Raw genomic sequence first — 65,343 nt, 5'->3', positions numbered from 1 at the left:
GTTTGCTTGAGTTTGTAAAGGGCTTTTGAGAGTTTGTATACATAATCAGGATGAGTGTGGCTCTCAAATCCCGAAGGTTGCTTGACATAAAATTCTTCATTTATGTATCCATTTAAAAATGCGCTTTTTACATCCATTTGAAATAACTTAAAGTTTTTGTAGTAAGTAAAGGCAAGTAGCATTCTAATAGCTTCTAGTCTTGCCACCGGGGCATAAGTTTTATCATAGTCAATACCCTCTTGTTGGTTATACCCTTGGGTTACCAATCTAGCTTTGTTTCTAACAATATTCCCATCTTCATCTTTCTTATTCCTAAACACCCATTTTGTGCCAATTATTCTAGTATTTTTGGGTTTAGGAACTAAGTGTCATACTTTGTTTCTTTCAAATTGATCTAGTTCTTCTTGCATGACATTTATCCAATTTTCATCATTTTCAGCTTCCTCAAAGTTTTTTGGTTCTAGATGAGATATGAAAGCGATATGATTACATCCACTTCTTAGGTGAGATTTGGTGCTAACTCCTTGGGATGGACAACCTATGATAAGATCAGTTGGGTGATTTTTTACAAACTTTCAAGCTTTAGGTAGTTCATGATTCTCTTTTTTTTTCTTATTGATTAGGCTTTTGAGAAGATAATTATAGATGATCAATGTTTGTATCTTGACAATTTGTATCTTGATCATTATTTTAACTTAACTTGTTCTAATTCTCTTTCAATTCTTGAGGTGGTGACTTGATTATGTTCATCTATCTCAATAGGTGTTTTGGATGCGTGAGGGTTTGTTTCATCAAACACAACATGGGTTGATTCTTGAACAATTTGAATTCTTTTATTGAATACCCTGTATGCTTTGCTATTCATGGCATATCCTATAAAAATTCTCTCATCGAACTTTGTATCAAATTTGGCCAAATGATCCCTATCATTTAATATGAAACATTTACATCCAAAGACCCTAAAGTGTGAAATGTTAGGTTTCCTACCCTTCCATATCTCGTATGGGGTTTTTCCTAGTTTGGATCTAATGATGATGAGATTACTGTGACGACCTGCCTATTTTTCACATTTTTTTTATATAAAATATAATAAGATTGATATCACAAATCTCAGCAGATCATAATCCACTTGAACCCGTGGGTACCAGGGATACATCAGAACACATAACGGAAGCCTAAACAACAGGAAACATACAATCACAATATAATAAATACGGAAACATCCATCACATTACTATAAATACCAAAGTCACTATATCCATTGTATTTCAATATATACATCCCAAAAATAAGATCTACAGACATTTCCCACAAAAATCCAATTGTCCTTACTAAAACTCACCCTTCAAAAAGGGTAGACAATAGCTCTAGATCAGTGGGGCTTTTCCCGCTCTCCTATCTGGGGTTTCTGAAACATTAAATAAAATTTAGGGGTGAGACACCTCTCAGTAAGGGAAAAAAACTAATACCAGTGTGTGGCAACATGAGTATTCTGTGTTATACATATACGATACAGAACATATTCAATAACTATTTTGTCAAATCTGGGAAAACATATATATCATCAAAACATGGCAGAACATACTGCATTTTTATAAACATATCTTATCTCATATAATAATAATAACACAAAAACATTCTTGGTAGGTTAGCTGGTTGTTGTCATGTATTACCCCCACATGACTGGGTTGTGTGGCCTGAAGGCGGGACCTGACAATGGTTGGCCGACCACTGCCAAGTCAAGAGTACAGTCTGTAAGTCTGATGGGTCTGCCAGACTTGGTCCATACACCAGGGGCGCTCACACACTTCTTAAAAATCACGTCGACCATCCAATCTCACACTACTCCGTACAGCGGCGTTAACACAAATACCATGATCACGAAGACTATAGACACATAGCAACGGTACCCTGCAAGTGCTAGCCTAGACCAAGTCAATCAGGTTCTGATATCATATAACATATACTGAAACTGTGATACATGGATATCTCATATCATTAATTATCAAATCAATCATGTCATTTTGCATATATACGTATATCATGAAAATCATCGGCCCGTACGCCGGTATTACACATTTTATCATAGTTTAGCCCATACGCCGGCAAATCATAATAGAGCCTATACGCTGGCAAATCACATCCATAGCTCGGCTCGTACACTAGCAAATCATATCATAGCGCAACCCGTACGCTGGAAAATCACATCCATAGCTCGGCCTGTACGCCGACAAATCATATCATAGCACAACTCGTACGCTGGCAAAACATACACAAAGCACGGCCCATACACCGATTTTCCATTATAAGAATCGGTATCATAATCACATTTCCAGAAAACAGTATTTCATAACATTTTGTACTCAAGTCACACTAACAGATTTTTCGCATATTCAACATATCATCATTTTAACAGTATTTTTTCAAAATATAAATATATTTATTTTTCATGAAACCAGATGCTATAACAGTATATATATTTTTCATCAAATACTAGCTTAGTTTATCCCCTTACCTGATTCCTGAAAAGCCCCTAAGAAAATCTGTCCTTCACTCGCAGGGTTCCCAACTCAGCACCCTGGAAACAACATTCCCTAGAATTAAAGTTCAGTATTTCTACGCTTATAACACTTCTTATAACTACCGTAAAGTCAAATTTGGCTTAAAAATCCTTACCTCAACTTATGGATGATTTCCAACTTGCTTTCACCAACTATCCGCTCCGGCAGATTTGGATAGAACTTCCCTAGGAGCGTCGTGGTGACTTCGGATCATCAAACTGGCGGAAATTTGGCCCGAAATCGAAGAGAGAAGGAGGAAGAACCGTAAGGAGAAAGAGTGGGAAATTTGGTGCAAGAAAAATGATCGAAAATTTCGTTTAATCCCTATTTATACTGCGGGATTCATCGACGAGTCCTTCAATAAATTTGTCCACGAAATCCACTCTCGTCGACAAAATTTAGACTGCCCAAAACCTCTCTCGGTATTTCTTCGTTAACGAATTCTCTTAAACCCTCGTCGATGAATCCCCTGTATTCGTCGACGAAGCCCTGATGATTTCCCCCTGGTTATTCCTTCCAAAGTGCAATGTCGTCGACGAATGCGAAGTCGACTTCCTCCTTCTGGTACTATTTCCATTTCCCTTTCTCTTTATCATTTAAATTCTATTTTTATTCGGGTTGTCACATTCTCCCCTCCTTATTAAATTTCATCCTCAAAATTTACTATTCACATAGTTTATCATCTCTTAGGCAAAATGGTCTACTTACTTTATTACTTACCCTCACTTGTGGTGGAGGAATACCGTGGTTACATTCCGAGTCTTGGGAGATTACATATAAACAAAAGAAAAATTCTCCCAAAACTAATATGTTACACTAATTACCTTATTACATGTACCTGCAAAAGGAATACTACCTAACTACTTACATTTACCCAATCAAACTTCTTGGAATAAATGTGGATACCTCTGCATCATCTATTCCTCGGATTCCCAAGAAGCCTCTTCAATTGCATGATTTCTCCACAAAACTTTTACCTAAGGAATCTTCTTTTACGTAACTCTTGTACTTTCCTATCTAGAATCTGTACTGGTACCTCCTCATACACCAGTGAATCACTAAGGTCTAATTCATTGTAACTAATGATATGAGAAGGATCTAGGATGTATTTCCTCAACATAGCAACATGGAATATGTCGTGGATCTTGGACAACACAGGTGGTAAAGCTAGCCTGTAGGCTACCGGCCCCACTCTATCTAGAATCTCAAATGGACCGATAAACCTAGGACTAAGTTTACCCTTCTTCCCAAATCGAATAACCTCTTTCATTGAAGCTATCTTCAAAAACACATGATTACCTACATCAAATTCCAGATTCCTACGGCGATTATCAACATAACTTTTCTACCATATAAAGCCTCAAACAGTGTCATGCCAATGCTGGTTTGATAACTGTTATTATACGCGAACTCTACCAGCGGCACAAACTAAGTCCAACTACCCCCAAAATCTAGTACACACGCTCAGAGCATATCTTCTAGTTTCTGAATCGTCCTCTTAGTCTGCCCGTCTGACTGCGGATGGAATGTCGTGCTAAACGATATCTGAGACCCTAGAGCTTCCTACAAGCTCCTCCAAAAATGTGATGTAAAATGCGGGTCCCGATCTGACACAATCGATACTGGCACCCCATGAGAACAAACTATCTCCTGAATGTAAATCTCCGCTAAACGGCTGAGGGGATAGCTGACCTTGATAGGTATAAAGTGGGCGGTCTTAGTCAAATGGTCAACAATCACCCAGATGACATTCTGGCCATGTAATGTTGTCGGCAATCCTAACACGAAGTCCATATGTAGTGACCCAAATAATAATATTATTTTAATAATAAAGAGGGAGGAAAATGGAAACAGAAACAGAAGGAGGTCGTAGACTTCATCGACGACATCACACTTTGGAGATAATAATAATTATAATAATTTCAGGAAAATTGCCAAGCTTCGTCGACGAATACAAGGTTTCGTCGATGAGAAAATACCGAGAGACGAATTTGGCTACTCTGAATTGGATTCGTCGACGAATTTACTAAAGGATTCGTCGATGAAGTGACGTGTCTCGTCGACGAATCTGGCCCTATAAATAGTTAAAAACCAAATTTTTATCACATTTCAACGCCTCTCTCTCTCTCTCTCTCCTCTCTCTCTCTCTCTCTACGTCCCTCTCTCACTTCTCTCTTCATTTCCGAGCTTATTCCTCGCCGGATCGAAGATCTGAAGCCACCACGATGTTCCTGGCGGAGTTCTCTTCAAGTTTACTAGGACGGATCGTCGGTGGGATCAAGTTGGATTTCATCCCAAATTCAGGGTAAGGCCTTTTAGTCTATTTTTGGCCTTATGACAGTTATAGGAAATGATGTAGGCGAAGAAATGCTGATATTTTGTTTTGGCGAATATTATTTTCAGGGTGTTGTGTAGGAGGCCTTGCGGGTGTTAGGCTAGTATACCATAGGGGTTTTTCAGTAAACAGGTAAGGGTAATATGCTATGCTGGGAAGTTTTAAAATGTTATACAGTTTATTTAATTATGAAAATTATGTATTAAAGTATGGTGTGACTTATGAATATGAATATATATTACGGAGATATGTTTTATGAATTCTAGTACCATGATTTTACAAATTTCAGTATTATGATTTTATGAATTTTAGTACTATGATTATACGAATCTCAGTACCATGATTATACGAATTCCAGTATTATGATTATGCAGTTTCAGTGTTATGATTATACAATTCCCAGTATTATGACGTATGAATTACAGTATAGTTTATGCAGTATCATGGTTATTACGGTTATTTCAAAATCATGGTAAATCAGATAGTTGTATATAGAGATATATTATATAGCATTAGATCCTGTTGGACTATGCAGTTACAGAGTACGGTACCGTTGCCACAGATATTATGTTATGTTACGAGTGCAACCACCTATTTAGATAATACGTGGTAGTAGATCGATCACTTAGGCCCTTGACGTGGACAGGCTCCCCATCATATATGGGTTGAGGTGGGCAGATCAAACCGATGGAGTATAGTGATTTATTCCTAGTTGGTCAGTCAGGGTAAATCTCGCCTACAGGCTGCACAACCCTGTCATGAGGGGTTAAATCATGACACACAGTTATCAACAGGGAAAATTCTTAGTTACTATTACATATATACAGGTTTATAGAAACAGGGGACATACCTATGTACACTAGAATTATTTTGAATAAGAATCTATAATACTGTTATGTTAAGTAACATGGAAAGGGTGGGGTATTTTATTACTTGTACTGTACTTTCATTTTCGGTTATACATGATTATATGAAAACATATTTTCATAATATTGTAGCTCATTTTCCACACACTAGTAATAGCATATTTCGTCTAACTGAGCGTTGGCTCATCCTAGTATTGAATCATTTTTCAGGTGATCTAGGTAGGTGAGCAGACCAGGCACGCAGATAGAGGGGCTTCAGTAGTGCCCTGTCAGTGAAGTGAGTATTGTGGGAGTATTTTTGTATAGCTTTAGCTAGTTGAGGGTATTTTGGGGATATCGTTATTTTTGTATATTTTGGAAAACATTTCATAACTTTGGCATTGTATAAAATGATTTATGGTTATGTTTATATGATTTATGCTTCTTGCTGCTTAGGTTGATGATTGGGTTTAACCAAGTAGGGTATTAGAGTATGTGGATTACCATAGTAAAAAAAAAAAACAGTTAATTAAGCAGGTCGTTACACCATAAATATATGATCCAACTTTCACTCTGGGATAAATAACGACTGCAACTGCCCACTGGCCTCTAGTGCTCAGCTTTTACCTGTTGGCACGTCAAACACTGGGCTACATACTCGACGATCTCTCTCTTCATACCACTCCACCAGTACGACTCTTGCAAATCTATGTACATCTTCATACTACCGGGATGAACTGTATACAAAGATCTGTGAGCCTCCTCTAGAATGGTCTTCCTGATCTCAGTATCGGCAAGAACGCATAATCTGGTACGGAACCGCAAAGCTCTGTCATCTGCAATACTGAATTCCTACCCCTGACCACTCTGTACTCTGTCTATCACCTCTGCTAATTCTGGATCTTCCTTTTGAGCGGCTTTAATTCTTTCCTGCAGAATAGGTTGTACTACTAGGCTGGCAATACATACTAGAAGATCACTCTCTACCAACTCTATACCGAGTCTCTCCAGATCCATCATGATCGGATACTGGATCTCCATAACCGTCAACACTAGTTCCCTGGATTTCCTGCTCAACGCATCAGCTACCACATTTGCTTTCCCTAGGTGATAACTGATGGTACAATCAAAATCCTTGATCAGCTTCAACCACCTTCTCTGCCTCATATTCAGTTCCTTCTGCGTGAAGAAATATTTTAAGCTCTTGTGGTCGGAGAAAATCTCACATTGCTCGCCATACAGGTAATGCCTCCAAATTTTCAGTGCATGTATTACTACAGCCAATTCAAGATCATGTGTAGGGTAGTTCTTTTCATATTTTTTCAACTGTCTAGACGCATACGCCACCACCCTGCTATGCTGCATCAATACACAGCCAAGTCCCTTCAAGGATGCATCACTATAGATGACATACCCCTCACCCCCTGATGAGATAACTAATACTAGTACTGTGACTAATCTTTGCTTAAGTTCTTGAAAACTCTGCTCACAGCTGTCGTCCCACTCAAATTTGACATTCTTCCTCATTAGTTGTGTCAAAGGTCTTGACAAATCTGAAAATCCCTCAACGAAACGGCGATAATAGCCAGTTAATCCCAAGAAACTCCTAATATCCTGAACATTTCTCGGTCTAACCCAATTCACTACCGCCTCAATCTTGCTTAGGATCCACAGAAATACCATCTCCAGATACAACATGTCCCAAGAACACAATTTTCTCAAGCCAGAATTCACATTTACTGAACTTGGCGTATAACTTATTTTCCTGAAGTGTCTGCAAAACCTGCCTTAAGTGTATCTCGTGCTCCTCATAGCTCCTCAAATAGACCAGTACATCATCAATAAAAACAACAACAAACTGGTCTAGGTATTGGTGGAAGACTGTTCATCAAGTCCATAAATACTGTTGGAGCATTCGTCAAACCAAACGGCATAACAAGAAACTCGTAATGCCCATACCTAGTCCTGAAGGCTGTCTTCGAGATATCTTCTACTTTCACTTTTACCTGATGGTAGCCGGATCTGAGTTTAATCTTCGAATACACCCGTGTACCCTGGAGCTGGTCGAACAAATCATCGATACAGGGTAGAGGATACTTGTTATTGATTGTCACTTTATTAATCTCTCTATAGTCTATACACATCCTCATAATCCTGTCTTTCTTCTTTACAAATAAAACTAAAGCTCCCCACGGAGATACACTAGGTTGTATGAAGCCCTTATCGAGTAAATCTTGCAACTAATTCTTCAATTCTGCCAATTCTACTGGCGCCATCCGATAAGGTACTTTAGAAATTGGCGCTGTACCAGAAGGTAAATCAATAGGGAAATCTACCTCACGGTGGGTTGGCAAGTCTGGTAACTCGTTTGGGAAAACATCTGTAAACTCCTTTACTACAGGCGTGCTAGCAAGTTTCAATTCATTCTCTGACATCTCCTTCACAACAACCATAAACCCCTGACAACCACTCAACAGTAGTCTTCTGGCCTGAATAGCTAAAACTAGCTGAGGTGAAAAATTGCACTCGCGACCCTACGAACTTGAATTCTACTTTCCCCGGAATTTGAATATCACTTCTCGTGCTCAATAATCTATGCTGGCAAAATTAGCTGCTAGCCAATCCATGCCAAATATAACATCAAACTCGTGCATGTCTAGTGATATCAGATCAGCAAACAAAGTCTTTCCTTGAATATCAACTACACAACCTCAGAGAACCCTACTACACCTCACTGCTGACCCAGTCGGTGTAGATACTAACAATTCAACATCTAATGATTGTGTTTCAGCCCCACATAATTTAACACACCCCGAAGACACGAACGAGTGTGTAGCTCCTGAATCAAACAATGCAATAACTTTAAAAGAAAGCATAACAACCATACCTGTCACCACGTCACCGGCCGTCTCCGCCTCACCTGGCGTCAAAGTAAACACCCTGGCTGGAGCTGTATTCCTCTACTGGCCCCCACGTGGCGCCTAATAACCTCCCCGGTATGGTCTAGAAGCTAGAACTACATCTGGTGGGGTAGGACAGTTTCGCACCATATGCCCTGATCTACCGCAACGATAACACACCACACCACCAACTCGACACTCTCCCTAGTGCCTCCTACCACAAGTCTGACATACTGGAGGACCCTGCCCTGCCTGCACATTGCGTCCTCCCGTCTCTTGCCTCTGCCCTCTGCCATAGTTTCCTCTCCTCCACTGACCCGGTCTATGACCCTACTGGTAATTGGTAGATGCAGATCTCTTCCTCTACCCCTACTCCTCTACATCAAGGCTCTCACCAATCTCTGCCAAGGCCGCCCTGTCAACCAACTCAGCAAAGTCTTGGATCCACAGCACCACCACCTGCTTGAATATACTCCGCCTCATACCTCTCTTAAACTGCCTCGCCTTCTTCACTTCATCAGGAACAATATACGAGGCAAAACGAGAGAGCTCAATGAAACGTGCTGCATACTGTTGGACGGATAGTTGTCCCTACTTCAAACTCAGGAACTCTTCTACCTTAGCCTCCCTGACAGTAGCTGGAAAATACCTATCAAAGAACAATTCTTTAAACCGGTCCTATGTCATGGCTATCGGAGTCACCCTCTGCTGCTCCAATAGTCTCACTGCAATCCACCACCTCTCGGCCTCTCCTGTTAGTGTATAGGTGGCGAAAAGGACTCTCTGTTCCTCAGTACACTGCAATACAGTCAAGATTTTCTCAGTCTCCTCTATCCAGTTCTCAGTAGCTACAGGATCAACCCCACCTGAGAATGTCGTAGGATTCATCTTCGTAAATTTCTTTATAGTGCACCCATAGCCTGCAGATGGACCACTCTGCTCCCTCGAGTTCCTAGCAATCTCAGTCATAACCTGCTGAGCCACGCTATGTAATACAGCGTTTGAGTCAGTCCCAGCTGCACTTGATGGTCCTGCTCCAACACTGCCACTCGCATAGGCATTATTTCCTCCAGGATCCATCCTGAAAACAACAAACGCAACTCAAAAATCCTATCCTTATAATTTACCCACCTATCCTCACCACTTATATCAACATTTCCAACTCATTTCTAATCCTCAGTTCTACATTTTAGGAATACAACCCGACAATAGTTTACTATGATTTTCCTGAAATTGTCACCCCAGGAAAAACACAGAAACTACCACGGAAGTCCTGTCTCTAGATTGTAGAACAAAATCTCAAATCATTTCCTAAACTCTGGTATTGTTTCCACTGCATTCTAAAGTCTACAGAACCTAGCAACCTAGGCTCTGATACCAAACTGTGACGACCTGCCTATTTTTCACATTTTTTTTATATAAAATATAATAAGATTGATATCACAAATCTCAGCAGATCATAATCCACCTGGACCCTTGGGTACCATGGATACATCAGAACACATAACGGAAGCCTAAGCAGCAGGAAATATACAATCACAATATAATAAATATAGAAACATCCATCACATTACTATAAATATCAGAGTCACTATATCCACTGTATTTCAATATATACATCCCAAAAATAAGATCTAGGGACATTTCTCACAAAAATCCAATTGTCCCTACTAAAACTCACCCTTCAAAAAGGGCAAACAACAGTTCTAGATCAACGGGGCTTTTCCCGCTCTCCTATCTGGGGCTTCTAAAACGTTTATAAAATTTAGAGGTGAGACACCTCTCAGTAAGGGAAATAAACCAATACGAGTGTGTGGCAACATAAGTATTCCGTGTTATACATATACCATACAGAACATATTCAATAATTGTTTTGTCAAATATGGGAAAACATATATATCATCAAAACATGGCAGAACATACAGCATTTTGACAAACATATCTCATCTCATATAATAATAATAACATAAAAACATTCCTGGTAGGTTAGCTGGCTGTTGTCATGTATTACCCCCACATGATTGGATTGTGTGGCTTGAAGGCAGGACCTGACAATGGTTGGCCGACCACTGCCAAGTCAAGAGTACAGTCTATAAATCTGATGGGTCTGCCAGACTTGGTACGTACACCAGGGGCGCTCACACACTTCTTAAAAATCACATCGACCATCCAATCTCACACCACTCCGTACAGCGGCGTTAACACAAATATCATGATCACGAAGACCATGGACACATAGCAACGGTACCGTGCAAGTGCTAGCCTAGACCAAGTCAACCAGGTTCTAATATCATATAACATATACTAAAACTGTGATACATGGATATCTCATATCATTAATTATCAAATCAATCATGTCATTTTGCATATATACGTATATCATGAAAATCATCGGCACGTACGTCGGTATTACACATTTTATCATAACTCGACCCGTACGCCGGCAAATCATATCATAGCAGAACCCGTACGTTGGCAAAACATACACATACCACGGCCCGTACACCGAAAAATCATATAAAAATATCGGCCCGTACGCCGATTTTCTATTATAAGAATCGGTATCGTAATCACATTTCCAGAAAACAGTATTTCATAACATTTTATACTCATGCCACACTAATAGATTTTTCGCATATTCAACATACCATCATTTTAACAGTATTTTTTCCAAATATAAATCATATATAAATATATTTATTTTTCCTGAAACCAGATGCTATAACAGTATACATATTTTTCATTAAATACTAGATTAGCTTATCCCCTTACCTGATTCCTGAAAAGCCCTTAAGAAAATCTATCCCGCACCTGCAGGGTTCCCAACTTAACACCCTGGAAACAACATTCCCCAAAATTAAAGTTCAGTATTTCTACACTTATAACACTTCTTATAACTACCATAAAGTCAAATTTGGCTTAAAAAGCCTTACCTCAACTTATGGATGATTTCTAACTTTCTTTCACCAATGATCTGCTCCGGCAGATTTGGAGAGAACTTCCCCAGGAGCGTCGTGGTGACTTCGGATCGTCAAACCGGTAGAAATCTAGCCCGAAATCAAAGAGAAAAGGAAGAAGAACCATAGGGAGAGAGAGTGGGAAATTTTGTGCAGGAAAAATGACTGAAATTTTTGTTTAATCCCTATTTATACTGCGGGATTCGTCGACGAGCCACATCACCTCGTCGACGAGTCATTCAGTAATTTCGTCGATGAAATTCAGACTGCGCAAAACCTCTCTTGGTATTTCTTCGTCTACGAATTCTCTTAAAACCTCGTCGACGAATCCCCTGTATTCGTCGACAAAGCCCTAATGATTTCCCCCCGGTTATTCCTTCCAAAGTGCAATGTCGTCAACGAACGCGAAGTCGACTTCCTACTTCTGTTACTATTTCCATTTCCCTTTCTCTTTATCATTTAAATTCCATTTTTATTCGGGTTGTCACAGTTACTAACATAGCAAGTTATGCTAACGGCTTCTGGCCAGAAGTATTTTGGCAAGTTATGTTCATTGAGCATTGTCCTAGCCATTTCTTGGAGTGTTCGATTTTTTCTTTCAACTACTCCGTTTTTTTGTGGAGTTTTTGGTGCGGAAAAGTTGTGTGAATAGCCATTTTTGTTACAAAAATCTTGCAGTTCTTTATTCCTAAATTCTCTCCCTCTATCACTCCTAATGTGTACAATTGACATTCCCTTTTCATTTTGGATTTTTCCACAAAAATGAATGAATGCATTACAAGTGTCACTTTTGTTTGCAAGAAAAATTACCCATGAAAACCTTGAGAAGTCATCAACTATAACAAATGCATACAACTTTCTACTAATACTAGCTATGTCATTAGGGCTAAATAAATCAAGATGAATTAACTCTAAAGGTCTTGAGGTAGATATCATTTTCTTGGTTTTGAAAGAGGTTTTAACTTGTTTTCCATATTGACATGCATCACAAATTTTGTCTTTTACATAATTGTCTTTTGGTAGGCCATTTACTAGTTCTTTAGATGAAAGTTTATGAAGTAGATCCATGCTTGCATGACCTAGACTCCTATGCCATAACCAACAGCTTTCATTGGTAACTGCTAAACATTTAACATCACAGGTATTGATGTCATCAAACTCAATTGTGTATATGTTTGATTCACGTTTTCCTACGAGGATGGTTTTTCAATTTAAATCATTTACTAAACATTTAGAGGATTGAAAAATAATGTTTAATCCTTTATCACACAATTGACTAACACTTAACAAGTTGTGCTTGAGAGTATCTACAAGAGCAACATTTTCAATTGCCAATGATCAATTACCTATTTTACCTTTATCGATGATTTTTCCATTGGCATTGTCTCCGAATGTGACTAGTCCTTCCCTTTTGTAGGTGTGAGAGAGAAATTTTCTTGCATCTCCCGTCATGTGTCTTGAACATCCACTATCGAGAAACCATTTGTTTCTTATGGAGTCGGTCTTTAAGCATACCTACACATAACATTAAGTGACTTGTTTTGGTACCCACATTTTCTTGGTTCCTATGGGGTTAGTGCTCTTAATCACCCATTTATAATTCATATTTTTTCCTCTATTTCCTCTGAATGGACAAGTAAATCGTACATGACCTATTTTTTCATAATATAAGCAAACTTTATTAGCATGTGAGGGGTTTGGTTTAGGTGCAGGGTTTTTCTTTGATATTGAGCTCCTTTTAGCATAAAGACTTGCAAATCCTATTGATTCTGAAGATGATAAGTCGTATCCTAATCCTTCTTTGAAAATTCCAAACATTTGAGCTCCAAGTAACTTATCAATTTTTTTTTTTACCATTCGTAAATTTATAAATAGTATTGTTTTGATCTTCCACCTTCTTTTTCAATGTAGAGTTTTCTTGAAGAATTTCGACTATTTGTCTTTTCAAGCTTTCAACTTCCTTTTGAGAAGACTCTTTGCAATTTATGTATTCCTTAGTGAGCTTTTCATTTTCAAGACTAAGAGATGCATTTTCTTCCTTCAAAGTGTCACATGAGCAAATTTGTTTTTGTTTGCATCTTGAGTGATTTTCTTCTAAGAGTTTGAGTTTCTTTTTAGATGCTTTTAATTCAATATAAAGTTTTCTACAACTTTCTTCTAGTTCATCATAAGAAGGGAGATATTTGTCATCAAAGTTTACCTCATTCTGTTCGTCCGCCATAAGGCAGAAATGAGCAACTTCTTCCTCGATTCCTTCATCGGTTGAAGTCCCATCCAGTTCATCCCATTCGATTGCGTTCATTGCTTTGAACTTCTTTTTATCTCCCTGTTGATTTTTGCCTTTGTTTTGAAGAGAGGACAATCGACTATGCGGTGCCTGATCTTTTTGCAATTGTAGCATCTTATGCTCGATTCTCCTTTCTCCTTTTGTTTGCCATATCGTTTGTTCATCAGAAAATTCCTAAATCTTCTTATAAGGAGGGCGACTTCATCATCATCATCATTTTCTTCCTCTTCTAGGAGCTCTTTTTGCTTTTCGGCTTTCTTCTTGGGTATTTCAGCTTCTGTGGCAGCATTTTTATTCTTGATCTCATGGGTCATAAAAGACCCAATCAGTTCGTCAAGGGTGACCTTTGAGAGATCCTTTGCTTCTTCAATTGCTGTGGACTTGGCGTGCCAAGATGGCGGCAATGAGCGAAGGACTTTGTGTACATTATCCTCCATAGAGTACTCTTTACCGAGAGCTTTTAGTCCATTTGTGATGTGTGTGAATCGAGTAAACATGGCAGTAATTGTCTCACCTTCTTCCATTTCAAACATCTCATATTCTTTTACCAACATATAAATTTTTGACCTTTTTATCTAGGTTGTACCTTTGTATGTTACTTGAAGCTTTTCCCACATTTCCTTAGCCGTGTTGCATCCGCACATTCGGTTGTACTCTTCATCATTTACAGAGCAATAGAGGAAGTTCTTGGTCTTGAAGTTCAGTTGTGTTAACTTTGCGTCCACCTCGGGAAGTTTTCCAATAGGTATGTCATCGCCTTCTTCATTCTTGAAGGTGTAGTCTCCTTCGGTGATAACGCTCCACATTCGGTAGTCGTAGGCTTGGATGAAGATTGACATTCGATCTTTCCATGCCAGGTAGTTAGTTCCACAAAATTTGGGGAGACGGTCCACGAATTGACCTTGGGCAAACATATATGTCATATTGACCTTTTCTCTTGGGAGTTACTCCGAAGTACAGAAATTGGAGCTTTGATACCACTTGTTGGCCCGGTTGAGCGTCTAGAGGGGGGGTGAATAGACGTTTCCCGCAAATATGCAAATTTTCTATAACCACAAAAATCTTGCCAAGAAAAAGTGCATAAAATCATAATATAAAGGTGCAGCAAATGAAAATGAATAAACAATATAAAAGAGAGATGAGAGAAGAGAAACTTAACACGGCGATATTAACGTGGTTCAGCACCCAGCCTACGTCCACGCCTTGAGACCAACTCAAGGATTCCCAAAATCCACTATACGATTCTCCTTCAGGCGGAGAAGCCAATACACACAACTGCTCATAAAGAGCTTCAATAAGGTACTCACTTAGAGATACCCTACAATGGCTCACAAAAGGGCCTTTCTTTACAAGAAGTTGATGAGAAGTGAATGCAATATTAAATGCTCCCTTTGAGCTGAGTATCACACCAATATCCTCATACTATGTCCTCTTTTCAATGGAGTAAAAACAAGAGTAAGAGCAGCAAGAGGAGGGCAAGTGAGTTTTTGGAAAACCCTAGAATGAAAGCACAATGAATGATCTTGATGAGTAAATGAGTTTTCTAGGTTTGAAGTAAATGCAATAACCCTTATTTAAACATCAAATGGGCGAGCTGGGCGCTGGAGAACCGTTGGACATTTATTGATGTAAGACAAGGGTCAAACTAGCCGTTCTACTGTATTTAATAAGCCTTGCAGCCCAACATTCGTTGACGAGGTCTGCACTTCATCGACGAGCTTTTTAGTAAATTCGTCGACGAAGCCCTGTGTTCGTCGACGAGTTGCTGGTTCTGAATTCAGAGAAGTCTTGGTTTATTTTCGTCAATGAGAACCTTGTGTTCGTCAACGAGCTCTTCAATATATTCGTCGACGAAGCCCTGTGTTCGTCGACGAGATTCTGGTTCTGAATTCAGGTGCTTCTCGGTTTCTTTTTGTCGACGAGAACCCTGTGTTCGTCGACGAGGTCTGTGTTATACTCGTCGACGAAGCCCTGTGTTCGTTGATGAGTCCCTTCTTATTTCTTTAGAAAAAATCCTTTTTAAGTTCTAAGAAAGGTCCTTGTCTTTTTAAGGGTTTTTAGACATCTTAAGTAGCTTTACTTGTGTGTGTGTGATATGCTCATCTCTTACTCTTTATATAAATTACTCCATATACAAGGGATTTTACAAAATAATCTCTCTCACTCTCACACTCAGTCTTTAGAACACTTGCATATGACGTAGAGTCCATGATATCTTTGAGTGGCTGAACTTTTGGTTAAGTCACGAGTTGCTTCTGGCTTATTTAAACCTTATAACTTTGGTGCGATTCTGTGCAGCTGATCATGACTAGAGAAAAATGTTAGTAGCCTTTAAAAAACTGCTAATGGGTTGTTGTCATCAAAATATAGTTGGAATGAAAGACCTTTATCCACTTGGTCTAACAAATATTTATAAATATTTTCACAATTTAAAATTTGAAAGAAATTTATTCTTTTTTAGCTGGAAGAGTCGTATGTTAAGATTTTTTATAACAATATTTATTAAATTTCTTAGCGCGCCATATGTTTTTTGAGTCATATATGACCTCTTCGTGTAAATATCAAACATTTCAAATGTTTAAATTATAGTCTAATCTGTTAATATTTCTTGTATAAAAACAATCAATGTGCAAATTATTTGTCCAAACTAGGTTTAGTAAATACTTGTTCGACATTGGATATGCGTATCCTACTGGTAGCTAGACTTCTTTTCTTGTAATTGATAAATTCAAAACTATTTTCTTTAGCAGCTTCTGTTTTGTAATTCTACAAAACAAAAATAAATAAGGAAAGCTGAATATATTGGTAGATAAATTACAAAGGGAAGGGAGAATATAAAGAACAAATGGGTGGGCCGGGCAAATGGGCCCAATCAAGGAAATGAATATGGGCGCAATTAGTGTAGATAATTATGGGTCGGGGCAGCCCACCATGAGTTGAACTTACCATCATTCTTTTCTATCTACCAAAACTAATTGATGAAGATTCGTTTGTTGTGATTTGGTGAGATAGCCTATTAATTTGAGTGCACCCACCCACCTCCTCCTCCTCCTCCTCCTCCTCCTTCTTCTTCTTTTTTTTTTTTGGTTTTGTAATAAAAGATATTATCTGGTTCTGGTATCCTTTAAACGCGGATATAATGGGTTTGTCCATCTACCCTTCTTCACTTAAGATTTTACGTCAAATAAAAAGTCATATAATTCAAACGAACTCTAACTACTTAAATGAGAGAATCTTAAGCTTACTTTCTTCTTCTTCTTTTTTCTCTTCATTTTAGCTTTTTTTGTTTTTTTTTTTTTTTTTAACTTTTGCTAAAACTCATGGCCATCCATGATCATGGTTGATTTACTGATTTCACGGGTCTTTTTTCTTGGAAAGATACTTTGTTTTTATTTCAATTACCCATGTCAATCAATCATGATTAATTTATTTCACAAGGGACCCAAAAAAAAAATGCTAAAGAACAACACATATTACCCATAAAAACTCTAATCATGAATCTCCCAACTCAAGTGAAGTATTCTACTAAATATCTACATGGAGTAACATTAATAATATATAAGTAAAGGTAACCAATCTTTCTTTTTCATTTTGTGAATTTCTAGCTATTACTCTTCATTGAATGAATATATATATATATATATATATGTATATATATAAATAGATTTTATCATTATACTTTATACATTTTGTATGTTTTTCGAATCAATCATGGTACTTTTGAGGTCGAATTTTGGGAAGAGTGCAAAGTTCTATGGCATATAAGATGAGATATGGGAAATGAATTATCTCTTATGGCATGTTAGGTTTGTAGAAAGGAATGGGTAAGAAAGAAATTGAATGAAAATTTGAATGAGGGAGCGTGATGAAATCAAGTGAAAAATTCGATCATATTTCTACAAATTTCATTCCATTCCTACGAATCAAATACGCAGTTAATGAGTAATTTAGTCTTAGTTCTTATACATCGATGTACTTCACTATTCACTTGTTTGCAAGTCATCAGCTACTATTTATTTAACTGAATTCTCTCAATTTCACTGTTAACACCGAAGGAGTCCATGAGTGATCTTAATACACATGAGTGAGCACCAACTTGACCCAAAAATTTAAGTCTATTGGGTTTTGAGCCTAACCATGTATATAAGCATTCATCATCCGCTCAAATTTTCCTATGTGGAACAAATTCACAAGTGGAATTCTCAACAATCTCCCTCCCACGTCTTGACCATTCAGATCCATCCCAAGCTTAGATGATCCTTATTGGCCTCGGTCACACACTTGATCCTCCAACTGTTACCACGTTAAGAGAATTAGTTTCACATCTTGACTTTTACGATGTAGCTCACCCAGAGTTACGAACCGTTGACTCGGATACCACTTGTTAGCATCGAAGGAGTCCATGGATGGTCTTAATATACATAATTGAGCACCAACTTGACTCAAAAGGTTAAGTCTATTGGATTTTAGGTCCAACCATCTATATAAACATCTATCATCCATTCATATTTTTCAATATGAGACAAACTCACAAGTGGATTTCTCAACATTCACGACTACAAAAATTCATTTTTAGTAATAATGATCAAGTGTTAAAAATGGTTCCTTTTCTATGTGGCATTCTTTTTTTTCCTTTTTTTCACAATTAATGATGTATGTTCGATCCAAAAAAAAAAAAAAAAAACAAGCTGTAGTTTATTCATTTATGGGTATTAATTAATTTGCAAGTACTTAATTGCATTGAAATGAAAGTCTTGTTCTCCACTTGACAGATTAATCTGTACAAGTCAAGTCTTGTTGGGCCTGAAAACAGTTGTTTTGCTTTCTCGCCAGTGGGCTGGCCTTGTACTCCTTTTAGGCCCACCACCAGCTTTGCAGTTCCTATCCTATCTCCATTTGGAAAATGTTCACCCAATGTTTGGAAAAACTTACCTATAAGATTTTGAATTTGAATTTATGTTTAATTTGAATAAATGTATTATAAAATTATATTGAAGTTTATCCAAATTTATTTAAATTTAAATTTAAAGTCCAAAATTCATTCTTCCGAATGCAGTGTTATATTTGAATTTATACTGAATTTAAATAAGATGTAATATAAAATTATTCTAAAATTTGTCCGGATTCATCTAAATATAAGTTCAAAGTTCAAAATCTAAGTTCCTAAATGCAGTTTTAATGTTACAATTATGTCATTATGAATTCATATGATAGCAGCCGAGAGGATGAAATTCGGAAACTCATATAATAGAATAATAAATTAACAGAATAACATAATGAAAAGTAACAAAATTCACCGCAAAATTCTTACAATATTTTTACATAAATTAAATCTAATATTTGAAATATAAACTTCTAACCAATAAGCTTATATATTCGAATCTAAATGAATTCATATATTCAAGTATTTAAACTTGAATTGAATTAAAAATTTCAAGATCATATCTTAGTCAGAGTTCAATTGATTCTAAACTTATTGAAAATATCATAACCTTATTCTTAGCTCTCAAAATTAAAATTGATTTAATTAAGTTTAAATTTTATTATATAACAATATTTAATAAATGTATAATGAATTACTTAGCAACAAAAAAATAAAAAGAAATGATTAGTCTTGATATATTAAACTCAAACTTAATTCATCAAATTATTTTATGCAAGTGAAGCTAAATTAAAACCGAATCGATTCAATTAAAACTCCGGCCCATTGGAAGTTTGTTTGACTAACTGGTACAACTAGTGGTGAGCAATGGGTCAGTCGAGTTGGCTCAAGTGGTAAGGGCAATTTGTGACTTTACTGACTCCAAAGTTACGGATTCGATTCCTCCTTGAGAGTTTACCGGAAGTGATTCAATAGGCACGTGACTTTCATTCCCCGAATTTGGTACTGCACCATAGTGCCTAAAGACGCACGATGGTAGCTGGAGTTCCCGAATTATCAGGGAGAAAAAAAAAATCGAGTTGTGAGCAATGGGTTAGGGTGGCTTTTCTGAGTAGACATAAAAATTAAAATCATGGCCAAGGTAATCAATAATGGAGCATAAAAAGGAAAAGGGAATCATAAAGAGGAGCTAAATGTCATCTCTATTATAAAATAATACAATAATTAATAATAAATAAATGGGGATAAGCAAAAAGTAATAAAGACAAGCAGAAAAATAAATAAGAAGTGAGACCAGATTTACGTGGTTCAGTTTATACCTACTCCACGGACAGATGAAATCAGAAATCTACTATGTTAAGAGAAATTATAACATATACTTGACTTTTGTACAAATATCTCACTTTCTTATCTTACAAAATATCTCACTTTCTCTTTTCTCTTCTATTTCTTTCTTTTCTATTTTCTGTGTGTTATTTTCTTTCTGCGTTCTATACTCAATATTCTACATTCTGCACTCTTAGTTTCTCCTCCCCTTATCTCAATCAATTGAGTAGGAGGAGCAAGTAATATATTTAATCATTCTTTTATAATTGAAATGGCAAGTGAATTTGTCTAATAATAATAATTGATTCACATGGAAAACATGAGGAGATGAGGTTTATGGGGATGGTGACATTCACCATTCATTTCACAACAATCTCAAACTTATTGTGTATATTATTCAAAATTTTGTCATAAAATTTAGACATATTCAAAAATATATTTATAATTTTATTTTATATAATTTTAAATAATGTCACAACTCGTAATGGTTGGCAATAAATAATGACAACATAAAAATTTTCGTTCTATAATTTCTTTTATCATTAATTATAAATTTGATGATGCATGTGTGTGTTTTTTATAGAATCAATAAAATTTATCAATTATATAAATTGGGTTATGAATTGGGAGATGAATGTTTTAAAATCTCTAAAAGAAAATGTTTCAATTTTGTCAAAGGGTTGATGGATTTGAGATGAAAATGTTGACCTTTTTGGGTAGAACAAAGCAAAGATTGATGGAACGTCAACATATGATTTATTTATTTTTCAATAGTGTCCAATGGTTGATTGAGCGTGAGAGTTGGATGTCACTGTTACTCAACTAACATGCCATTGATTTTCAAAACGAATGGTTGGAGGAATAATTTTAGACCAAACCCAAAGGAGAAAATTTGAATGGTCCTCAATCACTACATTAGCGCCACAACGAGTGATCGGCTAAAATATAGAAAATAATTTTTAGAATACGAATAGTACATATTAAGGACTAGTGTCGTTTTCTCCTTTTTTGTTTTGGATTACATAAAAACTCTAACCATCAACGAACTCTTCGAATCCCCTAGTGCGGTACCAAACCTACGGATCAGCGTCCTCCGCCCCCAAGTTAAAGACTCATGCCATTAGTGCTATGGCTTAGGATCATTTAAATTTTTTTTCTTTCGAAAATTCTTTTTTCCAAAAGGTTATTTTAGATAGTGTTTTAAAAATATTATGTTGTAATTATATGACTCATTTTAAAAAAAAACAATAATAATGTATACTCACTAATTAGAGAAATTATACATGAGTCTTCTCCCTCCATGTGTCCGTGTGTCTATTTCCTTAATGTTTGATATGTGTCAAATTGGTCCTACATTCATAAATATAAGAACTCATTTTTAGTAAGTATTTAATTAAGAAAAGAAACACACGGATACGCGGAGAGGAGGTTTCCTGTATAATTTCTCCTCTAATTAGATTTGACCGGCACTTATTAATAGAAAAAGGTGACAAAAAGTGTGGTGGATGACTTACAAATAATAAAAAACAATATCTCTCTCCAACGCAGGATAGAGAAATTATTGTGATCACAACACTTTTGGATGTTGTCTGAGAAAGAAACGTACTAAGATGTGAAAATATAAGAAAAGATAAAATATGTTCATATATTTGATAAAGTTTGAGCTTCAATTTAGAAAAAAAAAATTAAAATTATTTTCACTCCTTTTCTTTCTTTCTTTTCAAAAATATTCATGTAAATTATACAAGTAAGAAATTATAATTATTTTACTATCTTTCTATGTCATAGCAAGCGATATTGACTAAGTATAAAATATTATTACATTGAATTACTACTCTTAACATTCATACTTTTTTTCGTAAACATGAATTCACAATATAAAATTAAATACTTTTCTATTAAACTAAAACTTGACAATGAAACTTGAATTAGGCTATTGTTAAATTATGTTTAAATAATAGCACCCCAAACTATAAATTCACTTAACAATATTATTTTAATGAATGATATACTGAATAGATTATGTATTTGAATTTTGAATTTAACATTGGAAAAATGGAATGTAAAAGTGGGGGTAGTATAGTAATTTCAAGAATTAAAGCAATCCGAGTTAGAGTCACTCAGCAAGCGGTGCCTACCGCACCGGTGTACTTTGCCAGCGCAAAAGTCAGTTGTTGTCAGCGGGTCCTGATGCGGTGGGGCCACCGGCGGTTAGCGAAATGATCGCATGTCTGCCACGAGATAATGAACATGGAAACCCGCATTGATCTCAGCCGTTAAATCCAGTAGATGTGGGCCCCTCTGTGATTATTGCACATCTCCGTTTTCGGCCGTAATGAGAACCGTTCGATATATGATGATCCGCCTTATCTGCGTGACAACGGTCGGAACCTATAAAATTACCCCTCCCTTACCGTCTTGTCATGTTCCCTCCTTTTGTCAAAGTAAATGCTGTCCCACGCTCTTCCACCGCGCGTCCCTGCCAAACAAGCAATTATAAGAGAAAATGTGATTAATATAACTTTTTAAAACTAAAAATCAAAAATAAAACCTCTAAACCGCAGTTAAGGGCATGTTTTAATTAAAGCTGTAAGTTAGCTAAGCTCCTTGTGAGCTGGTTGATACCCGCTACTTATAATAGTTCAAACTTGTTTATTAAGAGTTAAATTTTAACTCAAATTTTGAGTTCGTCAATTAAAGGACAAACTCATTTAATAGCTCGTGAGTCAACTTGTTTATTAATTCTTTTATTAATTCGTTAATAGTTCATGAAGTAACTCGATGTTAAGTTCATGAACTACCTCGATTACACTATGGACAAACTCAACATTAATATCATTAAATAATTTATTTTACATTTTTACTTTAAAATGTAATTTTCTTAAATTAAATTTATTAATTATATAACAACAATAATAAGCTTCAAGTCTTGCTAGGTGGGGTCGGTTACATGAATCTTTTTTCGCTATTCACTTGTTTTAAAACATTTTCTTTTATTAGATAAAGACTATTAAATATTTTATCACTACCTCATTCTAAGTAATTTTATATCTACCTCTGCTCTTTTTCATGCTAGAAACCATGAACTAACTCATGTATCTTCACCTATGTTCCTGTAGACCTGCGTTTTAAAGGCTTAAATCATCTAAGTCACCTCTCCATTTTCTTCTTTTAATCGATTTTATAACTAAAATTTTGCATATATGTTTATTCTTACTTTATTTTTGAATATTAAATGACTCATCCAACTTAAGTTCCGCATCTTAGTAACTTTCATTTTTTGTATGTGTTGTTTATTAGTTGAATAGTTGTCTAACATCCTAAATCATAAAACCATAGCTGATCTTATAGAAATTTTATAAAACTTAAATTTTAAATTTAAAAGGTATTCTACAATCACCTAATGCACTCCCCCTTTTTATCTAATATGTCTTAATTTTATGTACTATATCTTCTTCAATTTCCCCTTCACCTTACATAATAGATCATTAATCTCTTAATCATCTAGTTTAATTTTTTCTCCATTGCTAAAGAAAGAAATTTGGACATGTACTCAAACCGTCGATAGTTTGCTGAAATCTGATACAACTACATGATTTCCTTTATATGCTACTCCTTATAATATTAAAATTACATTTTATATATTTAATCTTATTTCTACTTATTCTAAACTCTTTAGACTCTAATGTGATTCTCTAGAGTTTTAGTTTAGATTTTAATCCGCTCCTACTATCATCAATCAACATGATATTATTAGCAAACAACATACACCAGGGATCTCATCTTGAATATTCAAAACAATTTTTTCGATTATAAAGTAAAAAAATAATGACTCAAAGTATAATTTAATGAACACCTATTGAGATTGGAAACTCTCTAAACTCTCCTTTTACGGTCCTGACGCTAGTCATTACTCTATCATACATACCCTTAGTAACATTCATATATCTACTGCAAACTCACTCTTTTTTTAATATTCACCAAAGCACTTCCCTAATTACTCTATTATAAACTTTATTTAGATAAATAAAAACCATATACAAAATTTTCTTCTTTTCCCTAAATTTTTCCTAAATTAATTGATAATTTATTAATTATCAATTAATTTAATTAGTTTGATAACTTAATTTGTTTATCAATTTAAGACAAGTTTCACTTGAGTAGAATTTGAGTTCAAGCTTGCGCTTGAACTTGACTCGTTTATTAAAGTGAAATAAATTTTAGTTGATTTGAGTTTAAATTATATATATGAAACAAATTGAGTTTAAATAGAAAACTTTATGCTCAAGTTAAACTTGAACTCATTTTTTAATAAACAAACCAAGCTTACTAGCCATATCTTGACTTATTTGTAGCCCTGGTTTTGATTCGTATTGTTTGTTCTTTATATTCATTTTTGTACGCTAAATAAACATATTATGAAAATTATTTATTCATATTGTTGATTTTTTAGTTATTTATTGGAAAAAATAAAAATTAAATTTATAATTTCAGATGTTTTAACAATCTACTGTTAAAATACTTTAATAGTCACGATTTGAAACATGATTTTAATTAAAATTGAATAAAAATATCACATAAATTTAAAATGTAGTTAAAATAAAGCATTCATAATTAAAAAAAAAAACTCAAAATGATAAAAGTCATCTAAAAGTATATTTATTTTTCTCAATTATCATGTCATAATTACGTAAAACAAACTTAATAATATTTATTTTTATCATAACATTTTCAAGTTGTGTTATTTTCTAATTTTATTATTTTAGTCATATTATTTTGATTATTGTTTGATTCATGGGCAAAACCCAACATTTATTCAATCAAGCTTATTTATTTTAGTTTTAAAAATATTGACTAAATTTGTTGTTGATTTTCAATTCATACCTTTTCTTTTTAATTTTTAATTTTCATAATTTTTTTTATAATGATACCAAATGATCCTAAATAAGCACTAAGCTTCTTTTATATATATTTTTTTATCAAGCCTCTCAATTAGCTAGAAAAAATAATAATAATTATTCCCAATTCTCTTAATTTATTTTATCGATAAAGCATCCCACAAGCCTCTAAGTTTTATTAATTTAATACTTTTTCAAATGGTTTAATTTTGATGATTATATTATTCAAATTTCATCAAAATCTTTGTCTATATATGTCGTAAAAGTTAAAGCTAAAATTTTAATAATTTTGCCTGCATAATTAGATTTTTGAAAAGTTAAATGTGATTCATAAACATTTTTAAAACTTACTATGCAATTTGTCTCTGTTGCCCTCATTCGCTAATATGCCATTATATTTTTGACTAATAAAAATTTTATTTAGACATTTGAGTTGTATTTATAAAAATATATATTTTGAAAATGAAATTTAAATATTAAGATCTTCACACAATGCATCATGCTTAGAATAGGTACATCTCACAACTAACATGCTATAAGGGGAGCATAAAAATCCAATGGGATTCATGTATAAGGCATGAGAATCTTTAATTTATGAACACGCATAAAATGAAAACATATGGGTGTTTAATTATTTATTAATATAATTTTATATAAATTTAAATTTAACACTATCTTAATATAGTTTTATATTTACACAAATCTAAATTTAAAATTCAACTTTCATGCTCACAACTACAAATTCAAGGAACAAAATAAGATTTATTTTTCTAAACAGTAGGAGATCAATCTCTCATGTTCAGAAACTATTGCTAGAATTTGCTTTCGAAATGAAATTTTTTTAGTAGTGAGTCAAAAAATGTCATTATGATATTAACAAATAATTAAAGGCAAAAGATACTCACACCTCCCGAGGTTTGCCAAAAAGGCAGAGACATCTTTTTAGGTTTTAAAAATGTCACAAATTTTTCTGAGATTTCAAAAATATTGCATATCTCCCTTGAGGTTCATAGCAAATTTATCCTAAAAAATTAATTTTTTTATTTTTATTTTTATAAAATATGGAAGGTTTGTGTTTTTTTTTTTACAAACTTTAAGGAAGGTCAATAAAATTTTTGAAATCTCCCATTGGAATTTTTGAAACTTTAAGGAAATCATTGTCTTTTTATAAAATCTAATGAAAAATTAGAGGCTTTTTGCCAAATAATTAAAGATTAAATTTTTTGATAAATTGAGTTTTTTTTTTGGTTAAGTATGAATTATTATGGTTGTTCACAGATTATGAGAGTTACCTGCAGCTTTTCTTGAATTTAAATTTGGGTAGATTTTGATAAATTTTAATATAATTTTATATTATATTTTATCTAAATCCAATAAAAATCCTAATTTAAGACTTCTCAAAGCATAATGGAAGTATTATTTTGGATATAATTGAAGAAAAATCATATAATTGCTTGTAAATTTTATAAAATTACTAATTTTAATTTAAAAATGCTTGGCCTGACATAACATAATCTTATATATTTGATTTTTTAAATTTCAAGCTCTAATACAAAAAACCATCCATATACTTGAATTATGTACAAATGCTTCAAATGGGGAGAGAAAAAGAAGAAAAAATTATGTAAACTTTGATGTGCAAATATTTATTGAGCTTATAATAGACAATGATCATATTTAATGTGAAACGTAAAATAGACTTAATTTATTTTTCTCAATTATCATGTCATAATTACGGAAAACAGACTTAATAATATTTATTTTTATCATAATATTTTCAAGTTGTGTTATTTTATAATTTTATTATTTTAGTCATATTATTTTGATTATTGTTTGATTCATGGGGGGAACCCAACATTTATTCAATCAAGTTTATTTATTTTAGTTTTAGAAATATTAACTAAATTTGTTGTTGATTTTCAATTCATACTTTTTCATTTTATTTTTTAATTTTCATTTTTTTTTATAATGATACCAAATGATCCTAAATAAGCACTAATCTTCTTTTATATTTTTTTATCAAGCCTCTCAATTAGCTAGAAAAAATAATAATAATTATTCCCAATTCCCTTAATTTATTTTATCGATAAAGCATCCCACAAGCCTATAAGTTTTATTAATTTAATACTTTTCAAATGGTATAATTTTGATGATTATATTATTCAAATTTCATCAAAATCTTTATCTATATATATCATAAAAGTTGAAGCTAAAATTTTAATAATTTTGTCTGTATAATTAGATTTTTGAAAAGTTAAATGTGATTCATAAATATTTTTAAAACTTACTGTGCAATTTATCTATGTTGCCTTCATTCGCCAATATGCCATTGTATTTTTTACTAATAAAAATTTTATTTAGACATTTGAATTGTATTTAAAGAAAAAAAATATTTTGAAAATGAAATTTAAATATTGAGATTTTCACACAATGCATCATGCTTGGATTAGTCACATCTCACAATTAACATGCTATAAGGGGAGCATAAAAATCCAATGGGATTCATGTATAAGGCATGAGAATCTTCACACATAAAATGAAAACATAGGAGTGTTTAATTATTCATTAATTATAATTTTATATAAATTTAAATTTAACATTATCTTAATATATTTTTATATTTACGCAAATCTAAATTTAAAATTCAACTTTCATGCTCGCAAATACAAATTCAAGGTACCAAATAAGATTTATTTTTCTAAACAACAGGAGTTCAATCTCTCATGTTCAGAAACTATTGCAAGAATTTGATTTCGAAATAGAATTTTTTTAGTGGTGAGTCAAAGAATGTCATTATGATATTAACAAATAATTAAAGGCAAAAGATACTCACACCTCCTAGGTTTGCCAAAAAGGCAAGATCTCTTTTTAGATTTTAAAAATGTCACAAATCTTTCTGAGATTTCAAAAATAACACATATCTCCATTGAGGTTCACAACAAATTTATCCTAAAAAACTAGTTTTTTTTTTTTTTTTTTTAAATATGGAAGGTTTGTGTTTTTGTTTTGACAAACTTTAAGGGAGGTTACTAAAATTTTTGAAATCTCAGGGAAAACCCTTAAAATTTTAAAACTTTAGGGAGATCATTGTTTTTTTTATAAAATCTAATAAAAAATTAGAGTCTTTTTGCCAAATAATTAAAGATTAAATTTTTTGATAAATTGAATATTTTTTTGTTAAGTATGAATTATTATGGTTGTTCGTAGATTACGATAGTTACTTGCTGCTTTTCTTAAATTTAAATTTGGGTAGATTTTGATAAATTTGAATATAATTTTATATTAAATTTTATCTAAATTCAATACAAATCTGAATTTAAGACTTCTCTAAACATAATGGAAGTATTATTTTGGATATAATTGAAGAAAAATCATATAATTGCTTGTAAATTTTATAAAATTACTAATTTTAATTTAAAAATGCCTGGCCTGACATAACATAATCTTATATATTTGATTTTTTTAATTTCAAGCTCTAATACAAAAAAACCATCCATATACTTGAATTATGTACAAATGCTTCAAGAGGGGAGAGAAAAAGAAAAAAAAAAAAATGTAAACTTTGGTGTGCAAATATTTTTTGAGACATATTTAATGTGAAACTTGTTTCGATAGTATGTCTACATCCATAGGAACAAGTGACGACTGAATTTCACTATATAGAAAGTAAAGTTATATCATATGTATTTATACAAATCTTAATCGTTTTGCTTCACTTTGCTTACGACATGAGCTTGCTTTATCTGTACATGCGTTCCACTCCACATGAGTCATAAACTACAATAAGATTTGAGTTTTCTTAATTTTAGTCGATTATGTATGTAAAAAAGTAACCATGCATATTATAATAAAAAAATAATACAATTATATTTTATATCTAAAGTTAATGATTATTTTTTCTCAGGAACAATTCGTGCTTTTTTAAAAAAATATAGTTGCATATATTCGGGAGTACACGTGAGATTTTTAAATTTAAAAAATTTGTAACCTATAATTTTAGATTTATGATTTTAAATTTGTATTTTCAAATATCTAATTATTATTTTAAATGATTAGAACGTATAAAATGATGACGTGGGTTAGTCTAATGACGTGGCATTAAAACTTTTGTTGTGCATTCACGGGCTTGTGAGAATATGTGTCTGCTTTTGGTGGGGGTCTAACTATGCGGGGCCCACACTCCTTAAAATAGAGGGCCATCATATTCCACCCTAGCTTGCTCTCCCTTGGGACTCATCCGACGGTCAGGATTAACTCTCACGTGCACGAACGGTTGCAGATATGGTCCAAATATTCTAAGTTAATAATATAACATAATCTGGGCCCACTCCCTCGGTCCTGATAATGTGCCGAAAGCGACGCGCAACATTCGAGGACCATCCCTCTTTTTCTTTTTTTTCAAGAAATTGTTATTTCTTTTTTATTTTTATTTTTATTTTCATTTTCTTTGATATTGAAAAGGAGAATTGGTGTCGGTAAAGTAAACGGGTCTTTGCTTAAATTTTATTAATTAAATACTTTAAACTCGTGTCGGATTATTTTTAGGCAATACTATGAATGTAAATATTTGAATTTGATAATGTGCTTTAAAAATAAAAAAAAACAAAGAATATGTTTAAATAATTCAAAAAAGTGTGGAGGGAGGGGTTCAAATCTCCTTAAAGAAATCATTGTAGTTAAAAACTGAAAAATCGAACCGAATCAAATCGGGAAATTAGTTAACCATTTGCTTGGTTTAGTTTCAGTTTGGGATTTATTATTTTTTTTTTGTTTTTTATTCGATTTCAGTTTGATCCTTTTAAAAATCATAATTAATCGAATCGTACGGATATACTATAAATATACATTTAAAATACATATTATATATAATATCATATAAATTTTAAATAATTTAAATTTAAAAGTTGTATTAATCTCATATTTATGCTTAAATTTTTATTTTAAATATTTTAATTTTACATGTTGATTATTATGAAAAATAATATTATTTTCAGTGACTTTACAATTTTAAAATATACTTAATCATTCAATTTAAGATATTAGTTTAAAAATCGGTTAAATGAATTTCGACTAACTGTTCTAAAAGATTTGGTTTCAATTTTCATTTTTTTAACAAATTAAAACTTCGGCTTAGTTAATGGTTTAGGGTGGTACTTTGAGCTTTGGTGCAATTCACACATTATATAAAAGACCAATGAGAAAAAAATAGTGAAATTATTTATTTTCTTGTTCTTAGTTTTTTTTCCATTTTGGTATTGAGCAGTTATCGATAATTGAATACAATGGATAATGTTGATTAGTCATAATAATCAATAACCAACAATAATTGAAAAAAAATGAAAGGTAAAATATTGACATAACGGGAAAAAGGTATTTTGATTATATTTTTTAATAATTGATTTCAGTTCAAGAATTGATTGATTAATCATAACAGTGCAAGTTTTGAAAAGTCTAAACATCTTTGAATTAAGAAAAAAAAACTTTATGAGTAGAGATACAAAGGCGTTATCTTGATGAATTAATAAAATGTTTTAAACTTTTGGATATCAAATTTTTAAAAAGGTCTAAACTAGACTTAAATCATCAAGAAAAAAATTAATATTCTATTAAAAAAAATTAAGGGATGCTTTGGCTCAATGATTTTGCTTTAAGAGAGAAAAGGAAAGGAAAATAATAAAAAAATTTATTTTCCATTATACTTCTCTCTTCATCAAATACCATTAAAAATATAAAAAAGGTATTCTAATACGATTAAAATGTAAGAAAAATAAGATTTAAGGATATGTAAAATCAAAATTTTGTTCATTAACTTGGTATATTTTTTATTTTTATTTTTAATTTAATGATAACTAAACATGAAAATGTAATTTTTTTTATTTTTGTTCGTAATATTTTTTAAATTCTAAATGGATCGCAAATATTTTATTAGACTTAAACTTTGGTTTGTTGTTAACATTGCTATTGCAATTTTTAAATTTTGTAATATTTTTTAAATAAATTAAAACAATAAAATGGAGTGGCACTATCCATTGGTAGAAAATAGTTTTATAATTTATTTTATTTTTAAAAATAATTATATAAATTTTAATTTTTTAAATTTAAATTTATATAAAAAGTTGAAAAAGTCTTTTTACTTACTATAAAATTTTAATTTCTTATATATTTGTCATAAACATTAGAATAATGTGACATTTTGCAGTTACTAAATATTACCAAAATGAAAATTAGAAACTATTTTTTGCGACTAAATAGATTCTTCACCTTTTATTTTCAAAATAAATAATGAAAAATAAAAGTTAACCTAGTTATAATATGTCAAAAAATAAAAAAATAAAATTATTTTTTGTAATTCTAAAATAAAATTACGAAGATATGTTGGTAAAATAACTAATTAAACACATCCATTATTTTTAAATATTGTTTCCAAAAGTTTAACCAAACATGCCTTTAGACATAAACACTTTCTTGGAGAGATCAAAATTAACTCGTCAATTTCAGAGAAGGGACACAATGCTGACACACCACTTCTTTGTAACGACACGAGTCCACTGCTTAATGTTTAATAATTAATTACATATTTAAAATTAATTAATATTTTATTTATTAAATCAATATTAATTAAAAATAAAGAAAGGACGATAATGCTGCTCATAGATTTATAAGCATGCCTACCTTCCATGGTCTCAGCTCACTCCACTCTCTCTCTCCCATGGCGACCCGTCTCTGCAACTCCAACTCTTTACTCTCTCTAACTATCGTCTTCTTCTTATTTGCACTTCCTTCGAAAGCCCTAACCCAGTTCACCGATCCGACGGCCAAGACCTTTATATTCCGCATCGACAGGAACGCCAAGCCGTCCATCTTCCCCACCCACTACCACTGGTACAGCTCCGAGTTTGCCGACCCAGCTCGTATACTTCACGTCTACGACAACGTCTTCCATGGCTTCTCAGCCGTTCTCACTCCCGCCCAGGCTGCTTCCGTCGTGCAGCACGAGTCGGTGCTCGCCGTCTTGGAGGACCGCCGCCGGGAGCTCCACACCACGCGCTCGCCGCAGTTCCTGGGTCTGAGGAACCAGCGCGGTCTCTGGTCGGAATCCGACTACGGCTCAGACGTCATCATCGGCATCTTCGATACCGGAATCTGGCCGGAGCGACGGAGCTTCTTAGATCGGCGTCTTGGCGAGATCCCCAGTCGGTGGAAAGGCATCTGCCAGACCGGAGATCGGTTCTCTGCGTTGAACTGTAATCGGAAGGTGATCGGCGCTAGGTTTTTCGTGAAAGGTCACGAAGCGGCGGCAAGGGCGGCGGGGCTCTCGGGAATGAACCAGACCGTTGAGTTTCGGTCTCCGAGAGACGCCGACGGTCACGGAACTCACACGGCTTCCACCGCCGCCGGTCGGTACGTCTTTGGGGCGAGCATGGCCGGATATGCTTCTGGAATTGCCAAAGGTGTAGCTCCGAAAGGTCGATTGGCTGTGTACAAGGTGTGCTGGAAGGGCTCTGGTTGCTACGATTCCGATATTCTCGCGGCGTTCGACGCCGCAGTTTCAGACGGCGTCGATGTCATATCGATCTCAATTGGAGGCGGCGACGGCATCTCGACGCCGTATTATCTCGATCCGATCGCAATCGGATCTTACGGTGCTGTGTCCAGGGGAGTTTTTGTGTCCTCGTCGGGTGGGAACGATGGACCTAATGTAATGTCGGTGACAAACCTGGCGCCGTGGCTCACCACCGTCGGAGCTGGCACTATTGATCGGAACTTCCCCGCCTACGTCGTTCTCGGCGACGGACGGAGATTATCTGGTGTGTCGCTGTATTCGGGACGGCCTTTGAACGGGAAAATGTTTCCTCTGGTTTATCCCGGCAAGTCGGGGGTACTTGCTGCTTCACTCTGTATGGAGAACTCGCTCGATTCTAACATTGTGGAGGGGAAGATAGTGATTTGTGATCGCGGAAACAATCCTCGAGTCGCGAAGGGACTGGTCGTGAAGAAGGCCGGAGGTGTCGGCATGATCCTGGCCAACGCAGCCTCCAGCGGCGAAGGCCTAGTCGGGGATGCACACCTTCTCCCCGCCTGTGGCATCGGTGCAGAAGAAGGCGACGCAATAAAAGCTTACTTGTCGACCGCTGGCGCCACTGGTACAATCGATTTCAGAGGTACTGTAATCGGAATTAAGCCGGCGCCGGTCGTTGCTTCGTTCTCCGCCCGTGGACCCAACGGCTTGAATCCCGAGATACTAAAGCCCGACCTGATAGCTCCCGGAGTTAACATTCTCGCTGGCTGGACCGACGCTGTCGGTCCCACCGGCTTGGACACCGATCCCCGGAAAACAGAGTTCAACATTTTGTCCGGAACATCAATGGCGTGCCCGCACGTCAGCGGTGCGGCAGCTCTGCTAAAATCTGCGCATCCCGATTGGTCCCCGGCAATGATTAGATCCGCCATGATGACGACGGCGAACACAATTAACAACCAGCTCAAGCTTATGACCGATGAAGCGACGGGGAAACCATCTACTCCGTACGATTTCGGTGCCGGCCATCTCAATCTGGATGGCGCCCTCAATCCGGGACTGGTCTACGATATCTCGAATGACGATTACGTGAGATTCCTGTGCGCGATTGGGTACGACCCTAAGTCGATTCAAGTGATTACTCGCACGCCGGTGAATTGTCCGAAACGAAAGGCGTCGCCGGAGAACTTGAATTACCCCTCGATGGTCGCGCTGATTCCGACCACAAAAATTGGGGTAACGAAGAAGACGTTCGTTCGGACGGTGACGAACGTCGATACGGATCCAAACGCGGTTTATTCGGCGAAAATACTGTCTCCGTCGAGAGGCGTAACGGTGGCGGTGAGGCCGGCCAAGCTGGTATTCACCCCGGCGATCAAGAAACGAAGTTTCGTGGTGACTGTGACTGCAGACGGCCGGAACATGGTGGTCGATGAGTCGGGTGCGGTATTCGGGTCACTGATGTGGTCGGATGCGAAAAATCACACGGTTCGGAGCCCCATAGTAGTGACTCAAGCGGACCCTCTTTAGTCCGAAGCGGATCGTTCGGGTGTGACCCGTAGGGGGTGCGCTAGTCGGAGCATAGATATTTTGTAGAACCGTGGCTGTTTGGTTTATCGGACTGGGGTGTCCCCAGGGAGGATAGGTGTAGGACCCTGCACTGGTTTTGGAAGTGTAGAACTGTTTCCTTTTTGTTCTTTTGTTTTTGTTTTTGGTTTTGACAGCCGACTTCGTCTAGTCTTTTTTTTTTTTTTTTTTTTCTTATGTTATATTTATAGATGCCTTTATATCCTAAAGTAGTGTTCATATATTAATTGTATTTTTGTCTTTGCAAAATCAGGGAAATGGATTTGTGTGAATCTATAAATTTAGTAATCCATAATTTGAATTTAAACAAATTTAGATTTAATATAGGAATTGAGCATATCAAAGAATTCAGAGAGAAAGAGAAATATAGGATGAGTGATCACTCACTAGATTCTTTCCCAAATTATTGTACTTGATTGTAAAATTATAAAGTTACTTAAATAATAGACTGAAATCTTCTAGTGAAACATGACCTAAATGTAGCATAAATGATTTGAAGGGGTACTTGGGAACAAATTTTGTTTCCTTCTCTTCTTGCATTTAAATGCTGGGAAGGTGTTATTTTTCTTGTGCAATTTACATGCGTCAAAACCTAAAGCAAAATTTAATTTTATCATTCTAATTTGCTAATTTTAGGTTTAAACAACTATGGTTTGGTCTTAATCCTATGATGACTTGTTTAAATCACACTTAATACAAATTTGGTAATTTTTGAAAATTTGCAATTGTCATACTAAGTAATTATAGTAGTTGGGCAGAGGCAATAGTGGATGGGGAAAACAGAGTTCATGATGCCAAAGCTTTTCAGGCCTCTTATACAAACTGTATTAAAATTTGTTCAAATCTATATAAATTCGAATCGAAAGTTTGAAATCCATACGCTCAATAATTTGCCAATATTTTTATTTTCTTAAACCAATTGAACAATACCCTCCTGGCTATCATACTTTTTTATAGACAACAAGTTGAGTAGAGAATGGTTTAAGAATGCCAGTTAAGAATCCATGCTCTAAAAAGTATGAAATGAAAAAAGAAGTGGAACGCACAAGGTTAAGAAGGGAGAGGAAATTTTCACTGGTTAATGCCTATGTAAACTAGAAGAAAAATTGAGAGTGAATCTGATGATAATTTCATAAAAGGCTTATTTGCAGAGTATGATTGCGATTGCAAGAAATTAATCATAAATAGGTTATATGTCTATGAAAATAAAAACTAGATGTTAGTCGGGTTAAAATCTATAGTAAATCACAAATACTATTATTCTTTTTTTCCTAAATAGATTTTTTTTTGTAACAAGATAAACAATAATTTAAAAAAAAAAAAAAAAAACCTATCAAAGGGACTAGTTAAAAAGATAAATATATCGATACTAATAATATCATCGCCTAATGGGAGGAACTTCATCTTTTGCCCATTTTTCCTTTCCTTACCTACCCATTTTTCAAATTCCAAACGGGGCTTAAAAGTAACCAACCAAAAAAATTTGCCCAATCCAATGATGTATTGCATTCTTGTGTCAAGATCAAATTTGGACTACATAATGGGAGGAACTTCATCTTTCGCCCCGCATCTTTTTCCATCTCATTCCCTTCATATAGCACAATATATATTTGTTAAGATCAAAATTCCAAAGTACGACAGTTAAGATGTCCTTTAAAAATGAATTTTATAAGCGCTAATACCAAAGATACACACTAAACTCCAACTTGCAGTGCTTGGGAGTATTAAGTCTTGAGATCAAAAGAATTGGCCTCAGCAGCAGATTTGACAAGGGCTGTGGGTTTAATGACACTCATGGGGTTGATAGCCTTTCGGATTTTGAACACAGCCCAAGCAGTCCCAATGACATGCCCTGCAGCATCTAGCCCTTGATTTGTTGCCTGTGCAGCCTGTTCTCCATACCTGCAGTAGTAACCCACAATTGCATTTTCATAATTTTGAAGATTCATATAGGGCAGTACCCCAAAATCACAACAGTGCTAATGCCATAATGCCTATTAGGGTGTGACTCAGTAACAAGGGCGGGCGAGGGAATGAAAGAGGTCCTGGATTATACTCTCTACTGGGTCATCTCTAGGTTACCCGATGCTGGCTATGGCTAATGTGGTTGGTTTGCCTCAAGTTTGGCAAGGAGGTAAGGATCCGAAGGGCCCGGCCACCTTAGGTTCCCGGTCATTAAAAAAAAATGGAACTACTTAAAACACAATAATATCATCCATGATGGTGATGATGATGTGGTAGAGCAGCATTTCGCAGTCACTAAATTAGAATTACCTCTGTGAAACAAGTCCAGTTGTTACAACAGATGTGGTTGACATGACACTCTTTCCTGCTACTTCAATGGCATCACAAACCTTATCTGATCAAAATCACACAAAAAGAAACAATTATGATTATGCTCAATTCATAGTTTCATTTATGAAATGATTGGTGATGAACATCAATTGTGAATCTACAAACTGGACAGCCCATCTGCCTTTTTTTTTTCCTTGGAAGTCATTAAACAAAAGTCCAGAGAAACAAACACAACTTCTCAATTGAAGAAAATGATGAGAGAGAGGGAGAGGGAGAGGGAGAGGGAGAGAGTGAGGAGGTAACATACTAAATCCGTCCAGTGAAGCAAGGACAATTTCTCCAGGCAGGAGGCTAAAAAATTTTTTGCCCAGTTGGGAGTTCACAATTGAACTTGTAATGAACCCAGAAACCTTAACAACTCCAGAAAGAATTCCAGTTGTGGCTCCCTCTGTCATCTTTGTCAACATTTTAACCCTGAAAACAAACACCCAATAACACTGATGAATAGCACATAAACCCAAAGGGAAAATGGGATAATTTACTTGTCATCCAAGCTCAAAATCAGTGCCAGATCACATGAACTTGATAAAAAATGATTCACACATAGATTTCGACAAGTAGAAATAACTCATATGCACCGGGAAGGTCAAACTTTAGACCCAAAAAATGATCAGTGTAGCATCAAACCTTCATGAATGAATGCTTGGCCTTTGACAGAGAAAATATGCATAAGCAATCAGTATGCAAATGCAAGAAAATGATGCAAACTATAGAACCCCTTACATATAAAACCCTTTACAGAGTTGTCATGGCATTTAACTTTCATGAATAAATGTTTGATGGCAAGAAACTGATGCTAATTATAGAACCCTTTACAGAAGTACCAAACAATAGTACCAAACCTTCATGAATAAATGTTTGATATTAACAAATAAAATATGCATGAGCAAACCAAAGGAAGTACATAATGCAAGAAATTGAGAAAATGATGCAAGCAAATAATGCAAAGTTGCAAACTATAGAACCCCTTACATATACAACCCTTTACAGAGTTGTCAACGCATAAGCAGAATGTTAAGGAAATTTCCTAGACAAAGGCAAATTCACTGGATGCAAATAGATGCAAGAAATCATGCTTGGAATTTGTCAAAACAACTCAAAAGAAATACTCACCAGACACGGGCTGATTTTTAGTCATTCAAATTTGATTTAAGCAATTTGTCTGTTAATCTGTGTGTATAAATACCCTTATAGTGCATTGTAATATTCATACTGAGAAATACAAGATACACATTTCTCTTCCTCTCTTATTCTCTTCCTTTATGATATTTCGCATTCTGAATCTCTTCATGGTATCAGAGGGTGAAATTTCTTTGGGATAAATTTCTTTTTTCTTCTCAATTCCTCTCTGTTCTTGCTCAGAAAAATCAGAGTTTATCTTCTGATTGACAATCAATGTGACTGTCACACGCTGATTGGCATTCATTTTCCCCCTTCATATATTGGGGTTGCTTCTTTTCTTTCTGTAAGTCGAAGTAGAGGTGTCGTCCTAAACACCTCTACCCAAATTTTATTTATTTTTCTCTCGGTCCTTTTGTCGAACAGGTGAAATACACCATCTGGAATTCACTATTCAGGGCTATTGAAGAAAAAGATCACGTGACCAGCCTGTGATTCCCTGCTTAGGTTTGTTTGTTTTTTGTTTTTTTTTTTGGTTTTCCAACCCGTAACTTAATTCATGGCCCAATATGTGAAGGTGCCAGCAATTGCCCCAGATTCAAACGAGTTGGGCTGTCCATGCAACCCGTGAGCCCAGAGAAACCATCTGACCCACACATCGATCCACTTCGCAGCAACCCGTGGTCTAGTTCAACTAGTGGTGCGGCTTGACCGCGCTCCAGATCGATCCACTCCCCGCTCTGACCAAATTTACAGTCCAAATTCTAAAATAAAAAAAACTCCCTTGATTCCTCCTTCCCAATGGCTTCCAATGTTGAAAGCACACAAAGTTCTCCACATTTTGATGATCCATGTCATGCCTTGTATCTCAACAATTCTAACAATCCGAGTGTTACCTTGGTGTCTCATCCATTAACCGAAACCAATTACACCACGTGGAGTCAATTCATGCTCATTGCACTCAGCACCAAAAACAAGGTTGGCTTCATTGATGGCACCATTCCCAAGCCTTCAAAATTCTCAACGACAGAATACCGCCAGTGGTTACGCTACAACAATATGGTAAAAGCATAATGATTAATTCTCTTTCAAAGGATATTTCTGCTAGTGTTATTTTTTGTGATATTGCTCGAGATATTAGGGTCAATTTGAAGGACCGTTTCTCCCAAGTCAACGGCCCTCGAATGTATCACCTTGAACAATAAATTTACAACCTTGTCCAAGGCAATACATCGATAGCCACCTACTTTACTAATCTAAAGTTCTTATGGGATGAACTTGCATCACTTCAATCTCATTTGTTCGAAGGAGATCTAGATCAATACCAACAATACCAGCGAACCATAAAGTTCCTCATGGGCCTTAATGAATCCTATGGTGCCATTCGTGCTCAGATCTTGTTGATAGATCCCCTTCCCACAATCAATTGCATCTACAACTTGGTCCTTCAAAAGGAGTGTTAACGGAACATTCAACTTCCTCCACCCATTGACGGCGTTACATTAGCTGCCAAAGGTATCCTTCCCACTCCAAAAGATGGCAGACCTTTTCGTAAGACCAAACCGAAATGCACTCACTATTACAAAGAAGGCCACACTATTGATTGTTGCTACTTCATCCACAGATTCCCACCTGGCTCCTGCAAGATTGGATCGGGTCCCAAACCAAGTGCTCACCAAGTTTACTCCGCTGACAACCAACCATCCACCATCAGTTTTCCTTTCACCAGCAATCAATACCAACAAATTCTAGCCATGCTCAACCATGCCACTCAGACACCTTCTATGGCACACCATGTAGGTAATGCTAAGTCATCCTTACGAAGTATACCATCCCGTATTTCTCCTGAAACTCTTTGGATTCTAGAAAGTGGAGCCACTGACCATATGGTGTGTTCTCTCGCTAATTTAACCTACTCTATCCCTGTGCATGGTTGTACTATACGACTACCAGATGGATCTCATGCTGTGGTAACCCACATTGGATTTGTTGTTTTTTCTCCCTCTCTTATTTCAAAAAATGCTATGTGTGTCCCTTCATTCCACTTCAGTCTTATATCCGTTCATGTGTTATGTCAAACTATCAATTGTCTAATCATTTTTCCTGCTCATATGTGCCTAATTCAGGACCTACGCTCGATGAAGATGATTGGACTGGGAACCGAGCAGGATGACTTGTATTACTTTACAAAAACAAATCCTGCACGTTGTTAGGTGGCCACATCAAATTCCCAACTTTGGCATCGCCGACTCAACCATTTATCCAATAAAATTATTTCTTTACTTTTCATTAATGTTTATGGCATTTGTTCAAATTTAGAACCATATTTTATTTGCCCATTGACTAAACAAACTCACCTTGAATTTCCTTCTAGTTCAATTTCTTCTCTTGCACCTTTCCATTTAATACATGTGGATATTTTTTGGAGAGGGGGGGGGGGGGGGGCGGGGTTACCGTGTTCCATCTCTCACTGGAGCTCAATTTTCTTTTACCATTGTAGATGACTACACTAGATGTACCTGGGTATATTTAATGCATCATAAATTGGATACTCGTCCTCTACTCCAATCTTTCATTTGACTCATTGAAAATCAATTTTCAACCACTATAAAGATTATCTGTAGTGATAATGGGCCACAATTTGATATTTCCTCCTATTCAAAAAAGGGATGCGTCTCTACTCCCCACAAAATGGAGTAGTGGAAAGTAAACATCGTCACTTTGAATGTTTCTAGGCCCTCCTCTTTCAAGCCAACATGCCTAAGCATTTTTGGGGTAATGCTCTCCTCACAGCAGCTTACTTGACAAATAGAACACCAACTCCTATTTTGGGTGGAAAATCTTCTTATGAAAAGCTACACAACACCCCACCTAAATACAATCACCTTCGAGCCTTTGGATGTATCTGTTATGCACCCCCTCACTTCCGCCATCCTTCAAAATTCGATCCTCGAGCCATCCGCTGTGTCTTCCTTGGATATCCATACAGACAAAAAGGTTATCAACTTTATTATCTTACAACTTATAACACCTTTGTGTCTCGTCATGTGGTATTCTACGAGGATCAATTTCCATTTAGCCAAACTATTTCTGAGTCACCCTCTTATGTTTTACCTCATCCCATTGACTCTCCAGATCTTCTCTCTGAACCTTCCACCCAGACACCTCCTTCTCCTATACTTGACTATTCCCATTCTCCTACTCCCACCATCCCAATTTGGCGATCCACACACCCTATACAGCCCCTTGCCTACTTGCGGGATTTCCATTTCGAACAAGCACTCTCATCTCGCCCTACTCCATACTCAGACTCGGCGTCGGTCCGCTCCTCAGGTATTCTTTATCCCTTCTCACATTTCCTTTCTTATGACTCTCTTTCCCTTGCACACCGTGCCTTCGCCACTGCCATATCCCTTGCACAAGAGCCCAAGTCCTTCATATAGGCCATGCAAGATCCTTAGTGGCGTGATGCTATACGTGCTGAGATTGATGCTTTGGAAGCCAACCATACTTGAACTTTGACTCCTATTCCACCCAATAAGAAACCCATTGGTTGCAAATGGATGTGCAAAATCAAACACAACCTAGATGGTTTTATGGAACGTTACAAGGCGCGTCTTGTTGCCAAAGGCTACAATCAAAAAGAAGGTATCGATTGCTCTGAAACCTTTGCTCCTATTTCCAAAATGGTTACTATTTGGACAATTCTCGCCCTTGCTGCTGCACAAAATTGGCATCTTCATCAACTCAATGTCAATAATGCTTTCTTGCATGGTGACCTTGATGAAGACAAAACATGCACCTTCCTCCTGGTTTTGGACGAAAGGGGGAGACTAGAATATGCAAACTCAACAAGTCCCTATACGACCTTAAACAAGCATCAAGGCAATGTGTCACGAGCTAAGCTTGTTCAGGGCATTATGCTTGTCTGTGACCGCTTGCCTCGTGTGTTTGGGATGGGTTTCCATCATGTAAATACTAGTGTAGGGTTATTTTCCAGTATTTATTTCATTGTAAACCAAATAAGGCAGTATGACTCCTCGGTCGCTTTGATGTTTCCTAGTGCCAGAGTGAGAATAGCCCAGAAAGCTCTTTAGGGGAGGGTGAGTGTTCATCATTCAGTGTAAAACTCACTAGTAATTGTCAACGTGCTTAGCCTACTTGCCTCCCTCACTAAGTACACAATGTCAACGGAGGATTTGTCAATGAATTATATTTGCTTCAATGTTTACTGCTTGCTTGCCATGACTTTCATGAATTGATTACTATTTCTGCTGCTATTTGAATGAATGATAATAAAAGTGCTTCGTGGATGAATGTTGGTAAACAATAGGCTGGCTAGTTAAACAAGAGTGCTTTAGCTAGCGCCGCACAGCCCTTCACAACGGTGTGAAAATAGTCGGACCGTAACACTTGATATCAGAGCCAAGGCTCAGTTGCTACGAGAATTCAGTTACCTTTGTTGTGGGATTTGGGAAGCTTTGGTAAGTGACCATGGCACCAAACAATGCTGAAAGAATCAGTGCACAGGAAGCACAGGTTGAAGAGACAACCAACTATATGACCAACGAGATGGCCCAACTGAGGGGACTTGTTGATGAAGTGATGGGATCACAGCAGCATCAAGCAAGTTTGACAAGTGAAATGTCAGAGGACTTTCACCACATTGTGGAAACTTTGCAGGCCCGGATGGCTGATCTTGATGCAAAGGTGAATCTGATGGTTCTTGTTATGGGGAACTCCAACACTCCGGGAGTTAGTAAGACCAAGGTACCTGAACCCAGGACGTATGGGGGTGCCCGTGATGCTAAGGAGTTAGAGAACTTCTTGTTTGATATGGAACAGTATTTTCGCATTGTGAGGATGGCCTCAGAACAGGTGAAAGTGGATACTGCAACCATATACTTGGTTGGTGACGCCAGACTGTGGTGGCATGTTAAGTACAATGACATTGAAAATGGAAATTGTGTAATTGATTGTTGGGCAGACTTGAAGAGAGAGCTCAAGGCCCAATTCTTTCCTGAGAATGTTGAGTACAGTGCAAGGAAAAAACTAAAAGACCTCAAGCATACTGGGTCGATCAAGGAATACGTGAAACAATTTTCTGCTTTGATGTTGGATATCCGGGATATGTCGGAGAAGGACAAGTTGTTCTATTTTTTAGAGGGGATGAAACTGTAGGCAAGAACTGAACTTCATAGACAAAGAGTTCAAGACTTGCCTACCGCACAAGCTGCTGCAGAACACTTGACTCACTACACTGGGGAGAATACCGCTTCGTCCAAAGGATCTGGCGGAGAGGGAAACAATGGAAAGTCTTTTAAGAAAGGCAAACCCAAGAGTGGGGGAGCCGACTATAAAGCATCAACCTCAAAGGAAGTTTCGTCATCTCGAGGGTTCAACACACCCAAGGGAAAGGGTAAACTTGAGTGTTTCTTGTGTCGAGGTCCTCATAGAGTCTTTGAGTGTCCTCACAAAGCAACACTTAATGCTTTACAGGCTTCCATTGCCGAACAGGAAGTGGAAGACGATGGGGAAGAAGATGAGACCCCGAGGATGGGTGCAATGCGTCAGGTGAGCGTATTGGAAAAGCAGGCGAAAGCCTCAAATGTTGCCCGAGCCAGAGGGCTAATGTTTGTGGATTTGAGAATCAATGGGAAGAGCACCCGCGCTATGGTGGATACCGGGGCTACCCATAACTTTGTTTCGCAACCGGAAGCTTGGAGACTCAACTTATCCTTAGAGAAGGATACAAGACGCATGAAAGCAGTTAATTCTGTAGCCCAGCCTACTCTGGGAGTAGCCAAGCAAGTTATTGTGAAGCTTGGGCAGTGGGAAGTTCATGTGAATTTCATAGCAGTGCCATTGGATGACTTTCCAGTCATTTTGGGAATGGAGTTCCTAAAGGGAACGAAGGCAGTGCTGATGCCTTCGGCTGGTTCCCTATGTCTGATGGGAGATCACCCATGCATGGTGCAAGTTGTTGCAACGAAAGGAGACGATGGGAAGTTCCTTTAAGCCATGCAACTCAAGAAAGGTTTGAGAAAGGGAGAGCAGATGTATATAGCCACGGTGGTGGTAGATGAAGAAGTAGGCAAAGAGCTGTTGCCTACGACCATCCAAGCGGTGTTGGATGAGTACAAGGAGGTGATGCCGGATAAGTTGCCTCACGAATTACCTCCACTACGGGGTGTGGAGCATGAGATCGAGCTATTTCTAGGAGTGAAACCACCTGCAAAAGGGCCATATCGAATGGTGCCTCTAGAGTTAGCAGAATTAAGGAAGCAACTTGATGAGTTATTGGAAGCGGGATATGTTTGCCCTTCCAAAGCACCATTTGGAGCACCGGTGCTGTTTCAAAAGAAACATGATGGGAGCTTGCGGATGTGTGTAGACTACTGCGCGCTCAACAAGATGATAATGCGCAACAAGTATCCTATTCCATTGATTGCTAATTTAATGGATCAGTTAAGTCATGCCAAGTACTTCACTAAACTTGACTTGAAGTCAGACTACTATCAAGTGAGAATTGCTGATGGGGATGAGCCAAAGACTACTTGTGTGACACGGTATGGGGCATATGAATTCTTGGTGATGCCATTCGAGTTGACGAATGCACTTGCAACATTCTGTACCTTGATGAACCAGGTTTTTCGCGAGTACCTTGACAAGTTTGTCGTGGTGTGCCTAGATGATATTGTTGTCTACAGTTCCACTCTGAAGGAACATAAAGAGCATCTGCGGAAGGTGTTCGACAGGCTGAAGGGGACCAGTCTATATGTGAAGAAAGAGAAGTTCTCTTTCGCTCAGCAAAGCATCAAATTCCTCGGTTATATGATTGAACAAGGTCATATCATGATGGATATGGAGAAGATAAAGGCAATTCAAGAATGGAAGATCCCAACGACAGTGAAAGAGTTGTGTTCCTTTCTTGGCCTTGCCAACTATTACAAGAAGTTCGTAGAAGGGTATTCATGGAGAATAGCCCCTATGACAGAACTACTGAAGAAGGGTCATGGGTGAAACTGGACAGAGGAGTGCCAGGGAGCCTTTGATGACTTGAAGGATGCCATGATGAGAGATCCAGTACTGGCTATTCCGGATGTCATGAAACCCTTTGAGGTACAGACAGATGCATCAGACTTCGCCCTTGGAGGAGTCTTGTTACAGGAGGGGCACCCTGTCGCGTACGAAAGTCGTAAGCTTAGTGAAGCAGAGCGAAAGTACACAGCTCAAGAGAAGGAGATGCTAGCGGTGATACATTGTCTCCGTGTGTGGAGGCATTACTTACTTGGGTCAAGGTTTGTGGTGAAAACAGATAACTCAGGTGTTAGCCATTTTTTCACACAGCCAAAGCTGACACCCAAGCAAGGCCGATGGCAGGAATTCTTGGCAGAATTTGATTTTTCCCTTGAGCACAAGGCGGGGTGATTGAACCAAGTCGCGGATGCACTGAGTAGAAAGGCCAAACCGGCGGCCTTACAAATGGTAACACATTTGACTTTGAGTACTATTACTACAACGATGCGGGAGCGTATCAAGGAGAACTTAGTAAAAGATCCAGTTGTGCAGAACTTAATGAAGCTTACTGAAGAAGGGAAGGCACGACAGTTCTGGATGGAAGATGGATTACTGATGACCCATGGTAACCGGCTCTTTGTGCCACGAGCTGGTGATTTGAGGAAGACATTGTTGAAGGAATGTCATGATACCATGTGGGCCGGACATCCAAGATGGCAGCGCACTTTGACCTTACTGAAGCGGGGGTACTATTGGCCGCATATGCATGATGATGTGGTTGATTATACCCGAACTTGTCTCACTTGCCAACAAGACAAGGTGGAACGGAGGAAAATTGCAGGGCTATTGGAGCCCCTACCAGTACCGTCCAAACCGTGGGAAAGTGTCTCATTGGACTTCATCACCAACCTACCCAGAATGGGAGACGCAGGGTCTGTACTTGTTATTATAGATAGGTTTTCGAAGTATGGTACATTCATAGCCGCACCAAAGTACTGTTCGGCAGAGAAGACAACACAGTTGTTTTTCAAGAATATTGTGAAATATTGGGGTGTTCCCCACAACATTGTTAGTGACCGAGACTCAATATTCACCGGCAACTTTTGGACATAACTTTTCAGAATCCTCAGTTCACAACTAGAAATCTCTTCGAGTTATCACTCACAGATAGATGGACAGACGGAGAGATTCAATGGGCTACTTGAAGAGTACTTGCGCCACTTTGTCAACGCCAACTAGAAGAATTGGGTGCAACTACTTGATGTGGCTTAGTTCTGTTTCAATGCCCAAAAGTGCTCCACAACCAACAAGAGTCCTTTTGAGCTTGTTACAGGCTAGCAGCCGCTGTTACCTCACACAGTGGATGAGCCGCACAGAGGAAAGAGTCCTAGGGCATACATATTTACCAAAGAATGGAGACAGAATGCTGAGATTGCCGAAGCCTACCTGGAGAAAGTTACTAAGCGGATGAAGAAGTGGGCAGATCATGGGAGAAGACCGCAGCACTTCAACGTAGGTGACTTGGTGCTTGTTAATCTCAATCCTGAACAGGTTAGGTCACTACAAGGACGAGATAGGAGACCACTTCGCAAATATGAAGGACCAGTCCCCATCTTGGCCAAAGTCGGGAAGGTCTCCTACAAAATCGACCCTCCAACTTGGATGAAAGTGCATCTTGTGCTTCACGTCAGCTGTCTCAAGCCGCACAACGCCAACATCAACGATCTGAGCAGAAATCAGTCAGCCAGAGCAAAAGTGAGTATAGTTCAACCTGACAGACGTGAAGTTGAAGATATCCTTGCAGACAGAGAGTTCACATCCTCAAGGAAGAAGCGGCTGGAATTCTTAGTAAAGTGGAAAGGCCTTGGTGACGAAGAAATTAACTGGGTTTCTGCAAAAGATATGCAACCGTTTGTGGACAAAGTCGAAGTGTACCTACCGTCAAAGTCTATGAGGACGTCGACTGCATAAGTGGGGGAGAATGTCACGAGCTAAGCTTGTTCAGGGCATTATGCTTGCCTGTGACTGCTTGCCTCGTGTGTTTGGGATAGGTTTCTATCATGTAAATACCAGTGTAGGGGTTATTTTCCAATATTTATTTCATTGTAAGCCAAATATGGCAGTATGACTCCTCGGTCACTTTGATGTTTCTTAGTGCTAGAGTGAGAATAGCCCAGAAAGCTCTTTAGGGGAGGGTGAATGTTCATCAATCATTGTAAAATTCACTAGTAATTGTCAACGTGCTTAGCCTACTTGCCTCCCTCGCTAAGTACACAATGTCAACGGAGGATTTGTTAATGAATTACGTTTGCTTTAATGTTTACTGCTTGCTTGCCACAGTTTTCATAAATTGATTACTGTTTCCGCTGCTATTTGAATGAATGCTAATGAAAGTGCTTCGTGAATGAATGTTGGTAAACGATAGGCTGGCTAGTTAAACAAGAGTGCTTTAGCTAGCGCCGCATGGCCCTTCACAACGGTGTGAAAATAGTCGGACCATGACACAATGGTATGCCAAGCTTTCTTCAACCCTTATTAGTGCTGAATATAAATAGTCCAAAGCAGATTATTCTATGTTCGTCCAATACCACGAAAACAATTTTTACCATCATCTCGGTATATGTAGACGACATCATCTTGGAAGGAAACAACTTGGAGCAAATTGATGCACTCAAGAAATACTTGGGAGAATGTTTCAAACTCAAAGACCTTAGTACTATGAAATACTTTCAGGGGAGAGAAGTGGCTCGCTAAAAAACTGGCATCTCTTTATCACAAATGAAGTACACCTTGGAGATACTTGAGGAAATTGGATTTCTTGGTGCTAAACCAGAAAACCTACCCATGGAACCAAATATGGCTCTTAGTGAGACCGATGGAGAACTACTCTCAGATCCATCTTCACATCGATGATTGGTAAGGAAACTCATATATTTGACTATCATAAGGCTAGACTTGGCATACGCATTATATATACGGAGTCAATTCATGGACAAACCTCGAACATCTCTTTTGGATGCAGCACATCGAATCTTACGATACTTGAAACAATCACCTAGCCAAGGAATTGTTCTATCAATTTCCAGTGATATTCAAATACATGCATTTTTTGATGTGGACTGGGCTTGATGTAAAGATACTTAGCGATCAATTACTGGGTATTACATCCTACTTGGAAAATCACCAATCTCTTAGAAGACCAAAAGGCAAACAATAATTTCATGATCCTCGGCCGAAGTAGAGTACCGATCTATGACATCAACTTATTGTGAAGTCACTTGGTTAAAGCAACTTTTGAAGGATCTCTAGATAGCACATCCACAACCAATCAAGCCCTATTGTGGCAATAAAGCAGCTATTCATTTGCATCAAACTTAGTATTTCATGTGCGAACAAAGCATATAGAGATCGATTGTCATATCATTTGAGAAGAAGTCCAAACTCAAGTTATTCAAACTGTCCACATACCCACAAATCAATAGCCTGCAGATCTATTTACCAAAGCATTTAGATCGACACAATTCTACCTCTTACTCAACAAGTTGGGTTGTCATTAATATCCACTCCAACTTGTGGGGGAGTGTTAAGGAAATTGTCCAGACAAAGACAAATTCACCAGAAGCAAATAAATACAGGAAATCATACTTGAAATTAGTCAAAACAACTCAAGGAATACTCACCAGACACGGGCTGATTTGTAGTGATTCATATTTGATTTAAGTAATTTGTCTGTAAATCTATGTGTATAAATACTGTTCGAGTGTCAAGCTAAGAAGGATCCAGACCGTCCATTCCTAAAGAGATCCAGCGGCTGTTTTTTGTTTTGGTTATGGGGGAGGGCTTTGTTGTAATTTACTCCTATTTTAATTGTAAAACAAAAACAGCAGGGCTGTGAGTTTCCTTCAAGGCTTCAGAACAGATTCAGCCGCGTGAGAGAGAGACTCCTGCAGAACTGCGAGAGTCTTCCTCCAGCTGCGTGAGAGCACCTGCAACCGCGAGCCTTCCACCGCCGAGAGATCCTTCCAGCTGCAGCGCACGGGAGAGGGAGACAACGAGAGATGGGTGCAGCATTGGGTGTCTCTAGCTTCCTGCAGAGGTTCACGCAAGGGTAAGTGAAGGTAATGCACAGATTTAGTTTCTTGGGAGGGATTTCTTTTAGGAAAATCAGGGAGGAATATAGGGAGAAACCTAAGATCCTTCGCAGGTGCGAAGGGGGGATTTCTTGGATTATTCTTGGGCTGATTTTCAGAGGAGATCGGTAAGACAAGAAAGGGTAAATCTGTGTGTACTTGTATTAATTTCCGCCGGATTTAATATAGTGTCTCTGGAGATGAGTTTCTACCGTGGATGTAGGCCAATTTTTGGGCCGAACCACGTAAATGTGTTCTTGTGGATTGTGATTGTGGCATGTTTATGTTTTGCTGAATATTATTTAGTGAATATATATTTTTCTTGATCAAACTTAGCACACACATGCGTCAAAATAAATAGGTTTAAGTTTAGGTGTGATTGTGGTTGATATTTGGACAAAATCAGATTGTTATTGTGGTTTGTTTGGAATTAATTAAAATCTGAAAATAGAATTAGAAATCAGCTGAATTACACACAACAAATACCCTTATAGTACATTATAATATTCATACATTTCTTTTCCTCTTTTTTCTCTTCCTCTATATTATTTCATATTCTGAATTTCTTCACAGACCAAAGGAATTACATAATGCAAGAAATTAAGAAAATGATGCAAGTTATAAACCCCTTACAAAAATATCAAACTACATTCTGAAACCTTCACGAATAAATGTTTAATCTTCTAACAACTAATGACTGAGCAAATCCAACCGACCAAATTATAAAATCCTTAGTAGAACTGCCCAAGAATCTTAGAATAGTATCAAGCCATCATGAAGAAGATCTTTGACAGATAAAATCTGCATAAATAAATGAAGTATGCAAATGCACAAAATGGCGCAAATTAAAAATTCTTTGCAGAATTAGCATAGTATCAAATATTCACTAAGAGATATTTAATCTTGACAGATAAAAATATGTATGAGCAAATTCAGGAAAACTAATGCAAATTATAAAACCCCAGTCACAGAATCTATCATAATGTTGAATATGTGTTTGATCTAGTAAAACATGAATGAACAAATCTTAGGAAGTGCAGAGATCCAAGATAATGATGCAAATTGTAAAACTCAACAGAATGATCAATTGAGAAGAGCCAAACCTTTTGATCCTCTCCATGGCTGCTGGACTGACCTCAGAATTGGAACCAGGTCCCATCCTTTTCTTCAAGAATTCATTTCCCCATTTCAACCTGTCCACCGTCACATCCCCACACAGCAGTATCCCCTTGATCAGCTGCGCCGAACCAGCTGCGATCATTCTCGCGACAGACCCGCTATAGTCCTCCACGTTCGGAGCCAACGTCGTCCAGTATGCTGCCGAAGTCTCTTCCATCAACTCCTTCATCTTCTCCGACTCCATATCTTCCGGCGACATCTCGCTCGCCACCGACCCATCCAAAGCCTCTGACCTCCTACCAATTTGGTTCACCTTCTGCACCGAGAAATTACTGTAATATTCCAAAACTCCATCCAGCTCCTTCAGAAGGCTCTCTTGCCCCTTCGACGCAATAGTCAGACCATAGTTCAAGAAATCTTCACTCTCTTGCTCAACGACAATCTCGTCATCGTCTCCGGAGCACGCGCCGTTCGCCAACGGAACCCGGAGAGTGAAGAAGTAGTGAGACTCGTCGAGCTTCACAGCCGCCTCGTCTTTCGCCAGCGGCCATTGAATCTCGTCGCCCACGCGAGCTAGAACAGCCACGGCGTTTCCCCCTTGCCGGAGCCTGATGATCACGAACTCGCCACACGCGAGCTCGACGCTGCGTTCCTTGTCGATTAGGTGGACTATAGCACCCGGGATTTTGACGAGAACTTCTTCCAACGAGTCAGCCGGAGCAGATTGCGGTTGAAAATTTGGGCTTCGAGGAGATTTTTCAACTTCTGGAAAAATATCTTCCGCCGGTTCTTTCATCTCGACAGAAGGGTATAAGGAAGAAGGTGCCGACGGCGAAGCAGCGTCTGGGTGGAGAGAATTGGGGTTTTCAGGGGCTCTCGAGGACATGGTCTTTGCTCTGGTTGTGGGATTCACAAACAGAGAAACAGAGTTGGGCCTTTATGGCTTGAGATTACTTAAGATGGAAGACATTGAAATCCCATACAGCGAAGAGAGAGACGTGGCGGGAGAAGGGCCAAGCACGTATCTAGCGCGGAACAGAACTGTGGATGGCTGAGTGAGTCTCTATCTCTCTCGTGGAACCTTCAATGCTCAAACTTCTTTTAATTAAGACCCAACTTCCAAGTTCCAACCAGCTGGAGGAAACTAAGATTAGATGGAATAGATAGGGTTTAGTGCAATACTATTATCTTTTACAGCAAAACCTCAACAGCTATACTGTAATGCATAGATTATATGGCATTTCTATGGTTTTGAGGAAAACTAAGAGGAGCTTACATGGTTTACTGCAACTAAGTACCCTATGCTCTTCATTCCAGAATCCTCGTCCAGGCATCGCTTCGGTGAACTACTCCAAAATTTTGAGCTATCACTTTAGGGTAGGCAGGGTTGAAGATGCAGAGAAGCTGTTTGAAGAAATTCCTGAGAAGAATGTTGTTTCGTGGTCGATTGTGATTCATGGGTACGCTAAAAATGGATTCCATAGAGAGTCTCTGGGATCCTTTTCCCGGATGCGTGTTTCTGGTGTTGCCCCAAATTCTTTTACAATGGTTGGTGTTCTTGTTGCTGTTGTGGGCTTGCGGAAGTTGGGGCTTGGACGGTGTGTTCATGGAATGACTGTGAAGATTGGGCTAGAATCTGATTCGATTGTGGGAACTGCAATGTTAGATGCATATGCAAGATGTGGCGATATAGTTGATTGTTGTAAATTGTTTGAGGGACTTGAGAACCCAGGTTTGGTTTCCTGGAATGCAGTTCTTGCCGGTTTGGTAGGTAATGGACTCTTCGAAGAGGGTGTCTTGCTGTTCAACAAGTTTCGGCAGTCTGATCTGGTTCCAAGCGCAGTTACTGTTTTGACTCTCATCCAAGGTTGTGTTTCTTTGGAATCATGGAAACACTGCGAATCCATTCATGGGTTAATTGTTAAGTGCAGTCTTGCATTGGAGATATCCATCAATAATTCAGTTCTTTACATGTATTCAAGCTTCATGGATTTGGATGCTGCTATCAAGATCTTTGACGGGATGGAAACCAAAGACGTTATCAGTTGGACAACATTGATGGGTTTATTTGTCCGCCTAGAACATGCCTTTGATGCCATAAATCTATTTTGTGAAATGAGAGAGAATGGGTTCCGTTTTGACGGAGTAGCCATCATGAATATCATATCAGCTTGTGCAATGTTAGGTGATTTGAAGATAGGGAGGCAAATCCATGCTCAAGCAATCATTTGTGGATTCAGATCAGAGCTCTGTCTTACAAATTCTTTCATTGCTATGTATTCCAACTGCGGTGACTTTGGCTCTTCAAGAATTCTATTTGATCAAACAACTGAGAAAAGTTTGGTTTCATGGACAGCAATGATTTCAGGGTGCGTGCAGTGTGGAAGGCCAAAAGAAGCACTCAATCTCCTGAATAGGGCAAGAGCAGAAGAGAATTTTTACCTGGATCCCATAATGATGGTCATTGCTTTAACTGCTTCAGGCGAACTTGCTACTTTAGAACTCTGCCAGAAACTCCATTGCTATGCATTGAAAGCAGGTTTCCCTCAATATAGATTGGTTCAGAACAGTCTCATAACAACATACTCAAGGTGTGGGAATGCAGAACTTGGCTGCAGAGTTTTCAAGGAAATGGGTGTTCTTCGGGATAGAGTCTCATGGAATGCAATTATAAGTGGTTGTGGGATCAACGGCCATGGGGAAACTGCAGTGACTATCTTCCATGAGATGAGGAAGTGTGGGAAAGATCCTGATAGCGCAACCTACTCGAGCATTTTGAGCGCTTGCAGTCATTCGGCTCTAGTGAATGATGGTTTGATGATTTTCAGCCAGATGGTGGAAGAGAACAGAATTAGGCCAAGCAAAGAGCATGTTGGGTGTGTTGTTGACCTACTTGCCCGGTCGGGCTGCTTATTGGATCCCACGAGCAAGTTCTTGGAGTTACTGGATCCAAATGGCTGGAGGGCTTTGCTCAGTGGATGTCTGCTTTATGGAAATGTGGGGTTGGCAGAACTTGCAGCAAGAAGAGTGTTTGAGCTTGATCTAGAAGAGCCAGGCCAAGTTGCTCTTCTTTCAAATGTCTATGCTTCAGTTGGAAGGTTTCTGGATGCTGAAGTGTTGAGATCAGGGATGAAGAAGAAGAGGTTGGTTAAAAATCCAGGGATCAGCTTGATCAATGGGCTTTCTTATGATTTTGGATGAAGATGTTTGGAGTAGAGATCAAGAGAGTCAGCTTGGTCATGGGGGATCCTCCTCATTAGAATTTATCTGTCACTTCATTCAAGGAATTTGACAATTCTAGTTGGATCATCTTCTACTAGGCCAAGCATATTGGGATGAAACAGTTGGGAAATGGCATGAATGATACTCTAGAACATTGACATTTTTAACGTTTCTAACTAGAAAGTTTCTTGAACATTCCTAGGTGATAAGATACAAAAATGGAAGGATAATATTGGTGAACAAAGTTTCTTGGACTGTAAGAATTGTTTAGCTCTGGTAGATGACTTGCTTTGGAAGGCTCAACCAGAGTTTATATGCACCTGATCAATCTGGTTCATTAAATTTTTGAAAGATTTTGTATCTTCATGTTGAATCAGAATGATGTAGTTGTTGATGTAAAAAATTAAACCCTTTTGCCTACATGTAGACAATAATCAGCCAAGGGAAAAAAGAGCTTGGGATACTGCAATTTTTTCAAAAAAGTGGATAAGTGGTTCCAAATGATCCGTTACTCGAAGAATGGTGGTAAATGGCTTGCTTTGGAAGGCTTAGCAAGAGTTTATATGCGCATGATGAGGTTTTGTGTGTGACATCAACTTTTTGAAAGATTTCTATCCTCATGTTGAATTAGAACAGGGAATTGATGAAGAGCATATATCTAGTCGTTGAAGTAAAAAATTGAGTCCTTTGCCCACATGTTGACGATAAACAACCAAGGGAAAAAAGAGCTTGGGATACTGGTTATTTTTTATTTTCTCATAAAACTACATAAATGGCTCCAAACGATCCCTTAGTGGGAGAATGGTGGTGGATTCTTTGGAGGGCTCAACCAGGGTTTATATATTCTTGATTTGGTCTAGTGTGTGATATCAAAATTTTGAAAGATTGTATCTTCATGTTGTGTCAAACAGGGAATTGACAAAGAGTCTATATCTAGTATGATACCAATTTCTTGCAAATCCTACTGGACTCAAAAATTGAGGAAAAGAAAAGAGGGGGAAGAAGATTTAATTAATAAAAGTTTATTACCTGTACAACTTGTATCTTGGCAATCTCTCTTAAATCTGTACGAAGCTGTATCAAACAACCTCTCAATTCCATTATTATGCTTGGTGTCTAATTGGAACCTCTATGAACGCTCTCCTTAATGAGATTCTTTGGGCTTCCTTAGAGCTTCAACCGTCACACAATAGTGTTTGAATAAAAAGAAAGATTTCAAGAGAGAACTTTTGGACTAAATAAACTTTTATTAATTTGTCTCAATTTTTCTTCCCCGAACAAAGGGTCGGAGATCCCTTTAAATAAATTTCAAGGGATAAGCACAACTTGCTTTCTCCTTGATTGACAGACTTACTTTAAAAAAGCAACTGACAGTTTTACTTTAATAAAGCAACTGATATTTTTTACTTTAATAAAGCAACTAACATAAATAAAAAAATGTGTAAAACACTACGTAGATATATTGTAACAACCCAGAAAATATTCATATTCAAATATTAAAGAGAGAGGAAATGGAAACAGAAACAGGAAGAGGCAGTAGGTTTCGTTGACGAGTACATAAGTAAACTCGTCGATGAATAAAGGGCTTCGTCGATGAGTACGTAAGGAAATTCGTTGACGAATACAGGGTCTTGTAGACGAGAAAATGTCGAGAGGGGTTATGGAGCAGCCTGAATTTCGTCGACGAATACAGGGACTCGTCGATGAATTTATTAAAAGACTCGTCGATGAGGTGACGTGTCTCGTCGACTAATCTGGCAGTATAAATATCTAAAAACCGGGATTTTTATCCATTTACCAGCGCCTCACTCTCTCTCCTCTCTCTCTCTCTCTACGACTTTCTCTCCCTTCTCTCCTCGATTCCAGCCCCACCAGTCGCCAGATCGATGATCCAAAGCTACCACGACGCTCTTGACGGAATTCTCTACAAGTTTACCGAAGCGGATCGTCGGGAAAACAAAGTTGGATTTCATCCCAAATCCAGGGTAAGGTCTTTTATTCAGTTTTTGATTACCTGACAGTTATAGGAAATGATGTAGGTTAAGAAATATTGATGTTTTGTTCTGGGGGATTGTATTTTTAGGATGTTGAGCTAGGAATCCTGCGGGTATAGAGTTAGAATTTTTAAGGGGCTTTCCAAAATTAAAGTAAGGGAACTATGCTATGCTAGGAGTTTCCATAATGTTATTAGAGATTTCATCGACACATGTTTATTCCAATTTATTGTACAGTATTTATAGATTATGAGTTTAAATACTTGTGTGGCCTAAGTAGACTTTTATGTGACAATGCAATTTATATAGCTTTTATAATATATATATATATATATATATATATATATATCATACTATACTGAATGTATGAAAGTATACAGTATGTACAGTTTACATAGTTTTTCCCAGTGTATGGAGCTATACAAAATATGCAGATACAGATATATATTCACAGAAAATTTTACAGAGAATTGTACATACAAACATAACTTTTATACGAATAGTTTCATGAAACAGATATATATATACACACATATACATGTATACAGCGTTATTCAGATCAGTATTTATATCACAACTTTATACAGAACAGTATATACAGAGTTTAGTATGCCATGTTTCCTATTACCATAACATACAAAGTATATAAATAGAGAATATAGACAGTGATACAGACAGTTTTATATATATATAGAGGTAGCATCAAGATGCTACAGATACAATATACAGAATTTATAGTATTTACAGTACAGAAAGATAGCATGAGGGTAATTTTGGAAACATGGCAAAAACAGTAAAAAAGTATATATGTATATATGTATATAGTATCAGATCCCTATGGAAAGATTTCAGACAGATACAGTACAGATATAGATTACAGAGCACGGTACCGTTGCTATATACAGATAGAGTGCAACCACATATCTTAGATAGTGTGTGGGTACCGTCTAACTGTGCTCGGAGAGGATGCAGCTCCCCAGTACGCTGGGTAGAGGGGGTTAGTTAGACGAGGTAGCAGCCAATCCTGCGCCTAGGAGAGGATGCAGTTTGGCCGAGCTGAGGTAGTGTAGAGTATATTGACTCATCTAGAGGGCCGACCAGATGAAGTCCCGCCTACGGGCCGCACAACCCTATCATGAGGGGTCAAATCATGATGTACAGAGTCCCAGGGAATAAGTACATTTATATATATGTATACAATTTTACAGTATATGATGAGTATAGTATGATATTATCAGTATGAAAAGTAGAAAATATAGACAATACAATATATTTTAAATTGGGAAAGATAAACATGTTTGAAAGATGTATTTTACAGATTGTTGCATTACAATTCAGTTGCTATTTTTAAAAGTATTCTTAACTTAGCTGTCACACACTAGTAATAGCATATTTCCACTTACTGAGCGTCGACTCACCCCATTATTTTACCATTTTTCAGGTGAGCTAACTAGGCGAGCAGATCAGGCTCGTTGATAGAAAGTAGTTAGATCACCCTGGTTATAGGGTGAGTTTTTGTCAGAGCTGTATATTTTTGAGTAGATGATGTTGGAAGAGCATTTTTGTGTGACCATGGTTTGTATATATATAGAATTCTGGTATTGCATAGTAAATATGTAAATGGTTGCATGATATTTATTTTCGCTGCCTAGGTATGGATATGGATATATATATATATATATAATAAAAATATAAAAAAAAATGGTATGAATTTTGAGGTTGTTACATATATAGCCTACCAACCTTGACTTTTTAATACATCAAGTACACATCATACTTTAATAAAGTTGTTGCAAAGATAAGTAATATAACCAAATAATACAACAAACTTTAATAAAGTTGCTTTAAAGATAACTTGATATGGTTTGTCGAATTGTCCGTTCTGCAAAGCCTGGGTATGACACGTGTCTAGACAAGTGTCTGATATGACTCTACTGACTAGTCCTATCAGTTTGGCTTGGGATATGATAAAAACTGGACTATCATCTAAGCTATACACTTGTCAAGATCTTGTCCTCCTTCGGAGATCCTCCAAAGCTGCGATGATTTCTTTATCGTGCTCTTTTCTTACTAATTCTGCAGTACAATCTGAAGATCACTCTTTATAGCCTGAGTTGAAGGAAGATGACACTTCCAATTCTTAATTTGATTGATTGTTTTCTTTGCTTCAATTGCAAGTTCTTCTAAACTAGCTTCTTCAAATTACTAGAGTACTTCCCCTCAATAGCAATTAAAGTTTCATGGTATGCAAAGAAAATGCAATTTAATGACATTCTTGCTTCTAGGAGATAAATTCCCCAAAGATTTTGAACCAATTCATAGAATTTCCTATGTCTCTGGAAATCCTCGCAGTCTGGTTTTTCTTCATGGAAGTCTAATATGGGACCTTCTTTCTAGTCTTCTGGCAACAGATTCCAAAACAAAACCTTTCCTATTTTCAATTCAATGGGTTCAATGTATCTAATCCACCATAACCGTCCTGGATTAGTGAAATTCAATACATGTTTTACCACTGATGGCATGAAATTAAAAGATCGACCTATTTTGCTGAATCCAAAAAACTGGACTTCTCCTATTCTTAAGGCCTTTTGCATTGCAATTAGCAATTTAGGGTTTATACTTCAAGGAATGTGTAATTTCGGAATACACAATCCTCTCCTTATCCAAAACTATTTTAATTCTGGATATTCTGAAATACTCACTATCGCTCTAGTAGTGAAATTGTATTTCTTCAACTGAATATCCATTTCAACTTTAAGCTTAATTTGTTGATGGATAAGTTCGGTTGTACCTTCCCTGTCCACAATTTTGAAGTTTTCTGAAATAATGGCTTCAAATTCTTCCAGTATTTCAACCACTTCTCTTAGACAAACTGAAAAAAATGTATTTGCTGGAATTACTGGATCATTGACTATCCCTTCTAGCAAATTTCTTTTTTCCTTGGAGATTTTTGGAGTCCTTCCTAGAAAATCTTCGATAACCAAATCAACTTCGATTGTTTCAACTTCAATTGTTTTTTCTATCCTTACTGGATTCTGAAACATTCTTGTTGATAGTTTCCTGGTCAATTCTCTGCTTTTCTTTCATGCCTTCTCCTCTTACCTTTCTGGTTCTGGGTTTCTAAACACATTGGGTACTATAGTGTCTATATTGGCTGCAAATAAAGTATTGAATATGACTTTTATCACTAGGTTTTTCATCTTTTCTAGACGAACTCCCTTTCTTCACCTGGATTTGTTCCCAAGCTGGAACCGAACGTTCTCTTTTTTAAGAAACATTTCTTCCTTTGCTACTATCTTCTTCCTTTCTAGAGTTGGAATTTAATTGTCTCTATTTGTCAACAAATTTGGCAACTGGGCAATATGCCACCTTATGCTTTTCTTGACAAATCGTACATTTCAAATGGCTACTACTGCTACTGCTAGTGCTACTACTTGCCATTTGTTCTGCAAGAATTCAAAAATCTGGTTAGAGTATCACCAATAATATTATCTCTACCTTTAATATGTTCTACATTAAAGGAGTAATATTGTAATTTATTCCTCCATCTAACCAATCTTGCTTGAATGCATCGTTTTAACTTAATTCTCATGAAGTGTTTTACATAGGAACTATTTGTTCTAACGATGAAGGGTTTACCCAAAAAAAGTTCAATAGCTCTAATGTAGTGACCCGAAGAATAATAGTATTTAAATAATAATGAGGGAGAGAAATGGAAACAGAAACAGAAACAGAAAGAGGCAGTAGGCTTCATCAACGAATACAGGGATTCGTCGACGAAGGTCTTCAGGACCTCGTCGACAAGGTCCCGTCTCGTCGACGAGAAAATACCGAGAGAAGGATTTGGGCTACTCTGAATTTCGTCGACGAAGGGTAAGGTTGGTCGACGAATTTACTGAAGGACTCATCGACGAGGTGACGTGTCTCGTTAACGAATCTGACCCTATAAATAGTGCAAACTCGGATTTTTATTCAATTTCAGTGCTTTTCTCTCTCTTCTCTCTCTCTCTCTCCTATGGTCTCTCTCCCTTTTCTCTTCGATTTTGGCCCCGCCAGTCGTCAGATCGATGATCTGAAGCCACCACGATGTTCCTGGCGAAGTTCTCTTCAAGTTTGCTGGGGCGGATCGTCGGTGGGATCGAGTTGGATTTCATCCCAAATTCAGGGTAAGACCTTTTAGTCAATTTTTGGCCTTCTGATAGTTATAGGAAATAATATAGGTAAAGAAATATTGATATTCTGTTCTAACAAATGTTGTTTTCAGGGTGTTGTGTAGGAGGCCCTGCGGGTGTTAGACCAGTATACCATAGGGGCTTTTCAATAATCAGGTAAGGGAAATATGCTATGTTAGGTAGTTCTAAAATGATTTCCAGTATAAAATGTATATTTTTGTCGGTTTATTATTCACAGCAGGACATTATATAGATTATTAATTATGAATACTATGTATTAAATCATTGCGTGGCTTGAGAATATAAATACAGTACACAAGTATGTTTTACAGTATTTTCAGAATATGATTTACAGAATACCATGATTATACAGTTTATAGTACCATGATTATACAGTTTCCAATATCATGATTTACAGATTACAATTCAAAAATACAGTTGACACAGTTACAGTTTATTTCAGTATCATGATTATTACAGTTATTTCAGAATCATGGTAAATCAGATAGTTGTATATAGATATATTATATAGTATCAGACCCTGTTGGACCACACAGTTACAGAGTACAGTACCGTAGCTGCAGATATTTCAGTTATGAGTGCAACCACCTATTTAGATAATACATGGTAGTAGGTCGATCGTATAGTGCCTTAGACGTGGATAGGCTCCCCATCAGATATGGGTTGAGGAGGGTAGATCAGACCGAGGGAGTATAGTGATTTACCCTGGTCAGCCAGCCAGTGTAGATCCCACCTACGGGCCGCACAACCCTGTCATGAGGGGTTAAATCATGACACACAGTTATTCATAGCGAAAGTTTTCAATTACTATTATGTATATACAGATTTACAGAAATAGAGAATATACTTATATACATTAGAAGTATTTTGAATAGTAACCTACAATATTGTTATGTTAAGCAACATGGAAAGGGGGTGGATTGTATTACTTGTACTGTATTTACATGTCCAGTTATACATGATTATGTAGAAACAGATTTTCATAATAATGTAGCTCATTTGTCACACACTAGTAATAGCATATTTCGTCTTACTGAGCGTTGGCTTATCCCAGTATTGAATCATTTTTCAGGTGATTCAGGTAGGCGAGCAGACCAGGCTCGCAAATAGAGGGGCTTCAGTATTGCCCCGACAGTGGAGTGAGTATCATGGGAGTATTTTGTATAACCCTAGCCAGTTGAGGGTGTTTTGGGAAAACAGATATATATATATATATATATATGTATGTATGTATATTTTGAGGATACATTCTAACACTCTGGTATTGTATATAATTATATATGGATATGTTTATTTGATTTCCGCTTCTTACTGCTTAGGTTAATGATTGGGTTTACCCCCAGTATGCTATTAGAACATGTTAAATGTCGTAGTATAAAAAAAAAAAAACTCATTTAAATAGCAGGTCGTTACACCTAATTCCTTTAAAGACTGCTAATAATTCCTTTTCATGAATTGGGTAATTTAATTATATTATACCCCATTGAAACATCCACTTCAATATCTACTAAGGTATTCTGTTTTATCAATTTTTCTAATTTTTAAAACACATCCCCATGCTATATCTGAAGTATTGGTTTCCAGAATTATATCTAATTTTGTACCATATGGATATTCAAATTTTGGCAAATTTTGAGCTTCTTTCTTTAATACTTTTACTATTTTAGTATCCTCTGAAGCCCAATTCCAAGGATTCTTTATTGAAACCTTTTTTTTTTCTGAATTAGTGCTGCCTTTTCTGCCAAATTTTTAATAAATTTCCTAATATAATTCAATACTCCAAGAAAGCATTGACACTGCCTTCTGTCTTCAAATTCATTAGGAAATTCACATAGCCTTTATGCTATATGTGGTTGAAGTTCCTCTTCACTTTCCCAAATTTTTAATCCTTAAAATTCAATATGAGGTTGCATCCAAATGATTTTTCTTTCTAAAAGAACCATTCCTTCTTTTCTGAACACTTGAGCCACCTGTTTCAAATATTCTAGATGATCCTTAATATTTTTACTAAATACTAAGATATCGTCAATATAAACTGCAACAAATCCAGTCATTCCTTCAAAAGCCCGATCCATCCTTCTCTAAAAAATTTATGGGGTGTTCTTCAATCCAAATGGCATAACTAGCCATTCAAAAAGCTCGATCGACTTAGTGCAGGCTGTAAGAGCTACTTCTCTTTCTTTGACCTTTATCTGCTAATATCCTAATTAGAGATTGAATTTAAAATATACTGAGGGTTTCTCCCTTTTTATTCTATTTCTAAGAGATTCCTGATTAGGTAAATTATACCCATCATCTCTTGTTTCTCTATTCAGATCTCTATAATCAATAACCATCCTGACTTTACCACGTATTTGTTCGACATGATTTGTTACCATGAATGCAGCACTTTTGTGCTCACTCTTACTATGCCTAATAAGTCCCAAATTCAATAATTTAGAAATTTGTTTCTCAAATTCATTTATCATTTCATTTGGATAACTAATCTCTTTACTTCTGATAACTGTATCAGGGTTTTTAAGCACAATATCCACTTCTGGCATGACCTTCTGCCATAATGCCTGTGGATTTTCTAACCAATTGTCTAAAAGCATCTTCTTGACTTCTTCAAGACTACTTTCTTCTTCTAATTGATTTACCTTTAGGATACTTCCTGATACCAATTCCTTCCAATTATCAAGCATCTTTTGATAATCATATTTTCCTTGCTCTTTGACTATCATATAATTCTTTATAATAGCACTTGAAGATTATGGAATAAAATGATTATCTAGGATTATTCCATCTGAAAATATCGTAAATGGTTGATATTTCTTAAGGAACTTACTTCCCAAAAGAAAATCATTTGGTAATTCAGGAATTAGGCCAAGAATTTGCTCCTCATATTCTTTGTTATTCATCCTTATCTTTACATTTCTGGCAATTTCTCCTACCTGGAGTATTGCACTATTACCAATTATAACTCAAAGATTTTTTGATTCCCAATTCACTTATGGAAATCTGATTTGTGTACAAGACCAAGTACATCCAGTATTGATAAGGGCTGTACATTCTACCTTACTGATAGAAATATTTACAAGCGTTGCCCATTTTTCGACTTTGACACTCAAAATGAATGTTCCCATGTATGTTACTTGAGATTGATCTTCTTCCTCATTTGCATAGATAGGGATTCTTATGGTTTTCTAACCAACTATCCTTCTACTTCTTGAGGATCTTAAGTCAAATGGTCTAGATTCTTCTAACCTGGCTTCTAAATTAACATCTTCTTCTCTAGATACACTCACTCTATTAAGAGTATGATCACTTAAAGGTTTTGTTATAATCAATCTGTTTGACTCTTGTCGTACTAACTCTGGCAATAGATTTTTCCATCTCTCTTTAATTCTTGGGGTTACCCAAATCTGCGGCCAAATTAGAGCTTTTGGATTTACAACTTATGGTTGTAAACCTCTGATTGAGTCGGTTTGATTTGACTCGAAGAGTTGGGTAAATCTGCTAACTCTCTAGCTGATTTCCCCATGTTATAGATGTAACGCCCTGAACACTTAAACCCGGGTCCGGTGCGTTATACCTGATAAAATCCCTGATAATCCATAATCCATAATATATGCAGCGGAAATATAACCATAATCTCCATATAACATAATACCAGAGTTTACTAATTCTAACTACCAACCATAATAAATTAACCATCCACCAGTATTCAAATATATGCATGTCTCCAAACCATTATTCACTAATACCAGCATGTTTCACAACTATCCTTTCATAACTGACTTAAAACATAAATTATAAAACATAAAATATACATATCAAAATTAACATAAAGATATACCATTTTTCTTATATCTTCCAAAAATGTTATAAAATCTCGAGCTCTCAAGCTCGATCATGAGAAATCCTGAAAAAGAATGAATTCATATTCGGGTGAGACACGTCTCAGTAAGGGAAGAAACAATATATTAAACTCAGCGTGTGGCCATCATGAGATTATACATATCATTTTATAATATTTGCAAATCATTAACATAATACTGAAAGTCATTTTCTGATTCTAAACAAACACATGCAAATGTTTAATTCACGAGATTACCTGAGGATAAGGGTGATTACCTGCCCATACAAGTAGCACCCTTCTGCTCTGATACATTTAGCAACCCGAAAGTCACAATTTAAGCATGTCAGGGCACTCACCTTACTCAGTAAGCCCTCAAGTGTTAGATTGATCTCATACCCACGCATTCAACAATAGTTTATCGGCACAGGCCCTAAGGATTGGGAATTCTACCCACCCATACAAGTAGGTTCCCTCTGCCCTAATGCGTTATGTAGCTACTGCCACATCTGAAGCTACTAGTGCACTCGCCTTACTCAGCAAGCCCTCAGGCGAAAGGTACGCCTCGCCCAATCGTAACATGTTCTACGTACATACATACTTCTATTATCATAATACATCATTCTTTTTTGTCATTATACATTCATGCACATTCATTCCTATTCATAACTTGACTTTGCATTTCGTTTCACTTTAAGTGGCTCTTTCCCATTTACATCATTTACATTTGTCATTTCATTTCATTGTCATTTCATCGTCATTTCATTGCATAACATTTCATTTCATTACTTCGTACTACAGCTGGTCTTTAGCCATCATCAGTTAGTCTACGTAGAAACGTGCTAAATCTGCTAACACTGCTCTTTTTAGCTGTCATCAGTTAGTCTACACAGAAGTGTGCTAGATCTGCTAACATGGCTCTCTTTCAGCTGTCTTACATTTACATGGTTGCATTTAACATACACAGGCAACATTGTCCATATCATATTTTATTCTCATTGTTTTACTTACTTAGCCTGCATCTCATACATTTAACATATAATTTGCACAGATTCTCATGTCACACAATTTAGTAATAAAATTCATACACTGCTTGTAAAATAAGCCAACCAACATTTAGTGTTTATATACTGAAAATACCTTTCATTTCTTATTTAATTATCCTGAAAATATTTTTCCACTTTCATCAGTTCATTTTCGCATATACATATCTAATAAACAACCCTAAATTCGAAAGAAATATAATTTAAACGGTTGACATTTTACCCATACCGAAACATATACACGTACATATAACACAATTTATTTTTTCATTAAATTCATAAAAATTCTGATTTAATATATATTTTTCCTCTTACCTAATTTCTTGAACTACGCCAATAGGGACTCCGAAAAATACCTGCGGTGCTCACCCGGACCCTGAATCAAAAATTCCTAACTCCAATAAATTATTCTTGAATAAAATATTATTTAAATATTTCCTAAGATCATAATTCCTAAATAAATAAATATACCCTTAAATTTAGTCAAATTGCCAAATTTCCCAAATCCCACTCTCGCTTTGGAGTAGGGCCTAGAAAACCCCAATTGAAAAATTATCTACGTCAAAATGACGACAATGACGATTAGGACCCCGTGGTGGTGCCTGATCGTCAATTCAACAGCAGATTTAACCAGAAATTGAGAAATTGGGAAAAAATTACCTTTCCCCAGGAGTAGTTCCTAAGCCATTCTCACGACAAATCCGCTCCAGTAGAAATGTCGGTGGCGGAGCTAGGAACCCAATGACACCTTCCGTTTCCCGATCGGTTGAGTATTCGTCGAGAAATAAGGGGAGAGAGAGAGAGGCGGAGACGGAGAGGCGACGGGTGAAACAGAGGAAGAAGGAGAAAGTTCAGAGAGAGATTGAGAGAGAGACGTTGAGTTTCATCTTCTTTTTCTTTTTTTTTTTCTTTTTTCTTTTAACTTACTTTTAGATAACCTTTATATATAAAAAAATATATATATATATATATATATATATTATACTTTAACTTTTATATATACATACATTAAACTTATATATATATATATATATTTATTCCATTTTTTTTTTTACCATTACTTTTTATTTATTTATTTAATTAAATAATATTTAATTAATTCATTAATTAATTAATAATTATTTTTTTTTCATACTATTTCTTTTTGCTGGTTTATTTAATACTTTAATTGAATAATGTTTAATTAATTGATTGATTAATAATTTTAATTAAT

General features: G+C 36.7%; 3 protein-coding genes across 3 annotated transcripts; 2 read left to right on the top strand and 1 right to left on the bottom strand.

Moving 5' to 3' along the window:
* The first annotated feature begins 31,427 nt into the window (after positions 1-31,427).
* On the top strand, positions 31,428-34,306 carry LOC131156658 (subtilisin-like protease SBT1.6). The gene has a single exon (XM_058110513.1). The coding sequence runs from the start codon at positions 31,656-31,658 to the stop codon at positions 34,038-34,040; it is 2,385 nt and encodes a 794-aa protein (XP_057966496.1). The 5' UTR covers positions 31,428-31,655; the 3' UTR covers positions 34,041-34,306.
* A 1,273-nt stretch (positions 34,307-35,579) lies between these two features.
* LOC131156660 (protein EARLY-RESPONSIVE TO DEHYDRATION 7, chloroplastic-like) lies at positions 35,580-50,726 on the bottom strand. The gene is made up of 5 exons (XM_058110515.1): positions 49,825-50,726; positions 36,700-36,866; positions 36,372-36,456; positions 35,780-35,999; positions 35,580-35,685 (listed from the first exon to the last, which is right to left on the bottom strand). Exons 1-4 carry the CDS (start codon positions 50,724-50,726, stop codon positions 35,822-35,824), a joined length of 1,332 nt encoding a protein of 443 aa, XP_057966498.1. The 3' UTR covers positions 35,580-35,685; positions 35,780-35,821.
* Positions 50,727-51,061: 335 nt separating this feature from the next.
* LOC131156659 (pentatricopeptide repeat-containing protein At4g35130, chloroplastic-like) lies at positions 51,062-53,519 on the top strand. Its single transcript, XM_058110514.1, has one exon. The coding sequence runs from the start codon at positions 51,062-51,064 to the stop codon at positions 53,039-53,041; it is 1,980 nt and encodes a 659-aa protein (XP_057966497.1). The 3' UTR covers positions 53,042-53,519.
* The last annotated feature ends 11,824 nt before the right edge of the window (positions 53,520-65,343 follow it).

Source organism: Malania oleifera, chromosome 5 (genome assembly GCF_029873635.1).
Source record: "Malania oleifera isolate guangnan ecotype guangnan chromosome 5, ASM2987363v1, whole genome shotgun sequence".
Taxonomy (NCBI): domain Eukaryota; kingdom Viridiplantae; phylum Streptophyta; class Magnoliopsida; order Santalales; family Ximeniaceae; genus Malania; species Malania oleifera.
Note: the sequence above shows the minus strand (reverse complement) of the source record. Positions and strands in the feature narration are given on the sequence as shown.

Excerpts from the sequence above, each read along its gene's own strand:
- LOC131156660 (XM_058110515.1), bottom strand. The coding sequence starts at position 50,726 with ATGTCCTCGAGAGCCCCTGAAAACCCCAATTCTCTCCACCCAGACGCT. Across the intron at positions 36,867-49,824 it reads GCCATGGAGAGGATCAAAAG|GGTTAAAATGTTGACAAAGA; the intron begins GTTTGGCTCTTC and ends GTTTGTTTTCAG. Across the intron at positions 36,457-36,699 it reads TGCTTCACTGGACGGATTTA|ATAAGGTTTGTGATGCCATT; the intron begins GTATGTTACCTC and ends GATTTTGATCAG.
- LOC131156658 (XM_058110513.1), top strand. The coding sequence starts at position 31,656 with ATGCCTACCTTCCATGGTCTCAGCTCACTCCACTCTCTCTCTCCCATG.
- LOC131156659 (XM_058110514.1), top strand. The coding sequence starts at position 51,062 with ATGCATAGATTATATGGCATTTCTATGGTTTTGAGGAAAACTAAGAGG.